The 70606-nt window shown below is 45.1% G+C and overlaps 6 protein-coding genes across 12 annotated transcripts in view; 4 read left to right on the top strand and 2 right to left on the bottom strand.

The window, feature by feature from the left end:
• LOC127313838 (WAT1-related protein At5g64700-like) overlaps positions 1 to 20136 on the top strand; it is a 21987-nt gene extending 1851 nt beyond the window's left edge. The window contains exons 2-3 of the mRNA XM_051344310.2: positions 19368 to 19767; positions 19969 to 20136. Of these exons, the coding sequence (XP_051200270.2) occupies positions 19368 to 19767; positions 19969 to 20136 (568 nt within the window). The remainder of the gene's footprint in view (positions 1 to 19367; positions 19768 to 19968) is intronic.
• Positions 20137 to 32146: 12010 nt separating this feature from the next.
• Positions 32147 to 32981, top strand: LOC127315442 (uncharacterized). Its single transcript, XM_051345930.2, has 2 exons — positions 32147 to 32572; positions 32659 to 32981. The coding sequence occupies exons 1-2, from the start codon at positions 32179 to 32181 to the stop codon at positions 32979 to 32981; spliced, it is 717 nt and encodes a 238-aa protein (XP_051201890.1). The 5' UTR covers positions 32147 to 32178.
• A 5428-nt stretch (positions 32982 to 38409) lies between these two features.
• On the top strand, positions 38410 to 40211 carry LOC139834216 (exocyst complex component EXO70E2-like). Its single transcript, XM_071824660.1, has one exon. The coding sequence runs from the start codon at positions 38536 to 38538 to the stop codon at positions 39883 to 39885; it is 1350 nt and encodes a 449-aa protein (XP_071680761.1). The 5' UTR covers positions 38410 to 38535; the 3' UTR covers positions 39886 to 40211.
• Positions 39577 to 46210, bottom strand: LOC127313837 (uncharacterized). 7 transcript variants are annotated; one of them, XR_007859218.1, is made up of 5 exons: positions 43359 to 46210; positions 42257 to 42474; positions 41828 to 42153; positions 39796 to 39870; positions 39577 to 39678 (listed from the first exon to the last, which is right to left on the bottom strand). XR_007859218.1 is itself a non-coding variant. In XM_051344305.2 (4 exons), the coding sequence occupies exons 1-3, from the start codon at positions 46071 to 46073 to the stop codon at positions 42075 to 42077; spliced, it is 3012 nt and encodes a 1003-aa protein (XP_051200265.1). In that variant the 5' UTR covers positions 46074 to 46210; the 3' UTR covers positions 39577 to 39870; positions 42046 to 42074. The 7 variants fall into 7 exon arrangements, 4 of the variants coding, with proteins under 4 accessions (XP_051200265.1, XP_051200264.1, XP_051200267.1 ...); XR_007859219.1 differs by having other exon boundaries at positions 42046 to 42153; XR_011749749.1 differs by having other exon boundaries at positions 39577 to 39870.
• Positions 46211 to 48192: 1982 nt separating this feature from the next.
• On the top strand, positions 48193 to 52621 carry LOC127313834 (uncharacterized). The gene is made up of 7 exons (XM_051344299.2): positions 48193 to 48455; positions 48949 to 49196; positions 49519 to 50188; positions 50264 to 50618; positions 50991 to 51070; positions 51439 to 51633; positions 51720 to 52621. Exons 1-7 carry the CDS (start codon positions 48270 to 48272, stop codon positions 52347 to 52349), a joined length of 2364 nt encoding a protein of 787 aa, XP_051200259.1. The 5' UTR covers positions 48193 to 48269; the 3' UTR covers positions 52350 to 52621.
• Positions 52622 to 53674: 1053 nt separating this feature from the next.
• LOC127313836 (E3 ubiquitin-protein ligase SINAT5) lies at positions 53675 to 57863 on the bottom strand. Its single transcript, XM_051344300.2, has 3 exons — positions 57420 to 57863; positions 54622 to 55008; positions 53675 to 54243 (listed from the first exon to the last, which is right to left on the bottom strand). Exons 1-3 carry the CDS (start codon positions 57684 to 57686, stop codon positions 53881 to 53883), a joined length of 1017 nt encoding a protein of 338 aa, XP_051200260.1. The 5' UTR covers positions 57687 to 57863; the 3' UTR covers positions 53675 to 53880.
• Between the last annotated feature and the right edge of the window lie 12743 nt (positions 57864 to 70606).

Below are 70606 nucleotides of genomic sequence, written 5' to 3'. Positions count from 1 at the left end.
GGTCGTGGATGTGGCCGCGGCATAGCTGAACGCTCGCCGTCGCCTCCCACGCCGTCGTCTTCATCGTCGGAGATGGACGTGCTGTTCGAGTTCGTCCTCGTCCTCAAGGGTGACCCGCGCGGCATCCAGAGGCTGCCGGACTCCTTCGCCGAGTACGTCGGCAGCGTACGCCCGCGCAAGATGCATCTGCGGGAGCATTTGTGCGGCTACTACCGATGGATCGTCGACGCGATCTACGACGCGCGCGGCAAGATGTACCTCAACATCGGCTGGGAGAAGTTCGCGCGCCACCACAGCCTCCAAGCCGGCTTCATCCTCGTGTTCTCCTACTTCGGCAACAGGGACATGAGCGTCAAGGTCTTCGACGAGAGGCGCTGCCGCCTGGACTACCACGGCGACAGGGACTCCCACGACGATAGCACCGCCGAGGAGGACGACTGATGAGTGTTGTTTCTTCGCAGCGAATACGTGCACGGAGGTTTCTGCCTGTTCGCCTCATCGGTAGAACCAACAAGGGCACCATCCTCCCGCTGGATTTTCCAGTTTAGGTGACTGGGTGTGCCCTCGAGTGTTCTTTCTTAGCAGCGAACAGAGCAAACCTCCGATGCACGGCCTGGTTAGGTTTAGTTTATTTGCAATATTTTATATTTGTGTCCACCACGGTTTCAACTATGTATTAGTTTGTGGAAACCACGTTCCCAATTATGTATTAGTTTGTGGAAATTGAAATAAAAATGCCAAAAAAAAGTATTTTAAATATTTGGGGGCGGCGTTTGGGGGACGCGGCTGGGGAGCAACGTCCCCCAAAGGCGGCACGAACAAAGCACGTCCCCCAAACGCTCAATTCGACGCGGTTTGGGGACGGTTTGAGGGACGCGACTGGAGATGCTCTTATCAAGAGGTTAGAGAGATTATATTCTTAGACTGGAACAAAACCCTTTCACGTGACTTTGTTCCATGCACGGGACCTCCCGTACATATGATCATTTTGTTCTCTTGTAAATCAATAATTTGTAAACTTTCAAAAACACAATGAAGCTGCGTATAACTTAGCGTACGAATCACAAAGCAGAAAGGCAGGGAATCTGACAGTGTAAATACACACGGAAGGTCCCGTGCACCGGACAATCGCTGCATTTGTTTCTCCCCATTTCCTGCGGACCTTGCCGTACGTGGACCGCCGGCTGGCCTACGGTGGCGGCGGGGCGTCCCTGCATCCTCCTTCCTCTTCCCCCACTCCCCACTGCACTATCCCGTTCTGTCCGACTCTCAGTCGGGGTGGCGTTTTTCAGATCTTGAGCAACGCGAGCCTGCAGCGTTGGTCTGCGGGGCGCCTGCGTCGGTGAACGGTGAGTGACACGGTCGAGCTCGCCCACGCGATCCTTGCGGCCCATGGCAGGACGTCGCGAGATGTTGGCAGTCCCCCGTCGCATATACATATATGCATTCCCTACGAGCAAAAAAATGTTTGAAAATTTTTAAGCAGTAAAAGTAGTACAAATTTTATGCCGCTACATTAGCTCGGGTACTCATGAACCCGGGTGCCATTGTATTTTCAGTCTGAGTTGTCCTCTTTGCGTGTTGGGTGTCGGTCGCTGGCGGGAGGGTATGCACGTGCCTCCTGTTTAAGGGTGTCAAGTGGGATCCCACTTTTGTCCCACTTGTAGTATAATTTGACTTTTCTAGTACAAATTTTGACATCAAAATTTGAACTACATAGTACAAAATGACATCCCACTGGGATCCCACCTTGACACCCTACTCCTGTTAGCAATAATCTTTGCCTTAATGTGTAGAGTTAGCATAAGCAACTTGATTAGTAGTTTTTTCTAGCCAGCTTGACATGCATCGTGAGTCTAGTTGAGTCCATGTGAGACTAGAAGTACTGCCATGATTTTTTGATAGAACAAGCGCTTTAGTGATTAACCCACTGTATATAGTACAAAAGTTTCACCAGATACCATCAAGAACAGAATGGAAAGTACAAGTAGAATCAGCTAGCAACTTGATTTAGCTAAGATAAAAGTCGCCTTATTTAGTGGCACATCTTGATATCAGCCACCAGAATACCAAGATTGGACCTGTCTTTTGTCGAGGAGGATATACGTTGCACCAACGATAAGGAGTCTGGAGCAAAAATATCTCTAGATCAAACCCTTCCTCTTTAGCCAATACAACATCACAGCAAAGGGCCAACACCTCAGCATACTCGGGCTACAAGAAAATCACCATGATGATTTAGGATTTATCACACCTGCCCCATACAGTATGTAGACTCGTAGATAGCAACATTAGTTAACGAGAACCATGCCTTGCGACGGTGGAGTCCGACAATCTGGACTTGGCTCACACCTTTACTAGGGCTAACACCTTTGCTTCGACACTGGTTTAGACAGATGGGTTCTGATCTTGACATAGGCTACTGTCGTTGTACCATGACATCAATAGCCATGGGATTGCTAAGTGACATAGGCATCCCCAATAGGCCTGCCGAAGATGATACCCGGGGTTTACTGAAGGCCCACGACCCGAAGGATAAGAAAATTCGGAAGCCCAAGATACTATTAAGGAAAGCTAGAGTTGTATTAGGAAAGGATACTTGTAATCTTGCGGGACGGGTTAGAAACCCTCCCGGACTCTGTAAACTTGTGTATTACGAAACACTTGGCTCCACCTCCTATATAAGGGGGAGTCGAGGGACAAAGAAAGGATCGAATTCACTGTCAACACAACCCTAGTTTTCATATTGGTCGAGTACTTTTCGGCTGAAACCTTCGAGATCTACTTGCCCTCTACATCCAACTAAACCCTAGTCTACAATCCGTAGGCATTGACAAGTTAATACCTTGTCAATTGGCGCCGTCTGTGGGATCTAGAGGCAACAAGGAGCTGATCTCGATGGCACGTTCAAGATCGTCGACTTCGTCGGTAGCAAGCAACATCATGGACAGAGGTAAACAGATCGAAACTGGCCTCGTTGATTTTGTCCCTCACCCGCCCTCCCGTTTGGATGCATATGCGTATCTGGAGGAGCCCATGGAGATGACGTTTGGAGAGTTCCACTTCTGCGTCGAGAAGGAAGGATCATATCGTCTCGAAATTCCGATCTCGTCGGGATTATCGGCGGTCGATCCTGATATTTCAAACTCAACATCGTCAACAGAGTCAAGCGATGGAGAAATTTCGTCGCCACGCTTCATCAGCACCAGGGCAAGTGAAAAACTCGCCAAGCTCTTCAGCGACATATCCTTCGAGTCATCCGCGGACTCAGATATAAGCGATGACTCGAGTAGCGTCGACAGCTTCAACTTCATCGACAGATCCACTACTATGGGCAAGGTCTTCACCAATCTATATGATGGTGTCACCAAACCCAGCAAAGTTCAAAATTCCAAATATCATCAAGTTTATGCCATTGGAGAAACAAGTCGCGATCAGGAGGAAACATCAGAGGCTTTCGACGATTTGGGAAATCCATATGTCGATCCCTCGGACCTAAGGCGAGGTTTGGGCACTAAATATGTTGGGCCTACACCACGTGTCAGAGTCCAACTCCCACAAGCAGCATGGGATAGAGCTGCGAGAGCTATGGATGGTTCTGAACCAATGGAGACAACCGCTACGGCGGAAGAACTGCAAGCATACCAATATAGGCTCGCTAGAGCGGGAAGAGAATTGGAAAAACAGACAACTGCTTTGAACAGAAGAAGGGAGGCAGCTTCCGCATCAAGCAGGCGAAGAGCAGAACTAAGTCGACAGTCAGGAACTTCGGGAGATAGTCATAGAGAAGCTCGTAGGAGAGCAAGATCTCGGCTGCAAAACATACCTGAAGCAGAAAGAGAGACTCTAATCCAAAACCTCGACATGTCCTTTATGTCAATCGACACGAGGGGGAATATTATTCCAAAAACACCGGAAGCAGGGTATATGGCGACGCAAGCTTTCATCCTAGCGTCCAGACCACCTCCCGGAGATCCAAGAGAAGCGTTGTATAACATGGCCATGGCAGGATGCGGAGCCATGGGAGCAGCGTTCGCAGCTACACCTCCCGAAGGAACTGCAAGGCAAAATAGTCCGAGACCTACTGCAGCAGTGCAAGATCCACCGAGAGCAAGTGGAGTTAGAGACACAACGACTCAGGCCAGAGTGGATAGAGCGCGACAAGAAAGAAGAGAACATCGGCATTCACCAGAAGTTGCCGAGGAAGATATGTGTGGACTCCCGTGTTTTACGAGACGGGTTCGAAAAACTCGAGTCCCGTCAGGATTCAAGTTACCCGATAGTTTCAAGAAATTCGATGGCCTGCAAGATCCTGAGGATTGGTTAGTCGATTATCTAGAGACGGTGAAATTGATAGGTGGCACCAGGGCAACAGCAATGCAGAGTATTCAAATACACCTGAGCGGAGCCGCAAGATCCTGGATAAAGAAACTCCCTCCGGGATCCATCGACAGCTGGGACAGTTTTGAGGATGTGTTCGTCAAGAACTTCCGATCAACCTGCAAAAAACCGGCATCACTTGAAGAGTTGAGGTTGTGTCGACAAAAACATGATGAATCGATGAGAAAGTACATCCAAAGATGGAACATCATCAAAAACTCGACAGAGAACATATCTGACGAGAGAGCAATAGATGCGTTTGTGGCAGGAATTCGGCGAGGAGATTTTGTCGAAGACTTGGGGAGAACTAACCCAAGGATAGTGTCAGCATTGATGGAGATAGCAAACAGATGGGCAGATGGGGAGGATGCTGTTCACAATAAGCGACACCGGTCACCAGAGGAGGACCGTAGCCGAAACTTTCAAAATAGAAGGCGATTTCCTCGGCAATTCTTGAGTTACGATGCTCCTGGCCAAATATCGGCTGGTTTTCGGGGAAACAACGGAGGGAACAACAGAGATGAATATCAAAGAAGTAATGAGCAGCGAGGCGACAACAGAGATGATTCTCGAAATAACAGGCAAAATAGCGGGTCAAGGTTTCAAAGACCTTTCGTAACTCCCGAGGATATGATGAACGGGCCATGCCAGATGCATTTTTATCTCGACAACAATGGAAGAAGGCAGTCGGGACATCTGCAGAAGGACTGCCGAAATTTTCAAGCAATGCTGCGAGTAGCAGGGATAGCCAATGCTCAAGCAGCAAATAGAAACCCACAAGGGCCTAGGAGTGACATTCACTTACCACCTCTTCCCGCGATCACGGACGAAAATCGACACCAGCTCAGAATAGCGGCAGCACCACACCCACCTCCGTATGTTGATCCTAACTCCAATGGCGCGGTCTCGATGATTCAGAAAGCCAGACCATCTAACAGGGCACAGAAGGTAATATCGCGGCAAGTGTTCATGGCAGAGAAGATGCCTCCACCAACAATAGAGTACCTAAATTGGTCGGGACAGGACATTGGCTTCACAATTGCGGATCACCCGCAGCAAGTTCCTCGACCAGGGCAGTCAGCACTCATCTTGCCAGCGGTGATCGCAGGATTCGACGTATCTCGAGTTTTCATAGACAGAGGCAGCAGTCTAAACCTTATGTATGCAGATACATTGAGGAAGATGAACATATCCCTGGCAAATCTAAAACCAAATGACACGCGTTTCCATGGAATCACACCAGAGAAGCCGAGCTATCCATTGGGAAGGATTCATCTCGACGTTCAGTTTGGGACCCGAGAAAATTACAGGATAGAAAGGTTGGAGTTTGAAGTTGTGGATTTCCCGTCGCAATATCACGTCTTGTTGGGGCGACCAGCATATACGAGGTTTATGGCGGTACCACATTACACGTATCTGCTATGGAGGTTACCTGGACCTAAGGGACCAATTACAGTAAAAGGAAGCTTCGCGTTATCCGATAAATGTGACAAGGATTTTCATCGACTATCAGAAACTTTCAGGATGCAAGCAGAATACGCGGCGTCAAGGCTCACGACTGATTATGATGTGCTACCAGATGTAGGGAGATTTAACAAGGAACCAACCTTTAACACGACGAAAGATTCCAAAGAGGTGCAGATCCACCCGACAGATCCAAAGAAAACGACGTCCATCGCGACAAACATGGACCTCGCATAGGAAAGCGCGCTCGTCGAGTTCCTCCGTGAGCACTGGAAAATCTTCGCATGGTGTCCAGCTGACATGCCAGGAGTACCCATGGAACTTGCCGAGCGCCACCTAAACTTGGATCCAATAGCGAGACCAATCAAACAACCTTTGCGGCGTTTTTCGGAACCAAACCGCAAAGCAATGCTGTCAGAAATTGATCGACTCAGAGAAGCTGGTTTCATTAAAGAGATATCTACAGAGGCCACTTGGGTAGCTAACCCAGTGATGGTGCCGAAGAAAAACACGAAAGTCCTTCGCATGTGTGTCGACTTTACGTGCCTCAATAAACATTGTCCAAAGGATCACTTTCCCCTCCCAAGGATCGATCAAATTATCGACTCCACGGCAGGATGCGAACGTCTTTCCTTCTTGGACGCATATTCTGGTTATAACCAGATCAGATTAAAAGAAGATGACGAAGCCAAGACAGCGTTCATCACACCGTATGGCGTGTTTTGCTACAGAACAATATCTTTTGGTCTGAAAAACGCTGGAGCAACATATCAGCAGATGATGCAGAAATGCCTAGCAACACAGATTGGAAAAAACGTACAAGTGTACATTGATGATGTCGTCATAACTTCAAAAAAGGGGGCAACATTGATCGAGGATTTGAAAGAAACCTTCGACAACCTCGACAAATTTTGTCTCAAGCTGAATCCGATGAAATGTTCTTTCGGCGTTCCTGCGGGGGAACTTCTTGGGTTCCTAGTCTCAGCAAGAGGGATTGAAGCAAATCCCGAAAAAATCCAAGCTATCGTAACAATGAGGAAGCCAACAAAGTTGAAAGAAATACAGCAATTAACTGGGCGAGTCGCAGCTTTAAGCAGATTCGTCGCCACGCTGGGAGAAAAGGCGCTACCGTTCTACGCCTTAATCAAACAAGGAGAAAAGTTCCAGTGGAATGAAGAGGCAGATAGAGCCTTCGAGGATCTTAAACGGGCAATTTCGACACCACCAATCTTGGTGGCTCCAAAAGAGAAGGAACCACTCCTGTTGTACATTGCGGCTACACCCCAGGTGGTCAGTACGGCGCTAGTTGTCGAAAGATAAGAAGAAGGAAAACTCCATGGAGTGCAGAGACCGGTATACTTCATCAGTGAAGTTTTATCGCCTTCAAAACAGCGGTACCCGCAGTACCAGAAACTAGCTTACGGAGTGTTTACAACCGCAAGAAAATTGCGGCATTATTTTTCGGCGCATCCGATAATAGTGGTCAACGAGGCGCCTCTATCCAATATACTAAACAATCCAGAAGCTACAGGTCGTGTCTCCCTTTGGGGAATAGAACTTTCCCCTCGGGACATCACGTATGAAAAAAGAAAAGCAATAAAGTCGCAAATTCTACCAGATTTCATCGCAGAGTGGATGGAGCTGCAAAATACAGGACCCCCAGATTTATCGAGAACCTGGACTATGAACTTCGATGGATCCAAAAGGTTAGAAGGAGCTGGAGCAGGCGTGATATTAATATCACCTGAAGGCGACAAATTAAAGTATGTCTTACGGATGACGTTCCCAAACGCGTCTAACAACGAGGCAGAATACGAAGCTCTCATACATGGGATGAAGATGGCGAAGGCTTGCGGTGCAACTCGACTAAAAATCTTTGGCGACTCACAATTGGTGGCACAACAAGTCATGAACCAATGTGATGCAGTCAATGATAGCATGGTTGCGTACAAGAAAATGTATAACGAGCTGGAGAAACTATTTGATGGATGCGAGGTAAACCACATCAGTAGGCTAAGCAATGATGAAGCCGATGTTCTTGCAAACATCGGGTCGCAGTGCCTCGCGATTCCTCCAGGCGTGTTCTGGGAAGAGATAACAGAGAGATCCACAAAGCCGAAGAAATCAAAAAAGAAGGAGAAGGATGAGAAATCCTCGGGGGCTGTGCAAGAAACATCGGAAGAAGAAGAGGAACAGGATCTAGTACTGATGGTACAAATTCCATGGATGCAGGTGTACATCTCATATATCCTAAGAAAAACAATACCCGACAATCCAGTCGAAGCAAGGAGAGTGATTAGGCGTTCCAAAGCCTTCACTGTGGTCAAAGGAGAATTGTACAAACGAAGTATTTCGGGTGTGTTACAAAGATGCGTTACACCCGAAGAAGGAAGGGTAATTCTGAAAGAAGTACACGAAGGAGTATGCGGTCATCACGCAAGCAGTCGAGCTATCGCGGCCAAGGTTTTCAGAGCAGGATTTTACTGGTTGACAGCAATTGAGGATGCGAAGGAAATAGTGCGAACTTGTGACGCGTGCCAGAGATTTGCCGCGAAACCTCACTCTCCGGCGGCAGAGTTGATGCCAATACCATTATCTTGGCCCTTTGCTCAATGGGGACTCGATATGGTGGGAAAGTTACACAAGGCCTCGCCAGGAGGATATGAGTATATGCTCGTCGCTGTCGACAAATTCACCAAGTGGATAGAAGCAAAACCGATAAATTCACCGGACGCAGCATCAGCAATAAAGTTCGTGAAAAGCATCGTTTTTCGATTTGGAGTGCCTCATAGCATCGTTACGGACAATGGCAGTAACTTCACATCCAAGGAATTCAAAGCATACTGTGCAGAAGTGGGCATCAAATTGCACTTCGCGTCAGTTGCGCATCCGCAAACAAACGGCCAAGTCGAGAAAGCCAATGGTATAATCTGCAATGGTATCAAGAAACGCTTGCTAGTACCACTAGAAAAAGCTCGACATACTTGGCCAGAGGAGCTGCCGAGTGTGTTGTGGAGTATCCGAACAACACCAAATACGGCGACACAGGAAACCCCGTTTTTCCTAGTCCATGGAGCTGAGGTAGTATTGCCAATAGAGATAGAGCATGATTCTCCAAGAGTCACTGAGTATGATGAAGAAGCTTCTAGGAAAGCATTGGAAGATGATGTCGATGCATTGGACGAAGCCAGAGACGAAGTATTGTCGCGGGTCACTAAGTACCAGCAGGATATGAAAAATTACCATAGTCGACGTTTACGACCAAGATCCTTCCAGGTCGGAGACTTAGTCCTGCGACTCAATCAAAATAGTCTGAAAAATCGAGTCACCATGGCTTGGCCCTTACATCGTCACAGAAGTAATCGAAGTAGGAGCATACAGGATAAAAGACAAGAAGACGGGGGATCCCAAGAAAAAAACTTGGAACGTGGCGCAGCTAAGACGTTTCTACGCCTAGAGTTGAAATATAGTCCTCCTTTGTAAAAATACAATGTACTGAAACGCCCGCGAGTTTTCAGACGCACTCTTTTCCTTTTTCGGGGCACCGACTGGGGCCGGGAAAGGTTTTTAATGAGGCGGGCTCGCGGTGCTGCAATATAATAAAGATAGTCAAGATATATATATTACCGACAAAAATCTCGCTTTGGTGGAAAACACCTCGTGAAATAAACGAAGAGACAAAATAGCAATCAGCACAAAAATACTCGGGGGCTCGTACCCGCAAATATAGTATATTCAATATAGTTTAGTGGTTTTGGTTTAAACCTCGCATACACAATAAAGAAATACACCACCGAGTCACTCGGGGGCTTGATGAAGAAAAATAAATACATTCGCTGGCTTTACAATATAGAATATGTCTACAACATACAAGACGCAATTCCTGAGAAGGCTCGACAAGCTACAAGAAAAAATATTAATTCCTGCCTAGTATACTATCTATGGATAGCCCTCTGTTATTCGCAGCAGTTGTCGTATGTTCAGCATAACTCCCTTTGACAAAGAATTCAGAGTCCATCCGAAGAAGCTCGTCCATCATTTCTTCGGCTACAGGAGTTACAATGTCATTGATTTTGTCGATGTTCCTTTTTCGTTTCGACTGCTTGGCCAGGCACTTGGAGACAATCGTTGTCAGGTCTAATTTTCAGTAGCAGATTTGTATCATAATCATGGCGAATCTTGCTCCAGCAGACAATTGAGCTCGCACAAAGTTATGAATACGAGGAGCATCCCGAAATTTTTCCATCAAACCAAGAAGAGTATCGGGTGCTTCGTTCCGAGGAAACATAGTCTTGTAAACCAGGGACAAGGTCCTGGTGCAGAAATCAAGAAACTCGCGAACCTGATAGGCGCGGTCTTGAAACCTGACAATCTGTCGAGTACGTTCTGGAGTGGCCCAGAAAAGAGAACCATGGTCAAGAGAAAGGTTAACGAGAAGATTGGTCCTTGTGTTTACCCTTTCGTCTTCGGCAGCAGCATCGAGAAAGGAACCTATTTGGCGACAGCACAGGAATTTAAAAAAAAAAGGACACAACAGGAAGACAGAAGAAGTATTGATTTGAGAAAGCATACCTGACATATCTGCACTGGCTTCATTCATTAAATTGAGCATAAAATTCTCTCGAGTGGTTGCCTTTTCAGCTTCAGAAACGGCGGTTTCCTTAGCAGCTATGGCTTCTCGAGCTTGTTGAAGTGCAAGTTCCTCTTTTTCGGATGCCTTGCGAGATTGCTCCATCATCACAAGTGTTTGCTTCTTCGCATACTGAAGTTGTTGACGAAGTTCTTCCAAGTCTTGCGATAAATTCTTACTCGAGGAATCTTCACCAAGTTCAGTATTAACAAGCGCTTTCTTCGAGCGAGAAGAAGCAGGTAAAACATCGGAAGGACGAGGAGTTGCAGTATAGTTGTCAAAAATCAACTGAAAATAAAGATTTTTCGACATCAATCATCCAGCAAAGATAGATTTCCATTGAATCTCGAAGTATGTACATTGCTATTACAAAAGAAAGGTCCCTAATGGACTATTGAAGTAGTTGTCGCAAAAACTACTAGGGCGACATCGTCAAGAGACAGTTAAAACTAAAAGAGAGGACAGGGTGGTCTACTTGACCTCCGGCTTGGATGCGCTTGGAGCAGGTGCTGGTTTAACACCAAGGAAGGAAAGGATTGGTCTTGCGGGGGGTTTGGCAGCTCTAATTAGAGATTGCCATTTCTTCGTTTCCATCTCCCCTATGTCGCCAACCTTGGTCCAGTCGACGTTTTGCTGGCTATTAGCAATCAGCGCGATGATGCCCTCAACGCCAATCTTCAGGCCCTCTTGGCGAAGTTTGAGACCAAGATCTTCCGGCACGTTGAAGGCTTTGGCAAGAGCAACAAAAGTGTTGGGCCCCTCTTTCTTCGGGAAGAAGTAGGGGAAAAGCTTCGACAGACCTGCCTCAGCGTCAGCAAGGCCCTCGCGTGCTTCATCCCCATGGATCTCAAGAAGGGTCAACGCGTCGAGAAGCTCGTCGCCTTCAGGACCCTCCACTTCGTATTCTTGATGAGTCCTCCCTGAAAACAAGCAAAGGGTAACTCGTAAATAAAGAATGCTCGGAAAATGTGAAGTAACCCGAGGAAATGCACAAGGATTAAAGCACTTACTAACAAAACGTCGACTCTGTGACTCCAAGCGAGTGAGGATCTCTGTTTCTCGAGCAGATTGTTGAGATATATTCTCACTCAAAGAAGTTTCCGCGTCATGAAGTCTCTTTTGAAGATCTTCGACGGTGGCAGCATCTGCTTCAGCTTTCTTGCGGGCCTTTTCGCTGCTCTAACTTAGCAGCAAGAGCGTCAGCACGCTTATTGGATTCTGCAAGCTCCCCTGGCAAAATAAACGACATATTATGACGAAAATAATGGAGTACATGCAGCAAAAGAGGCGGATAAAAATAGTACCTTCCAGCTTCTTGGTATGGTCACGATACCCGACGAATTGGGTACCGAGACGGATAAACTCCTTCATTAAAGGCTGAAGATAGGACCAAAAGAAAAAGAGAAGATGAAAGCACTAACACGCTTGAGACATAAACAAAAAGAGGGGATGGAAACACTTACGTCATCTAATGAAGGTGTCGAAGAGCTACCAGGGAACACGATAGGTTCCTTGGATGGCTCGACCCTTGCCTTCTTTGGCGAAGGGGCACAGGGGCTTGCAGGAGGAGTCGAATGCTCGATGTTTTGCTGAGGAGGTGAAGTTTCATCCCCATCATGCTGAGCTTCGGACACAACTAAAGTACGCGACGTACTCGTTCGAGCAGCCGCGTCAATAGGTTGTTCTTCTTCCTCGTCACCACTACAGTAAAATGGCGACAGTATAAGAAGCAAGATAGACAAGAAACGTCAAAAGAAAAAAGTAAGAAGTAAGGAGTAACTTACGAGCTGACGAGGGCATCAGTATATGGATTGAAAGCCGCCTTCCTATCCGAAGGCTCAGCTTCTTCGGCTTTGGAGGTGCCGGAATCTTTGACTTCATTCCTCTTCCTCTTGTTCCTTGGAGAAACAGGAGGAAGGGAGTGTGTCGAGGCAGTGGCTTCAGACTCAGCAGAAGCCGCGGATTTGTGAGAACCCGCGACTTCACTGGCAGGGCGCGAGGAGCCTTGGTTGTCATCGTCGACAACGGTACGGTCTTCAACTTCTCCACCTTCAGGAAGAGGAGGAAGAGAAGCAAGGACGGGGTGGTTCTGAGATAAAGAAAGAGTGTCGACAAAAAGGCGTTAGCAAGACAGTAGTCGACAAATAATAAAATTTGAGGAGACAATATAGCAACTAAAAGGAAAAATTACCTCGGGAAGGGGATTGGCGCTACTATATGGCGCAATGCGGCAAGAGGATGGAATTGGATCTTTCTTGTTGAGCGATGAGATTTTGCGGATAAGCTTTTCAAAATCCTTCAAAGGAAGATCTTTTGAGAGCCTGTCGACATCTTTTTCACCAGCGTACTTCCAGAAGGGATTTTTGCGAGCCTGGAGAGGCTGCACTCTAGTCCTAAGGAAATAGGCAGTAATCTCAATACCCGAAAGTTCCTTGCCGCGGGTGTTCAGTACCTCGTGGATGCGAGTTATCAGCGCTTCTGTCGCCAACTTCTCAGCTTCGGTAGCTTCAGCATCCCAGGAACGGCGGCGAAGGATTTTGGCTTCTCCGTCAAAAGGGGCGATGTTGTCCTCCACTGGATTGGAGCTTTCTTCATGGATATACAACCACTTCTTCCGCCAACCTTGGACGGAGTCGGGGAATTTGACGTCGAAATATTCGACGTCAGAACGAACACAGATAACAATGCCGCCAATGTTGTAGGCGACGTTGTGGGAGCCATTACGGCGGAGGCAGAAGATACGCTTCCACAGAGCCCAATTAGGTTGGACCCCGAGGAAGCACTCACACAGTGTGATAAAAATCGACACGTGGAGGATGGAATTGGGCGTCAGTTGATGCAGCTGAAGCCCATAGACAAAAAGAAGACCACGGAGAAACTCGTGGATTGGGGGAGAAAGCCCTCGGATGAGGTGGTCAACGAAACTGACCCGATAATCGATTGGAGGCCTTGGGAAGCTCTCCTCCTTGGGGAACTGGAGCGAGTTCTCCTTCTTGCTGAATCCCATCTTCTTCAGCATGTTGATGTCTTGGGCAGAGATCTTGGATCTCTCCCACTCGGTGCTTCCCAGATCCGCTGTCGCCATCTTCGACTCTGGCGTGCTGTGCCTAGTCAAACGGATGCGAGGCGGCATCAATGGGCTTGGCGGCGAAGGGTGTGAGTGTGGTTGAGCGCTTGAAGCAATGGGAGCAATGGAGGATTTTGCAGAGGAGAAGCAGAGATGCGGCGCGAGTGAAAGGACTAGAGGAGGAAGACGATGCCTTTATATAGAGGTGCGGTGAACCGACGCGCCGTTGAATTGAGAGATTGCAGGACAGATGGTCTACACGTGGACAAGGGGTAAAAAGTAATTTCATACGGATGAGAAAGCGCAGGAGCAACAGTACATGCGGCAGAAAATGAGGAGGACGTGTGTCCCCCACTTGCACGACGTGTCAACGTGGTATGAAGTTTGGGCCCACAAGACAGAGGGAGAGAAGTTCTCGCGTTTTCCCGATACAGTGATCGTGGCTATCGTCAGCAATGATGTCACCTTGGCAAGAGAAAATCTCGGATACGAAGGTTCGTAAGAATGGCGGCAGCAGAAGATTGTTTCGAGAGCCTTTGATCAAATACAAGTTTTTGCCCAAATGCTCGGGGGCTACTTTTAAAAAAAATCGAGTATGGCAAAATAGAAATGTCGAGAGCCTATGACCAAATGCAAGCATTTGTTCATAGCCTCGGGGGCTACTCCCATCGGGAGCGCTGGTCGCGCACCCGATAAATATAAAAAGTTCGAGAAAGACTGAAAATATATTGACATGAGGCAATAAAGTGTTGAGCCTACAACTAAGCACAAGTCCTTGGTTGTAGCCTCGGGGGCTACTCCCATTGGGAATGCTGTTCGCGTGCCCGATGAAATTATAAAAAAAAGGAGAAAAGAAAGAAAGAAGAAGAAGTGAGCATATTTCGAGTTATACAAATAACTCTACATATACTCCCATCGGGAAGGCAAAATAAGTCATACATTGACTCGATAAAATGTGCTATTCCAGCAGCCGAAAAAGCACTCGACAATATATTCTCAGAACGCCAAAGTAGCGAATAAACTCTGAATGCCGCAAAACATTGCGAAGGTAAGACCCCAGATCCGTTCTGAGTGGCGTAGCGCCGTCTCTGACGTCGGTTAGCTACTTTTTTCCGTATCAACAGATACGAAGAAAAATCCTAACGAACGCGTTAGGTACCCGATAAAATATGACTGGGACTCGACAGAATGGTAAGACCTTAAGCGGCACCTGTCGAAGTTTACACCAGTATCCCGAGATCATGTCCAGGGACGTGATCTTGAAGTAGGTTTTTGCGGATTGCCACTAGAGCAGTTAACTAGTACCTGATCCGTCAGATGAACTAGCCCCAACTACCATTATCCCTGTACAATATAGAATTTCATATTTAAAAGATATGTGATAAATTCGGCAGATGTATTGAACGAATATAAAGTTGGAGATTTTCCCTGATTCTGCGATTCAAGCAAAATCTCGGGGGCTACTGACATAGGCATCCCCAATGGGCCTGCCGAAGATGGTACCCGGGGTTTACTGAAGGCCCACGACCCAAAGGATAAGAAGATTCGGAAGCCCAAGATACTATTAAGGAAAGCTAGAGTTGTATTAGGAAAGGATACTTGTAATCTTGCGGGACGGGTTAGAAACCCTCCCGGACTCTGTAAACTTGTGTATTACGAAACCCTCGGCTCCACCTCCTATATAAGGGGGAGTCGAGGGACAAAGAAAGGATCGAATTCACTGTCAACACAACCCTAGTTTTCATATTGGTCGAGTACTTTTCGGCTGAAACCTTCGAGATCTACTTGCCCTCTACATCCAACTAAACCCTAGTCTACAATCCGTAGGCATTGACAAGTTAATACCTTGTCACTAAGAGAGATGAGTGGATCCTAATGGGCTAGCGAAGGAATCCGCAGTGCGAGATTGGACACAATGCACACAGGGACGTACCAAGGTTCATGGCCCTCTGATGGAGGTAAAACCCCTACTCATGCAAGGATCAGTATGAGCAGACACTACAAAGCTTGCTCCTTGAGTTGTGTATCCTGGTGAGGAAGAAGCTACTGTATATGGTGGAAAGCTCTATGCTGCTAGAATGGTCGATCCCCCGCAAGGGGCTCCATGGATCAACTTATAAGGGTGGTGCCCAGGGTACACTAGAAGGGGGAGAGAGAAAGGCTAAAGTCATGTTGTTCGCCCCCTTTGGGTGGGCTAGGGCCCATGTGGGGCCCACCGGCTGCTCCATCATGTCTCCATAGTAGCCCTTGCGTCATGGCATAGGTGGCACTGTGCGCGACAGTGCCAGGCCGTAACCCCTATACTAGTGTAACGACCAAAGTCATCGGTGTGGCCATCCCGTCGTTGTCAGTCCTTGTCGATGTGGGTGGCATACATCATAGTGCACCCATCCTTGTTCGATGGGACACGGGCGTGGACTTTCGGCAGCCGGCCAGAGAACACCTTTCCCTGGCACATAGGGCGGCCGACAAGCACCCTTATCTTACTGTTAATTGTCTTATGATGGCTTGTTGACTTTGGACTATCGGGGGTCATCCCTACGATAGCTACAACTTTACCTCTAGTATGACTTGGAATTGGTTTGACATCTTCATTTCACGACTCATTGCGTTTTTCCCATATGTATCAGAAACCAACAACCATAGTCGTGACTTGGATATCACAAGCACGTCCAAGGAAATCAAACAACAATTGCTTGCCAGTAGCAAAGTTTTTTTTCTATTAAGATGCATAGGTACGTGTTGTTTCATTTCCCGCCAAGTAGCTCGCGCAAACTTATCATAAAGGCATCACATGTTCAATGCTTTCCTATCTGCCACAAGCAAATATATGAGCCATCCGCCAGTACGTATCACCAAACAAGCTGAACACCGCTCTGTAAACAGTCATGTACAGAAAAACAGAGATGAATCTTCATCTTCCCGGCGCATGTATGCTTCAGATTGCTTTCCAATCCTTCTCATTTTCTGTCCAACTCAAGCTCAGACCCTTGCCAGTTGCACTCTGAGTTTTAAGAACTTATACAATCGGGCAAAATTATATGACGACCATACAATGTATATTCCATGACGCGTGAAGGGCCAGCAATCAAAATCACCTCTATCATGAAGTGCAACTGGAACCCGAAGAATCTGTTTAGCTGCTGCCTCAGAGAAGAAGGAATGGACTGACTCCTGGTTCCAAGTGCTAGTCATTTTGTCGATCAGACAGTGAACCATGGCAGATTCCGGAATGGGTGACGTCAGTTTCAACAAACCAGGTGGGAGTTTAGGCATCCAATTATCATATGTGATCTTCACCGTCCTTCCATCATCGATGCCCCACCTGATACCATGCTTAAGAAGGTCTCGTCCATGTAGAATATTTCTCAATATAAACCATGAAGATCGAGTTTTTTTTGTGGCATTCCAGAAGTCTATGTTGGGAAAATAGCTCCCCTTCAAGACACATACAGAAAGAGAGTCTGACTCGGTTATGAGGCGCCATCCTTGCTTAGCTAGCATCGCTTGGTTAAAGAGGAAAAGGTCGCGAAAACCCATACCCCCAAAGCTTTAGGAGTAGACAACCAGTCCCATGATTTCAAATGCAGCTTCTTCTTTCCATCCTCCAAGCCCCGCCATTTATTTACAATGATGGATTTAACTCTATCACAAGTAGCAATTGGAAGTTGGCAACAACTCATAACAAAGGTTGGAATAGCCTGGATCACTACCTTCAGAACAGTTTCATTGCCCGCTCGTGACATCGGACGGTTAGATAATCCAATTTGATATTTCCAAATCTTGTTATAGAGGAAACTGAAGGTTGCAATCAGAGAACGTTTCACTGCGGTAGATGTGCCTAGGTAAAAAAAACATTAAAAACTTCGCTATGAACTCCCAACCTTCCTTTCACATCATTCTTATTTCGTCCTCACAGTGATTCCTAGAAAAGGCTGAAGACTTCTCAAGATTAATCTTCTGCCAGAGCTTTCACAATAAAACTTGAGAGTGTCCTTTAGAGTATCCACACTCCTACTATCGTTCCTCGCAAAGAAGATGATGGCATAGGCAAACAATAGATGGGAGATAGTGGGACTGAGTCGACCATTGCGAATACCATAGAGCTTACCTCGGCCCTCCTTTTGTTGCAGTAAACATGACACACCCTCACTGAACAAGAGAAACAAATGTGGACTGATTGGATCTCCTTGCCAAATACCCCTAGATGGACAACCGGTGTCATTATCTCTCCGTTAACACGGACAACATAGCGAACACAAGTCACACACCGCATGACCGATTGAATCCATGTGGTGTGGAAATCAAGCTTGCTCAAACAACCATGGAGATAATCCAACTCCACTATGTCATACACCTTCATCATATCAACTTTGAAGGCAAAGAACGGTCGCTTCGAACACTGTGCTATGTTAGGAGTTAACTAAGAAATATGAGTGACCTTGCTAATATATGTGTCAGTGTACGATCGAGTAGTAGTACTCAGCTAGCTAGTTGTTTCGGTATGTCCCATGTCGAACATGCTATGGTTGCATACAACTACTATTTTTTTCTGAAGACATAGTGTAGACGGAGCCGCTCATAATAATATGCATATACTCACACCTATAAACGCACATACGCACGCTTACGTAACCCCTATGAGCACCTCCGAAAGACCGAGTCTAAGAGACTGATTTGGAGGATCTTAAGATTAATTAAGTCACCACACGCGTCTCGCTATCAATGGAATCGTCATCTCTCACTGAAAGAAGATTTCACCTTTATGAGACACCAAAACATTAAACCTCAGGTTTGATCCCCGGTGGGCTAGGTTGCCACTGTCCTCCTAGCAATACAACCACATGTCATGTTCGTCTTTAGGGGAGTCAAAGAGTCATGGGTGTGCAAGTTGGCACGTTGAGACCGTGTCATGTCCATGAGACGTTGTTGTGTCCAAGTTCTTGTCTCCGCGAAGATATGTTGCAGTTAAAACACGTCAATTGTTTAAGGTGTGCATTTTATTCCGCGAGTTGTGTCCATGTGCTCATAGAGCGGCCTGACAACGACAAGTATGGCTTTGGTGCGATGTTGCGGGTGGTGGTAGAAGAAGCTACCGTAAAGCAAGGAGGTGTGCGATCCGTAGAAGGAGAAACTATTGCAAGCAAGTGAAATAGGAATATGGTGCGAGCCGAGTGCGAGGACCGCAACAACGTTGTCACATACATGAGAACCAAGTGTTAGAGGCCGAGCAATGACAGTGTCACAATATAGCCAAGCAAAGGAGTTACACAACATGTTTCTTGCGTAGTCATACTCATGTACGAGCATGACAACGAAGACAATAGATGTGACATGAAGCTGTGGACATTGATATTGGGAGGAGCAGACATAGTAAAGATTAGTAGAAAAATATTAGCAATAATCTTGTTATTAGACTTACCATAAGCAAATTTATTATTTTTTCTAGCCAGCTTGACGGGTTCATAATTTGAAAAATATTTGAGCGCTGGAGATATGACAAGTTTATACAAAAATTGATAGTGAATTAAGTCAAATTTTGGCCCAGGTTGTTCTGATTTTTTTGGATATATAATATTTCAATGCCTACAAAAATTTGATAATTTTGTTGCATTCATCAAAATTTCCAACACTGGAGGTATGACTGAAAAAGATCAATTTTGGTTTAAGAAAAGGGAGTGGTTACCCAACTTAAAGGCATCCAATCTCAAAAAACGCTAGGGGCCATCCATTCATTGAATCAAATTTGACAAAAACTACAAAGGTTAACCGTAGCTCTATAATTTTGTATACACGATCTGGTTGTAATTTTCGCATGCATTGCAGGAACACCTTCACCCTGAACGTGTACAACGCGAGCCTGAAGCAAACCTCGGCGACGGTGGGGTCGGCAGCCACCAACTCCATGCCTGTGTTTACCTTCCTCATCGCGTTGTTGCTAGGGCTGGAGAAGATCAAGCTCCGGAGCCGCTCTGGGCTAGGCAAACTCGCCGGCGTTGCACTCTGCCTTGCCGGAGTGCTTGTAATCGCCTTCTACGCCGGCCCGTCCATACGCCCCCTCGCTCACCCCACCCTTCAATGGAAGAATTTCAGCTTTTTGTTGCAAAATTTCGAAGACCCCTTCTTCGCTCACAAGCTGTGGCTGGTCAGCAATGGTGCGTGGATCAGAGGAACATTTCTTCTTCTCCTTGCATGCGCAGCATGGTCTCTCTGGATTGTTCTGCTGGTTAGTTTTTTTTTAGCCGACTATCCAACTTAATTAATTTATTCAAGAAAGCACATCAAACCAAAGAAACTATAAGAAACGAACCCGAAATGTCCGGAACAAAAAAAAGTTTGGTCTCGACCATTCAGAGAGGTTATCTTTATCTTTATTATGTTTAATTTCATTTTTGCTTGTCTTAATGGTTGTGTGTAATGAATGCAGGTCCCTTTGCTTAAAGAATACCCGAATAAGCTGATGGCCACGGCCATGCAGTGTTTGTTTGGTGCACTTCAGTCGTTTTTTGTGGCTATGATGGCTGAGAGGGACTTCACCAAATGGAAGCTTGGGTTGGATATTGGCATTCTTGCCGTCCTCTACTCGGTTAGTTAATTATATTTCCAATCGTTTTGCTTTGTGCACATATGGCTGGTTTTGATATCTTAATTTGTGTAGACAAATTATGAAATTAAGTTGGCAGGCACGATCTACTCACGGCACTTTTGAATTGTGCAGGCTTTCTTTGGGACAGGTGCATTGATGTACCTACAAGCGTGGTGTGCTGAGATGAAAGGACCTGTGTTTGTCGCGATGTGGAGCCCGCTAGCTTTGGTTTTTACTACCTTTTGCTCTTCTTTCTTTCTTGGAAAAGTCATCCACCTCGGAAGGTAATCATTTCAACACAAGTGAAGTAAATGAAAATTCAGTATAGTATTTTAATGATAGAATGGTAGAATAGAGCACTATTTGAGTAACCTTAAATTGAGAATGGCACAGTTTTAGGGAGCTTGTCAAAACCTCTAGATAACAATGCAAATAATGCTCGATCTCTTGCTAAAGATTACTCAAAATATAAGTTGGCATATTGTAATTATTATGAATTAGTTATCTTGTGTCATAGCCATTCTGATATAAAAAATGAATTTGGCTGCCCTTGTTTTTGCAGTATTTTGGGTGGAATTTTACTGGTTGGTGGCCTATACAGCGTGTTGTGGGGTAAAAGTAACGAAAATGAAAATAAGATAACACCGGTGGTACCAAAAGAAAGAGAAAATCAAGAAGAAAAAACAGCTGACATCACACGTCTAAGGCTCAATCTACATCCAAGTAAATGTACTGTTGACAAGATGTGGCATGTTAGTAATAAAAGAAATATTTTTTATAGAAAAGCAGAAAATTTCAATATGTAAATATGTATGTCTCATGTCTCGTTTTTAAGCGTCGGTTAGTAACTTGGTTTGTTTTGTTATATACTCCCTCCATTCCAAAATGTAAGGCGCCTAAGTTCTAGGCAAAAGTTAACATCTTTTAATTTGACCAAGTTTATACGAAAAAATATGGATGTCTACAATATCAAATGGACATTTGACAAACTATACTTTCTGGTGAATCTATTGATATTGATTTGGCATTGTGAATGCTTATGAATTTGGTAAAACTTAAAATATGTTGACTTTTGACTAAATCTTAGACGCCTTACATTTTGGGACGGAGGGAGTATAAGAGTGACTTGGTGAAAATTTTACACCAACCTTGCCTAGACCTATCCAAAATCCTATGATTCTCCTCCCATTTTGCCGGCCGCGCTGGAAGTCGAGCTCGCCGGCCCATGCTAAGGAGAGGCTCATCTGTTTCGATTCGCCGGTTTGTCGCGCCTCGTACAGATGTCCCGCAGTTGCCATTGCTACCAGATTTGCGCGTGCCGCTGACGCGCAGGAGAGGTACCTCGCCATGCATCGGGCCACCTGTTTTCTGCTAACCCTACTTGGACGCTGTGAATCTCCTCACGGATGTCGCAGCCGTCATAATTGTGCTCGCTGGACGGTGTGGAGGGGACATACCTCGCCATCGCTTTGCCAGTTTTCTGCGCCTTGTACCTGTCCTCCTCTCGGCAGGTATGAACCTCCTAGACTAGTTGTCGTGTTGTTGGCATGGAAATACATTAGTTAGCTATCAAGAGTATTTGCTTGCTGTATGGCGTGGTAACATTCGAGTTGTAGTAAAGTATAATAATATTTTGGTCAATTTATATGGTTATATATAGTTAATTGAAAGTTACATGCCAAATTCTCAAGTTTATAGTTACTATAGTTCATTTCATATTACACTTAATTAGCATGCCACGTTCTTATGCTATAGTTAGTATCGTTTATTTAGTTATGAAGAGCATGTTTTAGTATCGTTTAGCCATCTGTAAAATTAATATTATCCAAAATATTGTCAAAACAATAGACTATTTTGGTGACACTATACTTGAGATTTGGTCAAAGCGGAATCATGGTAGAGCTGGTGCTATTGCCAACACAAAGCATCATGCTTCTGATGCCAAAGATGAATGGTAGATGCACCCGTGACGTGACGATTCAACATTGCACATTGTGCAGTACATGTCAGCCTAATTTCCTATTGTATGACAAAGCGCGGCCAAAAGACTACATTGAACAATCAACGTTGGTGATTCTACCCTCTCAACTCCGACGTAAAAAAAAACTCCAGCGCCACCGCCACCGCGCTCTCACCTTGCTGTGCTAGACATGCCTCCCCCCACCACCACCTTTTTCCACTAGTCCCGCGCCATTTTTTTCTTTATTGGTCACCCATGGGGAGTCAATGCCACCACCAGGGCCCCTTCACCAGCAACGCTCTACACCATCTGCCCGATCCGACCACCAAAGGCATTTGTCCTTCGTGGGATTGGCTTGAAGAAGAAGAAGGTGAGTCTTGATGGCGTTCGGGAGACCTTCGTGGTAGCCCGCATCTCTCCAATGTGACGTACATCACCTTGTGTGGGGGAACATGAGAATACATCTTCGTCTCCGCGTGCCTCGGTTATCTCTATATCTGAGTTTACTTTCCTTGTGATAGCCACCGTGCTTGAAATACTTATATATTGCTATCACTTGTGTTCTTATATCTAGTGCCTATATATCTTGCTTAGCTTGAGTTGTTGTTGTTGCACTTAGTTGAGCCTAGCATATTTAGGTTTTGTTCTTGTAAAATAAACGTTAGTTTGATTCCGCATTCCTACAAGCTAAATCTGTAATAGTTTTTAAAATGCCTATTCACCCCCCCTCCAGGCATCATCTCGTCCTTTCAATTGTTATCAGAGCAAGACCTAGGCTTCACCACCTTGAGAGTAAAGATGTCGGCTAGTAGATAGTGCACAATGACACATTTATATTTGATGGCACAAATTATTATCCTTTGTGGAGAAATCGCATGCTTTGTCATCTTCGGACCTTGTGTTCAAATATAGAGCGATTTGTAGATGTAGGTTTTTCTCATCCGCTGGATCCTCGAAATCTATCTTTAAAGGAAGAGAAAAATTTACATCTTGAAGCTCAAGTATCTAATGTGTTTGCATCCTCTATGTGCCCAACGATTCATTTGATGTTAGTGATGCTTGGAAAATGCAAATCTTCTCATGAGGTGTGGATCAATCTTGAAAAATTCTATGGTGTGCCCACCTCTCACGAGGGTGGTTGTTCTTCTGAGGAGCTCTCTTCTCCTTCATATCATGAATAGCTCCAAGTTGCTTCCACCTACGGCTGGGACGATTTATCATCTTCATCCACTTCACCAACATGTTACAATACACAAGGTAATGATATGGTGAGTAGTGATGAAAATTGTAATGTTGATATTGTCCTCACTATTGGTGATCCTTCTTCTCTATCACATTGCAACGTTTCATCTTTGAACGTAAACACATCTAGCATAAAAATGCCTTACATGCTAATGTTAATAGTCCTAGGATATCATGTGTAAATTTCTCTCATATATCTAATGATGATATGCTTGCTTTGTCTCGTTTCCATAACCAAAATGTTTCTTTTTCCTCTATTTTTTGTTGACTAAGAATGTAGAGGAAACCGAACACTCTATGGGCCAAGACATGATTATGAATGGAGATTCAAGAATATCTTCATCTTCATCCTCCAGTATGCACATGTGCCTTATGGTAAAGGATTTAAAGGTAAATCCTACTTTGGATTCCAACACATCCTCTAATGATGAGAGTGATGATGATGACGATGAAGTTGATAAGGATACTAAAGATTTAATGCATGAGATGGAATTGGTGCATGCTTCTCTTCGTGGTAATAACATGACTTGTGCTAGTCTCGAACACTTAATGGAAACCTTGCATAAACACAAGAAAACCATTGAGGTGTTAGAGTCCCATGTTGAAAATATGGGAGAATGAGATTCAATCTCCTTAAGCAAGAGCTTGCCGATGAGAAGCATACTACTTTTCTCCTCACAAAAAAAGTTGAATCTTATGAGCTTGAAAAGGAAAAATCTATTAATGATGCTTGAGATATTAACTCTACTTCTTGTGAAGCATCTACCGTAAAGGAGAATGTTGAGCTAAGGGCTCAACTTGAGTTGCTAACTAGCAATTATAGGAAATTGGAAGAAAATCATGAAAAGCTCTCGGGCTCTCATAATGATCTTCTAATCTCCTATGATGGGCTAAAGTTATCTCATGAGGCAAGTATCACTAAGGTAACATATTATGAGCCTCATGTGGACATTAGCAAAACCTCTACTCAAAATGATATATTGCCATGTGCTAGTCCTAGTAATCCATCTAGTCAGACTATTGATATACCTTCTGTTGGATTACTTGATTTGCCTTGTTGCTCTAACGATGAAGCTTCTACTTCCTCTAGTACTTGTAATTCTACTAAAAATGTAGAGGAAATCAAAGAGCTCAAGGCCCAAGTCATTTCTTTGAAGAAAGACTTGGAAAAGCATCATAAAGGGAAATCCGCACTTGACAATATGTCGAGTGTGCAATAGTCCCCCAATGACAAGAGTGGACTTGGATTCAACTCCAATAATATGAACAAGTCCAAGAGAAAGAGCAACAATAAGAAGGTCCAAGAACAAGCCAAGAATTCGGCCAAGATCGGTTGCTTCAAGTGCAAGGTTGAAGGGCACCATGTTAGATCATGACCATTAAAGAAGAAGAAGAAGAAGAAGCACTTGAGTGACAACCAACAAGGGAAGCGGCCACAAGGTCAAGCTCAAGCTCAACCTAAAGTTGAAGATAGTCCACTTCCCAAGTAGAATCGAGCTAAAGCTCTCCAAGTCAAGAAATCAACAAAGAAGAAGAAGGGGAGCACACGTTGCTATGTTTGTTGTGAGAAGGGGGCACTTCACTTCTTCTTGTTTAAATGGTACCTTATCTAACCCTGTAATTATTGATGATGATTATTATTATCTTGGGAAGGATAAGTATATGGCAATGTGTTTGCCAAGTTTGTTGGAACTCAAAGTGGTTTCAAGAATAGAGCCATTTGGGTAGCCAAGCCTATTGTGACTAACCTCTTAGGACCCAAATTGGTTGGGGACCAACAAGCTCAAACTTGATCAATAGGTGTTATGAAGGGCATTGGAGATTTGGCTACTTCGTGAAGAATTAAGGGATCTTCATATATTATATTTTATCAAGTCAAGTCATAAAGATTATCATCTATATCTGATATCCAATATTCCTCCGGTAACTTGTATTTAAACTTCTTTACATTGTATGTTACTTGCCCCTTTGTATGTTTTGGTTTTGTAACAAATATGTTTTTGTATATGGTGTGCCTTACTCACTTATCTTGTGTATTCAATTGTGTTTGTTTGACACATCATTTACTTGTGTGTTTTGGTTCGGGTCTCTAATGCATCTCTACGATATCTTATTTGGCTCTTTTTGAGTGATTAATGGAACAACCCATTTTGGGGGAGTGTTACGCTTTGTGCATCTCTCTTCTCTTAAAATGTGTGTACATGAGTAATACCACTTAATGTTGATGTTGCAAGATTATCTAGTAAATATGAGTTGTGTCATACTCATATGAGAAATTCAAATTCTAAATGTCCATTAATTATCTCTAGTTGAATTTTATTTGCCTCTTGGTTATAAGAAATGTTTTATCACATTATGGGGGAGTAATATGCTTTGTGCATATCTCAAGCCTAAAAAATATGAACATGTGAGGTTTTTCCACTTAGAGTTGATATTGTTAATCATCTTATTCCAGGGTGGCATGTTTTCTCAAACAAGCTCCTCTTTTATTAAAAGGTCTTATTTCTTATCTTTTGGTATTTGTTTGAGTAAGAGATTCTTTGTGTCGTTTGCTCAAATACATATCTATACATCTTATTTGGAAAACCATTTGCTTCAAGTTATTATAATCATTGCTTTGCATTATTGGATATATTGAGAATATCTATTTTTGCATGGTTCTTAATTCATAACTTTAACCATATGTGATTTGTGAAGTTGATCTCAAATCCTTCAAGTATACCACCGGAAATTAATTACATTATTCTCATTGTCTTTGAAAATTGATAACCATGTATGTGGTTGAATTTATGGATCATCTTCACCTTGGATTGCTTCTTGTTGCCTTATTTTCTTGCCAAGAAATCTTTGTAGCTCCCATATGTCTTCCTTGCCTCTTTGAAAATATTTTTTACAAAATATCTTGTTCTTGGAAGAGAAACATTGGTTTATTAGTTGCAACCTTGCTCTTTTGGGAGTATGCTATCTCATTCATTCTTCTATGTTTTATTTGCTTGCATCAGATAGATCTTTGAGCGTGTTTGTTTTAATTCATCCTTTATGCTCAATATTTTTTTACTTAGTTTATTTGTTGAACTTCGTTGAACAAATCTTTTGTTGATTTGCTTCTTGGAAATAATTTGTACAACAAATGTCTTTAGTCACACCTTTTATGCCTTCTTCAATTTATTGTTTTTTGTCCAAATTGTATCTTGTTTGGATCTTGAAAGTCTTTGTGCATGCTTATATGTAATATGTTTATATTTATGTCATGTTTGGTTTGTTTGATCCAATATATAGGGTAGACTCCATCAAATCCTAAATGGCTAAGATGTGCATGAAATTGCAATTTTATCTATAAATATGCACATATTTCTATGGACTTTGTCCTATGTGTTGTGGTTAGTCTAACAACTTTGGACCCAATTAGTATGGGGATCAAAATGTACTTGATTGTGTTTTAGGTATATTGGAGATTGATACGATGCAAACGTATCTATAATTTTTGATGCTCCATGCATATTTTACACCAATTGTTATATGTTTTCTTTACACTTTGTGGCACTTTTATGTATTTTCCGACACTAACCTATTAACAAGATGCCACTGTGTCAGTTTCCTATTTTCTGTTGTTTTTGTATTTCAGAAAAGTTGTACATGAAATATTCTCGGAATTGGACGAAACAAAAGCCAAAGTTCCTATTTTTTCCCGGAGCAAAGCCGGAGTCCAGAGCAGAGACGGAGGAGGGCCATAGGGTGGCCAGACCTACCCTAGGTGCGGCCTTGACCTGGCCTACGCCTAGGAGTGGTCTGGGGCCACCAGGCATCCACCGACCTCGCCTTTCTGCCTATATAAAGCTCCTGACGCAAAAACCCTAAATATACCAGCCTCCGCCCACGAAAATCCGTAGCTCCGCCACCGCCGTAGACAAGATTCGGGGGATAGAAGTCTCTGTTCCGGCACCCTGTCGGGATGGGTAATTGCCCCCGGAGCCATCTCCATCGACTCTACCGCCATCTCCGTCGCTGTTGCTGACTCCCATGATGAGGAGGGAGTAGTTCTCCCCCGAGGTTGAGGGCTCTACCGGTAGCTATGTGGTTTATCTCTCTCTCCCATGATGTGATATTTATGTGACCATGAGCTTTGCAATCTAGATGTCGTTATGCTATTCAAGTGAATTTTACTTCTGTGATCTCCGGAAACTCCTTGTCCCACGTGTGTAAAGGAGGAGTGTGTGCACCGTGTGTGCCTGTTAGGCTATATTTCACAGAATACTTGTTCACTAAATTATGGTTTGAGTTGGATGTCTCTATGAAATTGTGGTGTGTTAGTACCTCCTATGAATGCTCAAAGTGCAGCGCGGGTTGTTCATTAGTACTTGGGAATACATCTTTAAGGTTTGCTTTTGCAGCCCTACACGGTGAATTGGTGTTCGTTATCCAACCGGAGAGTAGTTCGGAGTAGCATAGTGAAGTGCTTATATTTATATTCCTTTATGACATCATTGTTGAGAGTGACCACTAGTGAAAGTATGATCCCTAGGCCTTGTTTCCAAACACCGAATCACAGTTTATTTACTGTTCTGTTGCATGTTTACTTGTTGCCATATTTATTTCAGATTGTTATTACCACTCATATTCATCCATATCACTTGCATTTTACTATCTCTTCGTCTGAAAGATCGAGATGTCGCCTAGAGGGAGGGGTGAATAGGCAATTACAAACTCTTGCGGATTTGTCTTGTAAGAATGCGGAATTAAACTAACGTTTAGTTTACAAGCACAAACCCTAAATATGCTAAGCTCAACTAAGTGTAACAATGGCAACTAGATCTAAGCAAGATAGGCACAAGATATATGTAGTACAAGTGATAGCAAGATATATGTACTTCAAGCACGATGGCTATCACAAGGAAAGAGAGCTCGGGTATAGAAATAACCGAGGCACGCGGAGACGAGGATGTATTCCCGCGTTCCCTTCCTTTGCAAGAAGGTACGTCATGTTTGGAGGAGTGGAGGTCCACGAAGGATTCCCCACGCCACGAAGGCTCACCCTATTCTCCGAACCACACCCACGAAGGATAATGGTCCTTTCCTTATGGTTAGCTTTTCCTCCGCTCCGGAGATGGCAAGCTCCACAACCACTTCACAAGCTCCACGAAGGATAAGCCCGGGCCTCTTCACAATCTTCTTGAAGAGATCACCGGAGCACCAACCGCTAAGCCAACTAGGAGGTCTCCCTCCAAGAGTAACAAGCTCACGGTCTCTCACTCGAACAAATCGTGGTGGAGAGCTCAACACTATGCAATGATGCAAAGCAAGAACACTAGAGGTGTTCAAATCCTTCACTCTCAAATCCCACCCAAACAACAAATGCTAGGATGAGATTGGAGAGGAAGAACAATGGGGAAAGTCAACAAAAGACTCCAAGATCTAGATCCCAAGAGTTCCCCTCACTTAGAGAAGAAATGGTTTGGTGTAAGTGTAGATCTAGATCTCCTCTCTTAGATCCCTCAAGAATGAGCAAGAATCATGGGGGGAGCAAGAGAGAGCAAGTTCTTCAAATGCAACAATGGAGGAAAGAGAATGGGAAGAACTAACTCAGCCCAAGGTGGAAGAAGGGCTATTTATAGCCCAAGAGCAAATATAACCGTTGGGGAAAAGTTGGGCTGAGTCAACCGTCGAGGAGGCCGGTCAACCGGGCCTGGGGCCGGGCCGTCCGGTCCAGGGCCCGGTCAGACCGGGCCACAGACCGGACCAGCCGGTCCAAACCGGTCGGCAAGCCGGACCCCGACCGGGGTCACTATGTGTCGTCCAGGAGGTCACCTGGTTGGCGCCCGGATGGCGCCCGGTTGACCGGTCGGCACGCCGAGCCATCCGGTTGGGAGTCCGGCTGACCGGGCGGCAGACCGGAACCGGCCGGCGCATGGGCCGGTCCGACCGGTTTCCTGGCCGGGTGAACAGGAAAACATGTTATACAAAAATTGTGATAACTTTTGTGTCCGGACCCCGATTGACATGAAACCAATTTTGTTGGAAAGATAATGATGAATAGAACCCCAACAAAAACTGGAAATATGGAGACTCCTCACAGAACATTTTAGATGATTTTAGAGAGGGAGTCTCCCACCGTTAAGAAACGGTGAAGACGTCCAAACTCGAAAACGCAATAGAAGATGCATGCGGATTCCGTTTTCGATGAACTTGGGCTTGTTGTAAAGCTAGCAACAAGCTCAAGAAACTCACACAGAGAAACACCAAGAAGCAATAATGATATGCAAGGTATGCAAAGGATTGAGCTCCCTAAGACGATGTGATCAAGTTACCCAACCGAGAGCCCCTCTTAATAGTGCGGCTATCTATCCTATAATCCGGTCTCCCATCAACCACCTTGAGACCGGTAAAAGGAAAATCTATCAAGGTCATACCTTTGCCTTGCGCATCCCGCTTGATCTTGATGATAACTCTTCAAGCTCTACACAAGCCGGAATGCCTCACTTAATCAATGTTGCTTTGTGAAGAATCACAAATGCTCCCCCATACACTATGATGGGAAAGCTCCATTGAAGCACATCTTCACATGTCCATTATCACCAAATGGACGGCAAGCTTCAAGTATGTGATCCACTCAAGATGCTCATCTTGAACTTGCCCAACTCAATCCTTGTATCTTCTCATACTCACATAAGATAGAGCATGGCTAATATTGAGTTCCACATAAGAACTCCATCTTCATTTCTTCTTCTTGATCATATCACATATATATCTTCATACCGATGATCTTGATGCCAATACACAAGATATACCTTTATCTTCATGGCATCCATACTTGAATCCAACACATGGAGTACAAGTAGTACCTATGGAATATTCCTTCATATAAACTCAATGAAAACATTAGTCCATAGGGGTTGTCATTAATTACCAAAACCACACATAGGGGCAATATACCCTTACATCGTCTAACTAGTACACATATACATCTGACAAGTGTATTAGGTGTGTTGGGGACACAAGAGACTTCTTGTATCGTAATTGTAGGGTTGCTTGAGAGGGATATATTTGACCTCTACCTCCTTGAGTTCGATAAACCTTGGGTGATCCACTTAAGAAAAACTTGATGTTGTTCTACAAACCTCTGCACTTGGAGATCCAACACTGTCTACTAGAATAGAAGCGTGCGTAGATATCAGAGATGCAATGGATGCTTGTCTCATTTATAAGGAAGGTGTATTCACCATATGAAGTTTGGAGCCAAGCTACGATGATCTACGAACTCTTATCTACTACATCATACCATTGCTATCTCGGTAACAAGTATCTACTCATGCATACTCCTATAGAATCCAACCTCTTGTAGGTTGTATCTTGGCATGAAACTTTTTATTTGCAAATTTTGTGGTTCTTTCAAAATTATTTTAAAATAAAACTATATATTGCTTGTGAGTAAGTTGAGATGATGCATATAAAGGGAGTATATAAAATTATGTTCATGATTTACCTATCCCAAATATGTCCTTTAGCAATTTTATTGCATATAAATTCCTCAAGGTGCTCTCATGTGCAATATTGTTGAAATTGCAATTTGAATATTTTGTTGTGATACTTGTTGCCTTTCTAAAGATATCTCAACAAGCTTTAGTTCCCTTATTGTTAGTTGTGATGTTTTTGAGATTTTGTTGGTTGAAGTTCATTAATATACCCTAAGAGAAAAATGATCCATTGGCTATATATGTTTTTAGCAAGAATCCTTTCAGTATATTTTATGACTTCCTCTTGGATATCGTGCGTCCTTTATTTCAAATAACCTTTTGTGTGTGCATATTTCTTTGTTCATATTTCATCATGATTTTTTTGTCCACCTAGAAAGTTATATACATAAGAGTGTTAATCTCTCACCTTGATATCCTCGTTCTTTCCCGACCATCTTCTTATTCATTTTGTTTTTGGTGGTGTTGGTAAGAACTCGATTTATGAGTGCTTGATTTACCTTAATTGCATCTTCATGCACTTATATCTCATGAATGTTTTTGGCCTCAAGTTTATCTTGATAGGCGTATTAATTTTTACCAATAAAATCTTTTTTTTCTTTGTGTTCTAAATGTTTTAGAGGGAGTTAGGATCCCATGTTTGTTCATATTGTATTCAAATGCAATTATCCAAATTTATGCCCCGACCTTGGGGAGCTTCCTTATCTCATTTGGAGCACTACTTCTCCCTTATCATGACATCTTGTTGTTGCCCAATTGATTCTTTGGATCTTTTGATTGCTCGTTTCATTCGTTGAAGTTTCTTCACCTTGTTATCTTTTTGAATATTTGATCCTCAATATATTGTGTTTTCCTCCATGTATTCGTTATTGGATACATCATTTGATTTCACTCATATTGTGAGAAATGCACACCTTAAAGCGGAACTCATACTATATTGGTCTTCTAAATTGTGTACCCATTTTATCACTTGTTGTCTTATTGACAATGGAGGAGAAGTTTAGATGGTTGGGTGAGATCTGAGAGCGCCGGATGGCAAAACTCCCTTTGCTGGCCGAAAATTCACTTTGGGGAGGCTGATTGTGTCCTTTTTTTAGCTCCGGTGGTGAGTGGAGATGCTCTCAGCAAAGTTCTGCTTATTCATTCATGCGACGAGGAGCATGGTCAAACATATGCACCGTTGGCATGTATGAATGCCACGTACTACGCATGAGTCAACCGCAGCACATTGTTCCACACTCCCAATTTCCTACAAATAAACAGAAAAACAAAGACTCCACAGTTGTGTCCCCTAGCCTGCACTCTGTCCTATTTATACATGCTCTCTAGCTACGAATTGAGCAGATAGATAGTTAGGACTTACGAATAGCAGCCACCAACATGATTTTACCAAAGCCACCGCAGCACTTCCACTGCAGATCACCACACGTAGTTGCCGCCCTCCACCTGCTACTTCTTCTCGGTGCCGCGCTGACAATGGCGAGCAGGACAGCAAGCGCACACGGCGTCCACGCGCCATGCTGCAACCTGCTCCAGGGGGTGAACCTGGTGCCGTGCCTGTCGATGGCGGGCAGCGGCGGCGCCGTGAACATCAGTGGCGCCTGCTGCGCGTCGCTGAACCAGGCCCTGGACGCCGGCCGCCGCTGCGTGTGCTCGCTCCTGCTGGCCAACGGCGTGCTCGCCGGCCTCGTCGCCGCGCTGATCCCCACGCTCCCGCTCGTGCTCCCGCTGCCCGGATGCTACCTCTACGCCCCTCCCCTCGCAGCTTGCCAAGGTGGTCGATCATTCACATGAATCTCTTCTCGCATGAAACTGTGATCAGCACTGACGCCGAGTAGTACAATTTATCTTTGGTTTCAGTGACGCTGCTGCAGACGAACTATGAATCGCCGGCAGCGGCATCAGCAGCGCCTGCGGCTGTGGGTGATGCTGCTGGCGGCGCGACCGACTCGCCGCCTCCTCAGGCCGCCGCTGCCCTGCTACCGAAGAATGGCAGTGCGGCTGGGACTACGGACGGGAGCGCCGGCAATGGCTCTAGGGTGGAGAGCCTTAGACGCAGTGACGCGAGCCGGCGTCCCGGGGTTGGTGAGGGTAGAACGTACTACGTGCTGATCCCTGTGGTGGTCATGGCTGTATTTTGGTTCAGTTACGCTGCGGTTCATGATTTTGTAGGATCAAATTGATAGTATCAGTTAATTTTAGACGGAAGGCTCGAAATGAGCCCGGCTTTGAATTAACGAAGCCATCAACCGGCTAGGAGTTACACCAATAGTTACAACACACACGCGCCAAGTGCACAACCCAAACCACAACAAAAGACAACACAGAAAAGCAAGCCGAAGCGCTATTTGGTCCATGAGGAGGGAGCCTTGTCTTCTGTTGCACCGGAGCGATCGCGACCGAGTCCACGCCAACAAACCTCCACCGCACCAAGACAACAACTCAAGGGGGAACTCAACGACGGGCCGGCCACCTAGCAGAGCTTGAGGAACCAAAGGAGGGAGGGTCTTGCGACGACGCCTCCAAGAAGGTAAATGGCGCAAGAATGCGTCATCGTCGTCGGCAGGGCCAGAGGACCTGCAAAGTTTTCACCCAGACCCGAGAACCACCACCCATGGAGCTCAGGCTAGGTCCAGACCAAACACACAACATCATCCCCTGGTGTTGGGATAGGCACACCGGCAAGAGCTACGACCAGACGCCGACCTAGCCAAGCCCCCCAAGGCGCTAGGACGGAAATCAGCTACCGCAACAAACCGTGTAAAAGCAGCCAGGCCGATGTTGCGAGAGGGCTGCGACACCAACGAGAGGTCACACAGTGCTCCACAGGACACTACCAGAGAAGCTTACACGAAGCGAGGCCTCCAAGAGGAGCAGATTGAGGCAGAGGGACGGAGTCCATCATTTCGAACAGGAGGGCCATCATCGGGACGCCTTCAACAAGGGAACGACACCCGCAGGTGACGCCGTCACCGTCGCAGGCCAGAGCCATGCGCTGCTTTCGCCGAGGTCCAAACTTGAATAGAAATTCCGAACGCCATCGCGAGGACGTAGAGCGAACAAGGCGGAGATCACTACCGCGCCTCCAACCTAAGTCGTACTATGAGCAAGCCCCAACTCGACTCATTCGCAGGAAACACGTGCTGGCTGGCAGAGGTTTCGGCCAGACCTAGATCTAGACGTCCATGACCCTAGATTAGCGGCACCACTATGTCCACCATCCCCAGCGCGCGAGCACCCCTGCACAAGCACGACCAAATTGGTCGGAGGGAGAACAGACCGTAGCCGCCGGAGTAGCTGGCAAGATCTTGAGCCAGCCCAAGGACCCCGTCCCAGATAGCTAGCAAGGACGTCGCCCCAACGACTCCAGAACATCGCCCGCAGCGATGAAGGACTGCCGGACTCCGACAGCCCCGAACGGCCAGGGTAAGGTCTAGGCCCGCATGGCCCAGAACCAGCCCGAAAGCAGCCGGCAGGAGGCGGCGGAGGTGGCGCACCGAGCACGCAGCCGCGCACCCCGGGCCACCCTCAGATCGAGCAGATCCGGCCAGGCCCTGCTAGGCCCAGATCTGGGCCCACAAGCCCAGATCCAACCAAAGCCGCCGCCGGCCAGGGCACCCTGCCGACGGGCGAGGCCACGGCAGCGCCGGCCGCCGCCCACACGGCCCCCAACGGCCTGAGCTGCGCCGGTCTCGGGAGGTTGCCGGCGAGCCTCCTCGCGGCTAGGGAGGGAACCGCCCCCATCGGGCCCTCGAAACGCGCGGGGAAGGGAGATCCGCCGCCGCCAGCACCGCCGGGACTTTGCCCGGCGGCTCCCGCCGGCGGCGGCGGGGGAAGGAGGAGGGGGCGGGCCTGGGGTGGGAGGCGGAGGCGCCCCGGCCGCCCGACGGGGAGGGCGACGGGAGCGGGGTCCCAATGGCTCAAGGCAGCAAGAGGTGTGAATTGCAAATCATGCAATACAATATAGTCATGGGGGTGATGGCGTAAAATGCTTATCTCCATCCGGATGGAGTCACTGTGGGTAGAGTTGATCTTTTTCTGAAACATTAATGGATGTCCCCGTTATAACTTGTAGACTTGCAATACAAATCAACTGCCATGTACATAAAAGCAAAATAGTATGCAAACCTTGGAAGTTCGAATATATCATGCTATGGACTACCAATTGGGTTGTTCTTTTATAGGAATTGCTAAGTTTCAGGCTAGCTTATGTCTCAGTCACGTGTTTCACCCCCGTGCCCTAACCCATCTCCCACCCCCGTGCGGCGGCACCCCGCGCCACAGCGGGGTGCCCCCACCACCCCTCCTCCTCCTCTCCTCTTCGGTGCCTCTCCTCCTGCAGCCGCTGCCGGAGGCGTCACCGGGCAAAGCCCGTGTGGCGTGGTGGCGGCGGCGGAGATCCTCGGTCCCCATGGAGGCGCAGTGGAAGCGCCTGCTCCACCATCCGCTACCATCTGCAGGCGACGAAGGCGGCCTGGGATCCCGGGGTCTTCCGGTGACGGTGCGGCGTGGGGCAAGAGATCTGACCCCAGATGGGTTTGGTCGGGCCATCCGCACCTCGACGACCTCGACGTTGGCAGTCGACGGTGCTCCTGGGGTGGTCCTGCATCATTCTAGACTGGAGCGAAGATGATTGCTGCTTCTATACCGCTGATGAAGATACGGCCGACGAGTACATTCACGTAGTAAGACTCATTGAGTTCCTTCATAGATCTGTATGTGAATTTCGTCCGCACTAACAGTTGTTCATTGTGAATTGCAGTGCTACCTAAGGCATTGCCCTTACGTCGGGATCCCGATCACGAACTATGCTCAGATGAAGACGATCTTCACGCTCCGGTTTGTCTGCAGGGCACATCTGTTCCAACCTAACTTGCTGGTCAGGGCTATCGACTTCACTGCAGACAATGAAGAACAGTATGCCGAGTACCGTGAGCTGCAGCCACCGGAGAGGAGGAGCTAGCTTAGGACCTGTCTTCGCAAGAAGTTTCCTGCTTAGTGCTTCTGCATCCTTGGTCATGATCTGCTCATTTTGGGAGGTGGTCTCGTATCCCTCCATTAGTTAGGACTTGCTTGAACCTGACCCCGATCTGTAGTAATGAACTTGTTCGAGGTGGTATATACTAACCCCTCGTGTGATGAACATGCGATGCATCACTAAGTATAGTTGCTTTGCTCTTGATGCATCGTCACTAAGTATTTGATGTGTATTACCAACACCTTTTGTGATGAACTGGATCTGCTTTCTGTTGTAATTCAATTATTAACAGTGGTGGGTAACCTCACCACTCTAAGGGAAGGGTTACCACAGCTCGTTCTATCTGCAACCAAACAGTGTGTGGGCTGCATGAGCAGGAAAGAAAGTAGTCTGTGCAGGCACCCAAACAATGGGGCCTGGCTTCCCTCCCGACTTAGAAAAGGCCGCCCAGGCACCAAACGACCCGCATTGGTCCATGGCCCGTTCGTAACGCGCAGGGAGGCCCATCTTACTGGCGCAGTGGTACAAAAAATTCATACAAACTACCAAACGCGTGGATCCGGCGACAAAGAACTCGGATGGAGCCAGATTGGGAGATGTACAACTACAGCTAGCCTAGAACGGTGCGCAAATATCTAGGCCATCACGCGCGTTTCTGGTTCCTCCACCAACGCCGTCTCCATTCTCCAAACTTACAGTAAAGTTCGTCGGCGAGAAATAGGGGGGGGGGGGGGGAGTCCGGCAGTACCGCAGTAGTAGTATTTTGGAGAGATCTGTAGCTTGTTAGGGGAGGGTGGGATAGTGAGAAGGTAAGAGCATGTTTAACAGACCCGGTATTTCTCTGCCCCATATAACGCGAGTATTTCGTTCCGTATTGAAAAATTGCTCATGGAAGAACCATTCCATCTAGCAGGCCCCGTATTCTGTCCCGTATTTTTAAAAATTTAAACCCCGGGAAATTTATCGATAGTTAATCTTCATTGATCATACTACGGATCATACATACATTGCGAGATCCTACATCTACTCGTCAAGGATGACGAATGGGATGAACGGCGGCAGCCTCCCGCGCCTCGAATTCCCGGACGGCGGCGATGGCCACCGCCTCCTCCTCTGCCTCCACCCGAGCCTTCTCGGCGGCATCCTTCTCGGATGCGGCCACCGCCTGCAGGAACGCCGTCCTCCGCTTCCTCCTCGCCGACTCGCGGATCTCCTCCGCTTCCTCCGCCGCTTGTGTTGCCGATGAGCGCCGCCCACGCCGCCTTCGACGCGCGGTTCACGCTCCCACTCTCGAAATCGCCGCCGCTCATCGGCTTGAGCGGCGGATCTTCTTTGTACCACCGCCCGCCCGCGGCGAACTCACGGAGCGATAGCGGCATGTACAGCGCGCCCGCGTACCGGCACGCCGCACGGCGACTCCCGACGGCGGAGCGCTTGCATTGGCGCCGCCACGCCTCCTCGACGGTGTCCGGCGAGCGGGATCGCTTCGATACGCTCGCGGACGACGCGGAACTGGACCGGCGAGAAGACATGGCCTGCGGCGGGGGAAATGCGGAGGCGAGCTTTGCGGGATTGCTCGCCGGAGCTAAGCGGGGAGGCGGCGGCGCACGGCGGAGCTAGGGTTGCGAGTGAGGGGTTAACCCCTCACTCGCACCTTCGCCCCGTATAAGTAGGGGGCAGCGGTGCGGATTTCCTGGACCCCGTATTCCGCCGAAACGGGCCAGCCCGAATACGGGGCCTGCTAGACGGCCCGAACCGTGCTCACCCCGTATCCCGCCGAAATTTTACGGGGTGGGCGGGTTTTAAGGGGCCTGTTAGACATGCTCTAACATGATTGAAGGGCCCTTCCCAAAAACAACGAAGATGGGATCGGGTCCGAAATCTAACCGTTGGTACAACATCTAACAGGGTCTGTTACTATTTTCAGATTTGCAGAATCTGTTGCATTTTCAGGTGATACGTTCCCAACCAATCAGAGTGCCAGCACGTTGCAGAGAACAGAGATAGCCATCACATGCCAGCAGCAAAACCATATGGATATTTAGCCCAACCCAAGCTGAGATCCACCAAAAACTCAGATACATCCATCAATTTATCCCTTTATATTTCTTCTATACTTTGTTTTTCTCTTCAGAAAATGATTACCTGGTAGTCAGGTTCCACTTTCTACTCAGCATCAAGTTCAGTTTTTGCTTTTTAATGGAAGGCCCTAGGCTCGGCTTTATATATAGCGCCAACACGGCAACAACACATACAGATCTACATTAAAGTACCAACAAGTCTGAGATAAATACCCACACCCGGGTGATAGGAATGACAGCTGAAACGGAGAAACTAGCGATCTCTTAGTCTAGCATACAACATGACCTCGTCGAGCGCCAGCTTGTCTCGGGACTTACTTAGAAGCTTCCAGTCCTATAGATAGATGATTATTTTGAAGATGCAATCAGCCGGCTGATAAATAAAATAAAGTTCAATTGTCATTTTGTTCCTAACCTTACACGGAGTCCAACAAGGACCACCTTAACACCGAGTGGTCAGTGTGTGGCACCTCATCCTTCAGGTTCACAGTCAGCCACTTAACATTAATTGCAATCTGTACAGCTGTTTTGCGGTACCGATAGGAGTATATCTTGCGGTGGGGTTTACTTTAACGCGGCAAAGATAGCCAACGCGGTTGAGAGGAAATCTTTCACGAGTTCAGCAGCTAGTATCTTCTGGTGCAAAACCTCAGCCCGTGTAAAGTCACTGGGTTGGAGATGGCGTTTCCAAGGAGCCCTGCTTCCACCGTGAGCAGCTATGCTTCTACTCCGACGCTGAGCAGCTGCCCGAGCTCCGCCATCTCCAGAGGCAGCAGCAACACAGCAATCAGCCCCGCTGCCGCTAGGATCTGGCTCGTAGTTCCTGCTGCCCCCCTTGGTGACCATAACCCAGCACTAGCAACCACAGGAGCTCCTGAATTCACTAAGGCAAACATTCAGCAGCATCAGGATCTTCTGGAATCAGCAGCAGAGTTCCCTAGGCAAGAAATTAATGGCTGGGAGCATCCAGACCTCTGTTCCCCTTCAAAGCAACTCAAGAACGTAAGTACTTCTATCAAGGAGATCAATCGCTGGGCAAGATCTTCCACAGGATTAAAGGTGAACGCAAATATCCGGCTCCTGGAATCTGTATTTTATTTGATACAAGTGGTAACTTCGGCAGCACCACACCCAGATCACATCATCGCAATGATACGAGTCCATGACGCGCTTGCTAACCTGTTGCATGTGCTGCCCAAGAATATTTTCCCCTTCCAGGAGCAGAATTTCCTTCCGTTTGTAGATGAATTATGCCCAAGAAGAGGTGCACCGTTGCCAGCAAGGTTTGGAAACACACTGCATGATCTGCGAAGAAGCATAAGGAGTGGTTTCCAGGTACTCGACGCGATGATATTGGATTATACATCTGAAGCAGTCCCACAAGGTGGTGGTGTCCATGAGATCACCAAATACTTGTTGAAATACATCATGTCACTGCTGGACAATGGCAGCTCTATGAAAATTATACTTTTTACTGATGAAAAGGAAGACATGGCTGCAATGGAGACGGTGCGAGATATTGTTGCCACCTTGATCTGTAACTTGGAAATTATGCTTGAGAAAGAATCTCATCGATATCAAGATGCAGGGTTAAAACAGCTGTTCTTGGTGAATAATGTGGATTTTATACTACATCAAGTAGAAGGCTCAGAGATAAGCGATCTTCTAGGAGATGATTGGGTTTCAACACATAGAGACCAACAGAAGGACAACATCTCATGGTTTATCAACATTTCTTGGGAATCTGTCATGCATTGTTTACATGTAAAGAGCAACAAAATCCCAATCTTTTCTAGACTACCAACGCTGCAAATATTTAACCTGGAATTTGAAAAAACTTACGGGACTCAGAAAACATGGAAAATTGAAAATCCTGTGCTCCGCTACAATATGCGTAGATCAGTATCAGAGAAGCTTTTTCAGGCTTACAGTTCATACCTTGAGAACAACAAAAACAAGGCTCCAAAGCTCATGAAGTACACCCCTGAAGATCTTGAAGAGCTGCTGTCAGATCTGTTCGAAGGATAACTATCATAGATTAAAAGAGGACGAAGCACATATGCATGTTAGCAATACTTGTGCAACAAATTTGAAGTAAAAAGAAATGATCCCTTGAGCTAGGAGGAAGATCAGATGCATGCTCCCAAAGCTTGCGTAATGAATATGGATCTGTAACTGGCATATCCTTCATATGTCAAGATTGAACTGTACCTATGGTTGTAAAAGTTGCGTGGTTGCTGCAGTTTGAAACGCTTAGCATGAAGTTTTCTCTATTTACAATTGATGCTTGCTTGATTGCACCAGTCAAGTAGAACTATTACTTATACATGATGAACATAAAGCCTTTGAGCTGACGTGGTGCCACATGACCTGACACATTTTCAGCAAAAAAGAGTTCCAACTTTCCGGTCCTATTCAGACCAACTAGAAGGTCGTGCGCTTCACCACACCATGGTGTCATGGGCACAGATTACAAGTAGGAGGGCCTTGGGCCTATGGCCGCCGGCTGCACACATGAGATAGCACATACGGCAGCTGCAGCCATATCTATCTATTAGTTATTTCTCTATGATTTGCTAAGATTGCTTTCTCATTAGATGATTAGACAAGGTCTGTTAGCTCAAGATGGAGATTTGCTTTCCTGAGGGCTAAGTTGATCATCCTTATAGAGGGAATCATGCATTCAGTATATTCAGTCAATAAGAAACAAACATCAGCTGGGATCTAAACCCATTCCCAACCAAACCAACGTTGCCCAGCCATCTTCCGGTGGTGCTTACCCTGTTGTGTGTCTTAGTACACAACACTGAAACTTGTTGGCCAGGATAATAGCTCATTGAGAGCATTGAAAAGGAGCACTATTTATAGGGAAGCAAATTTCACCAACTGATTAAGCAGTTCAAGAGCAACAACAAAGACATGCAGCAGACACTTCATTCTAATCCTACAATCAGTACTTAAAATTTTGATGACCATTTGGTTCCAAAACAGAAGGTTAGTGTACATATGTTGCCTCTCTGCATAGCACGTTACTAAATATTCTGTGACTAAAGGGTGTAGTCGACAAAATTAAGCAATGTTCAATTGCTTGTCAAGCAAATATGCATGCCTAGGAACTTAGTACAAAAACTGAAAAAGTTACAGAACTAATGATGTAAAATCACTCGTAATATTTGCTGTATTGATGCACTTACTCATGTGTATAATGGTCCACTGTAATGCACTTGATGGTTATCCACATTCAAGTGTTGGAAAAGTTCTATAGCTACCAGTTGTACCAGATTGGCTACGGGGTTTATATTATCCTTTTATGTGTGTATTAGTTAGTTCAAATTGTTCCATACCATAAAATTTTCATGTCCATCTGTGTAACATATGCTCTCAAGCTTGTGACTTCTGATTCACTATCAGGGCTAATTTCAGAACTCATCTTGTCTTTGAATTTGTAAGGCAAGTATGATTTAAGGCAACAAGCTGACACTATCTGCAGCCACACAAGGGTCGTGCAAAATGTTCACTGAAATTTAACTTTTTGTATTGTTGTGTCTTACCAACATTTTTGGATCAGAAAAAATGGACATGGTTGCAATTGCTGAAGTAACAGATGGAGTTATTAGCATGGTTTTTCACAATATTTTACTTATCTGCTGCTGCTGCTGCCTAGTTCAGAATATTTTCCTCATTTATTTCTAGATTTTGCAAACAAAACGGTACATTTTACTTTAGTTCTACTCCTCCGTTCCCTTTTAATTGACTCCGATTTAGTACAACTTTGTACTATATTAGATTTAACTGAAAGAGAACAAAGAGAGTACTTGTGTTCCAAAATAGCCATCATTTAGACAATAACATGGTTTGTGTACACCTATGAGACTTAATCGCTGACTATGCTCCAACTCAAATGAATATGACCTATAGATTATCAAGTATTTGTAAAATATTGGAACACCATCCAGTTGGACTACATTACCAAGCTCTTCCATACAGCCTGGTTAGCTCAACACCCTTTCAGCGACAAGAAAGATGAACCCGTTGCTCAGATTTACGAGAGAAGTTATGTTCAGCTGATGCCTGCAGTGCAAATATTGCCACTATTCCTCGCCAGGAAATTTGTTGTACATTAACTGGGTGCAACTCTCCAGAAACTGCCTTAATGCCTATGCATGAAGGAGAAGAAGAGGAATTTACTTGAAACCCTTGATAAATCTCCTGGCACATCAGTCACCAGTGGGTTCCTCTGAGTCTCTATTTGACACTGGATTACTCGACTTGGTAGTACGCATCGTTAATGACTTTCTGTAAAGGAAGTGCAATGGACAGTTTCAAACAAGTGCGTACTACCTGTCATTTTATATGGTCTTTTACTTAATAAAAAGGAGAGTTTTAGGAAAACGTTTACCTTTTTGTGGATTTCTTGGCAGCAGCTACACCCATCTTTGGCTTTAATTTGTTAACATCAGTTGATCTCTCACGCACGACATTATAACCATGCATATTAGTTTTAGTTTCTGGCGCTGTTGCCTCCACCCTTTCAGAAGTTTGAAAGTTGAGCTTTAACTCTTCCTTCCTCATCGAACGGGCAATTAACCTACTTGACTGAGATCCCCTAAAAATATCCTTCATATAAACATAGGAACGTCAAGATTCTGTAAAAAAATAATAGAAAATATAATACTGGTATTATTTATGTTCTGAAGATATATTGGAACTACTTGACGCTGTCGCTACAGAAGTACAAATACAAGAATAACTGTTTTGTCATTTTACGCCATTGATCAATGCAAGACTTACAGGGTCAGGGACATTGGATCCACTCATGGCAAGCTGCAAGCATAATGCAGGTAAATGTAAACCAGTAATTTGCAGTCTGGGGAAGAAGACACGCCACCATGTAATTGGCAAGGATGCCATGCTTGCATATTAAAGACGAGTATCGGTCAAAGACTGCAGAACCGGATATGAACCTCTAGCGCAACATTTAAAATGTTCAGAAAGATGAACATGTTGGCTTACAAAGTTTGTGGACCTAAGTGACTGTGGTTTAGGGTGACTTTTACTTAATGGAAGAACAGCTCAGGATTAGGTCATGGTTTTCTTTAAATCTATTACCTATGCAAACCACTGATTTACAGTCTGATCCTCTACCGTATTCCTTTCAAAAAAATACAGTCTGGTAAAAAATAGGCTGTTCCAGAATGGTTTACTGGAAAGCCATTAAATCCTGTGTTGTGTAGAGAATCACTTGTTCCCAGCAGTATTTGGTGAAGTTATTGCTAATGTTCCTGTATTTATCATAAGGTATACATAGTTCACAATTATGTCGTGAAAATATTTCCTGCCTACAAGTTTTTTGCACATTCAAGAGTTCATTATTTTACACATGATGCATATCTTTTTCTCAATTCTTTTACACTATGTTGTTATCTAGTCCTTGCTAGAAAGAGGACCTCATGACAAGTTTCGTATCTACTGAATGCAAGTCAATAGTTTCTTCCCGATACCTTTGAAGATAGTGTTCCAGCAGACGAACCTTCCTCACCAAGAGGCTGCGTGTTTTCAGCTTTTGGTGCATCATCAGGAAAACTTGCCATGAGAGCTATTTCTGGAATTTCTTCTCTTGTTTGAGATCCTGGGGTGCCAAATGCTTTTGTCTGATTTTTTCTTCTTGTCGTTTTAACATTCTGGCTACTGCTTTCCTGATCAACCATGCTGCTATTGTGAACAATATCTTGTTCTGCAGCTCCCTGATTACTTTGCACTTTCTTCAGCCGTTTGCGTGCTACTCTTTTAGTTTTTTGTACAACATTTGATAAACCGACCACAATACCAGTTCCAGGTGCATCTTCCGCTAGCAGCATTATTTCAGGTACCTTATCGCTGCACGTTTCTTTCTGTAGTTCGCCTTTATCTTTTTTAAGATATGCTGTAGCTTCTATGTTGGAGGAAGTGATTTTCTCTTGCTTCTCTGGTTTTGAAACTTTTGCATCTTTGTGTTGAACTGCTTCTTCTTGTATGGAATATGATGAAGACATACTAGCTTTATCGAGTGTCTCTATGGGATATGTTTCCGAACTAGTCTCTGTTTCATTGTGTAAGACGTTTATCTTATGGTCCTTCTCATTTGCATAAATTATCTGTTTGCCATCGTGGTTGTATGGTTCTTGCATATTATCTGACATCAAATCCACATGCTCTTCCCTGATTCTCTGGGGTGATTTCATAGTAGATATATCGGTCATTACTAGATTTTCAAATGCTTCTTTACTTTTGATGCTTACACAATGAGCAAACCCATCACAGTTAGCAGTCTTAGCATCACTTGGAAAGGCTGTGGGTGCTTCAACTTGCATGCAACTGACATCATTTTCACCATTGGCCAGGTATGCTCCGTTGTGTTTCAACTCAGATGATGTGATGTTTAAGAGATTAGGTGAAAAATCATCAGCTGTTTCTGGAACGACATTATTGCTGATCTGGTGAGCATTACCATTTTTATAAACCATCTGTTTGTCACCACTGAAAGACACAGATAATTTTAATTCTTGAATACTACTAACAACAATCTCTGTAAATTGTTCTTTTCTTTCAAACTCAGCTGATAGGGTATCGATGCCATTAGGACCAGCATTATGATCATCTGCAGAACAAATATGTGCTTCTTTTTCTGTTGCATATAACACAGAAGTTCTATTCTTTGCCTCGGTTGTGTCCTCCTCATCATTATACCTGCGCTCAGGCTGTTCAATTTCTCCAACATTATACTGACTTTTGACGATACTGTCTGCGGTTGATGCTACATTTTTTAAATCCACAGACTGCTCCACACTTTCGTCAATAATATCGTTTGACAAATTGATATCACGTAATTCATTACTGTCTAACTCCGACACATCATCCTGATATACAGATTGTCTAGCATAACTTGCTGAAATTCCTTCCTCAATGGCAACCTTTCCTGCATTCCTTTGGCTAACACTTCCTTCTTCTAGTGTGTGAACATCGGCAAGTACTGAGGGTGGGAAGACAACCAAACTATTCTTTCCCGCATTTCTTCGGCCAAGGCTTCCTTCTTCTAGTGTGTTCACATCAGTTACCATTCTTCCGAACTCCATCATACTTGCATAGACATCATTGGCAACAGTATTGCAACTAAATACATTTCTGAAGGAAAACCGTTCTCTCGATGCTTTTGCCTTTTTGAGGTTACTCATCAATTCAACCCTCTGCAATCGTGGTCTCCCCAACAAATCCCCTGGAAACACATGCACATCACTGAATACCTTGATGTTACCATCGTCCAACCGACCATCTTCCACCCAAGGTATAGGCACACGAAACACATTTCCAGACAAACGCGCCTTCACGTTCCTCCAAACCACCTTCGACGCAACGAGCAAGACGCACACGCCGCAAAACGCTGCGAAACCGCTCCACGCAACAGCCATCAAAGGAGCCCCATCCCGCTGCCCAACCGAAACCTCGGCATCCGCAACACACGACTCCTCCTTCCTCTCGGTGGCAACAAACCGAACCAGTGAGCTGTTCCTCGGAACCTCACGTTCAAACTCCCTGGCCATTACTCTTGCGCGGGACAGTATGGACTGCGAATCGGCGCTCACTTCTCCATCCGCAGCCTCGCTTCTGCTAGCGATTCCATCCTCGTTCACCTCAACGCGCACCACCGCGGTGCCATCCGGGTCGCCGTATACGCTGAACACGGGACGAGTCCCGGTGCCGCAGAAATGGCCCTCCTCTGCATCCCGACCCAAACCCTTCTGACCGTCATTCAAGTTGGACTCGGCCACTGCATCCCCACTTCGGCCAGCATCCAGACGGTCGAAATTCTTCCCCAATCTGTTACCGAGATCCGGCGGTAGTGCTGGATCGTCTGAGAAAGAGGATTGTGGTCCGCCAGTAGCATCAACTGGAGGACGGTCCGTGTTCGACTGGTCATGATGGGGATCGAGGGCCTCGTGGTTGGGAGGACGAACCTGGTGGTCCGCGAGCGGCGGCGAGGCCTTGTCGCGCAGCACGTTCCGGCGACGGGGCGGCGCGCGGAGCTGCCAGGAAGGTACGAGGGAGAAGTCGCCGCGGGCAGCCGCGAAGCGCCGCCGGGGACGGATTCTGGGGGCGGGGACGGGTAGGCGGCCGGCGATCTGGTAGGAAAAGCGGGGTGGCGCGAGGAGGAGGGAGGTGGTGGTGGAGGCGCCCGCCATTCGGGGTAGACGCGAGGCTAGAGGAGGAAGAGAGGTGGGGTGATGGCCATGGCGGCGGTGGCTGTGGAGTGAAGCTAAAACTCAGGTCTTTGGAAGCGACGGAGGGAGCCTGTCGTTTGCGACGGTTCGGCCAAAACCTCACGCTCCCAGCGTCTGAAGCCTTTCTGAACACAAATTGGGAAAATGGGAAGTGAACGAAAGTGGTTAGAACATGCTAAAACTGACAAAAAACAGAAAAGGCAAATAGACATACAAGATTTTTGTTATCATACTAATCCTAGACGGATCCTCCATGTGGAGCAAATTTTACACTCTTTGATTAGAACGATTTCCATAATACTAGTATAACATTTCACAGAATTCCGAGTCCTCGTTATTTTTATGTGTGGGTTATTTGATTTGTAGGATTGTGAATGTTGCTTGTAGTGAAAAACAACATAACCTGAAATGAAAAACAACACAAGGTGAAATGGCAGCGATGCTTGTAAAGCAAATGCCGCGCGCACACAAACAACCCTGTTTTGCGTCGGGTGTTAACAGGAGTGACATAATACTTTTGTTGACTGAATTCAGCCTCTGCATGATTGAGGCTTGGTTCCGTTAAGCAAACCTCGAGCATTCAAAGAGGAACCCGGTGATAGGACTTAGGGCCTCACACTTCCGCCGTGCCTACTCTCTAGGGCTAGAAATTCATAGGGATTTTGTCGCAGGACTCGACCTCGAACTCAAAGTTCGAAAGGATCAACTCTCAAGAAGTAGGTATTAGCTTGAGAGGGAAAGGTTTTGCTTCATATTAGAGATTGGTTACAAATGACATGCCTCCAATATAGCTCATGGCTTTGTGCAAATAATCATCAATACACTTGATGGTGAAGGAACTAAGAGTAACCTAGTCTATTCTAGGGAAAATGCTAAAAAGCCCCCAAGTGAAGGCAAAAAAAAGGTCTTTCTTGTCTTCCTTGGACCATACCCTTGGTCCATGTAGGGAGAGCACTAGTTGGATTGATGGGTCGTCCTCTCTCTTTTTGGATTTCTTCCTTTTCTTCTCCTTCTTTTTATTACGATTGCCTTTTCTTTTATGTTTATTATTTTTCCTGTACGCCTCCATATTTCCCGATGTATAACAGATGGTGAAGTTAGGGAGAGAAAGCATCATTGGTGGTGATCCCATACATCAATAAACTATATGGATATTTTCCCTTACGATTGTTGTTGTAGACAAAAAGAAAGAGTAGGGGGTGTCTCTTTGTATTTTGAACTTGCATATTTTTAGCGTGCAGAAAGTAAAGGTAAACATTTACGAGGAAGTAAGGTCCAGATTTCTGGATCCTTTTCGATGCGACTCCATGAGCTACCGGACCTTTTGGAAATGAGTCGAAGACTCTAGATTTTGTCGAAACTATGGACGGACCTCTAATAAGACAGGTCGGGGATGACTTTCCCAACACGTCCAAAACAATACCCACACGTCTTTAAATCGAACCCTCTCCTTAGATGCCCGTTAGTGATGGAATCTCCACGAAAAGATTTGTGTCCGTCATTGATGATCCAAGCCATATGTGACCGATATGTACCGGCGTTAAACCTATCCGTGTAGAGGGTCAAAACACCGGTAAATGGCAATGCTATTATGAGTACAAATCAATGAATTTTATTAAGTTTCATTTGCAATGACCATATTTCATTTATGTTTCTTTACACGGGAACTTACATGCAAGCATGTTTCTCACTTTATTGAGCACCACTTACTTTGTAGTTGCGTTGACTTTTCATCTAATAGTTAATTAAGAGGGTGCAATCATATTATGTGCACTTTTGTTTGTAGCTATAGAAATATGCAAATATATACTTTCTACATACATTTCTATATCTAGAGTTGCACATTAATTGTTGTCGCATTGAGGCTGCAAATTGAGAGGTTTGTAGACTTTCTTCTAGTTCAGCTGTGGCTTGAGCAATCAATAATGCTAAAGCTGGACATTCATTAGGCCTACATTACTTACCCAATCACCAAAAGTCAAATCATCAAAAATACATCGTCCTTTCACACAATGACATGAGGGGCCTGCATGTCAGCGCCATGCAAGGTGGACTTTCGCGTGGTTTCTCCACCTCCTGCGTTGTGTTGTTCGTCGCAGAGCATAGCTGCCTGCCTCGCCTGGGAAGGTCTCCTCGTCATCGTCGTCCTCCTCGACCATGGCGGTGGTGATCTTCCTATCGGGCTTCCTCCTCGGCCTCCTCGCGCTCGCTCTCGCGGAGGGGGCGGCGCTCCTCTGGGCCGTCCGCGCCCTGCGCCGCGGCCGGCCAAGGCCTCCGTCTCCGCCCCCGGAGGCCGCCGCCGCTGTGCTCTCCGGTGACCGGCCGGTCCCCACCGAGAAGCAGGTCAGGTTACTTGTATTCACTCTGTGTACCTTCCTCTTGTTACCGATTTCCCTATCATCTCTTCTTGCATTGCAATTGGAAGCAAAAAAAAAAAAATGGGAAAGTTGCAGGAGAGCTCTATTCTGTATGCAGAGCTGAAACCCGACCGTGTGGAATTTCCCAAATATTTGTGGCTGAATTCTTAGTGGCGATTAGAGAAGTAATATGTACGTCTTCACAATTTGTACCTGCTCTCGGTGGGATATAAGCTAGTGGCGATTAAAGCAGTAATATGTACTACTTCGGATGAATTTGTACATGCTCTCTGTTCTGTTGGGTATTATGTGAACTAGCCTTACTAGCCCTTTTGCTATCGGACCATTAATTAGCCATAATAGACATCATACAACCTCTCACATGATCTAGGGATGTTGAAATCAAGTCTTCTGTGTCTGTACGAGTCTGCTATGCTTGCTATTTGGATCCTTTCGCCTGATGGCCACGCGTGTTGCAGGGTTTTCTATGGATGCTAGAGCCAGAAAAGATGCCAAAAGTTAGCATCAACAACCACATACCATCTGGGGCTAAGAAAGATGTGAAGGAAAAAAAGAACATTGTCGAGGTTTTTCCCATCAGGATGTTGGCTAAAATTAAAGACCACTTGCTTGTCTTGTCAGGTCCTGATGGTTCTCAGACAAGAATTGAGCTTCTGGATTGCACAGTTGTTGCTGTTTCCGCCTCTAATCTACCGTCACGTAAATGGTTAGTGCACATATGGTTTGTTGACATACGCAATATTCAGAATTTTTTTGCCGTGTTGAATTGTTTTTGTTCCATACGTACATCTTGTGTTATCAACATCATACTTAGTCTTGATGTCTGATAGGATAGCTACGCGCTCTTATCTTTTGCATTCATCTACAGAGTAATTAAGCACACTTTTTTTTGAACTTGATTGATGTTCTTAAAACAGTGAATCGACTTTCCTACTTAGCAAATTTTAATTCTGATTCTGTGGTGCACTTCACATATGAACTCTAGTACCAATGTAACCAAAATTTGTATTTATCCATTTTTCATTCAGGGCTAAGAGGTACCCGATAAAACTTGAAAGCAAGGGATCTGAGATTTGCAAGGGGAGCAATGTATGTTATCTTTATGCAGAAACCTCTTGGGAGAAGGAATCGTGGTCCAAAGCACTTCGTCTTGCATCTTCTACAGACGAGCAGAAATTGAACTTGCATGCAAGGTTGAGTGAACAGTTTAGAAGTTATGTATCCTCATTAAATGCCGGATACCCCCGTTTCCTGGAACCCTCGGCACTTTCCACAGACTATCACCAGGTTACGGATAAGGCGGTAAAGTCTGATGGATCGACAAAACTTCGCCTTCTTCTAAAAAAGTTCAGTAGAAAGGTATCTATAAAAGCACCCCAAGTGACTAGAACAAGCACAATCCCAGCACAAGCAGAAAGGAAAACTTTCGGTAAGACACACAGCTACCATGGTACCTCACTGATTGATTTACCAGAAGAAAGGTCCAGCAGTAGTTCATCATCACAAGACATAAAACAACCCAGTACCCCTGGCTCAGATTTCAGTTATAGAAGCAGATTCTCAGATTCTCCTGACGCAAATACAGATGAAAAGTATTCTGATGATGGTACACTTTGTTGGAACCTCCTAATCTCTCGGTTGTTTTTTGATGCTAAAATGAGTGATGAGATAAGCAAGGCCATTAAAGCACGCATTCAGGTTAGGTAATGCTTTATATTCATAAGTAAACCCATCCTTCAACCATATTGTTGACGTTTACTTCTTCTTGATCAGAGATCATTGTCAAACATGAGAACTGCATCCTACATTGGTGAAATTACACTTACTGATCTCAATCTTGGAGAACTTCCACCATATTTACGTAGGATGAGAGTCCTCCCAAGGGATTTAAATGAACTGTGGGCTTTCGAAGTTGATTTTGAATATTGTGGTGGAATAATGCTGCATACTGAAGCAAGACTTGAGATTCAGGAACCAGAGCTGCAAAAAGACATAATGAAAACTACTCTTGAAGCGGATTCTAATGGGGCTGTGAATTCAGAGTTTTTGGAGAATATTGAGCATTATGGAAACCAAGTTGGGTCTTCACAACTTTTGGCTTCTGTAGTGGAAGATGAAGATGAGGCGGGTTGGTTTGATTTTTTTTCTACACATTTCTTTCTCTTATAATTTTCAGATTGACAATTAAATTTATTCTCAAAAAAACCAAGTGCATAGTAAAATATGTAGTGTCTCCTCCCGAAATATTGTTTGAATTTTAATGTCCATATGTTTTTGGTCATGTTCCTGCATTTCTTTTTTTTCATCAAAATTGGATGTTGTGTATAATATATGATTGCTTATGGTAGTTGTCATGTGTTCCTTCCTTGTACCTGCTGAACTCTTTATTCCTTCACGAAATGTAACTCAGACATTATTCTGATGAATGCAATTGGTGAATTCGCATTCTTCTTATCCACGTAATCCATGAATTGAGATGCTTGTTGATCCTTCGTACCAGGAGTATTGAAGCGATCAAAGAGCACTGGGTGGAAAAGGTGGAAAAATATCGTGCACTCGATAACTGACCATGTTTCCCAGGTTAGTTCTTGTTTTACTTTGCTTCAGGAACTGCACTAATGTATTGTTGTACACAGGCAATTGGTAGTGGTTAATGAAATGATGCTCATGACAACAGTCTTGCTATTCGAATCATTTTTACCAATCTCCCTCCCCTCTCCTTCCATTTATGTACTGCCTAATTTTTTACCTTTGTATTTTTTTCACACCAGTCGTCTGTTCGTGATGGACTATATCAGTCAAAAGTATTTCTGGCATGGTCAAACTTTAAGCCATTGTTCAAACAGTAGAAGAAAAAACTTTAGATTCAAATTTAACTTAATATTATGCCACTAATATAGCCAGGAAGTTCTGACACATGTTATCTTTTCTCCTTATTCTTGCAAAAGGTGCCATTTTTGTTGGCAATTAAAATCACATCTGTTCGGGGGACAATGCGCATACAAATGAAGCCCCCTCCTTGTGACCGAATCTGGTATGGATTTACATCAATGCCGGAGCTTGAGTGGGAATTGGAGTCTTCTATTGGGGAGAGAAAGATCACCAACAGCCACATTGCTGCGTTTATCAGCAAAAGAATCAAGGTCTCCCATCTACTGAGTTGCTCTGATTACCGTGTTATTTGCTGAGTTGTATGCCTAAATCCTAGAACATGCCCTATACCCTACAGGCTTCACTTCATCAAAGCTTGGTACTGCCGAATTGTGAAAGTATTCCTGTGTCATGGATGATATCGGAGAAGGATGACTGGGTGCCTCGTAAAGTTGCACCTTTTATATGGCTGAATCGTGAACCGAGCGAGGCTGCAAGTCATAGCACAGACACGGGTACACTCCAGCCTGATGATGTTGCCACACTGAAGGTCAGTGCCAACCAGAAAGGTAGCAAATCAAGCCCACCTGCTCCTTTCAATGATGGCGAACAACTGAAGAGCACAATATCCTTTCATGGGCCGAACCAAGAACCTGCAACAGATGCATCTACCAGCTCCTGTTCTTCACTTCCTTCAGAAACAGAGCCTTCTGACCAGTTGACGATTCCGCTGATGAGCACCACCAGACAGTTTGAACGAAATACTTCTGAAGATGCATCGGGCTCTTCTCTTCAGCTACTAGCGATGGTACCTGCAGGCGAGCGGTCGTCGGCATCATCCTCTGCTTCTCCCGATGAGTACACGAAGAGGAAAGGCGCGAAGCGAGCTGCAGTAATGGGTTTGGGGAGGAGGATGAGCAACAAGTTGGAAGATAAGAGGCGGCATATCGTCGAGAAGATTAAAGAAAATGCTGCACATAAAGGGTAGCAAGAAACATCCTGCTTAGTATATGGTACATATCCGGCAACTAGTCCTAGCAAGAAACTGGAGTGGTTGCAATTGCACAAATGTATTAATTGTACTCTACAGGAGGGGAAAGAAGGACCAATTCCAAGTGTTGTGTGTACATCATTTATACTGACAGAATATGAAAACAAAGGACTATGCACATAGGAGGGATCTCGATTGGCTCGGATGTATAGGTTCAGACATTTCGATTCACTCAGAAACTGTTGCACAGATTAATGTGGTGCCTTTTTGTATGGTTTTTTTAGTCCATATGTGTGTGAAATGAAGTCCAAAGTTCCCATGCTATACATGTGCATAAGTGCAACAACAAAATGTTCTTGACCAGTTGGCACTGATGACACACCTGCAACCACAAAATGTTCTTCAGCAAGTAGTATTTACATGCTATGTCCCTAGGCAAATTACAGTGATGTCCTTGGCCTTCTACATGGCTGAGGGGCATAAGGGTAAACTTACTACATTAGTATATGGCATGTGGAATATATATACCACATGCCATATAATGGTGGTTCTCATTTCCTGTTTACTTCTTTTCTCTCTCCTTCTCGTTTTGGTTCCTTATGTTTCTGTTGGGTTTGATATCTAGCTTATCCCAACTTGCTTGGAAAAAGGTTTGATGTTGTTGTTTGATATATATATTCCTTTAGAGCATGAAAAATCCTAAGGTGATATTGCAATACTGGCCTTGGTTATTTCCTATAGCTCTATACTCACGAGGGGAGGATGCTATGGTACTTTGCTATCATCTGGCATTCTGTGTATTTCCTACTTATTTTTTGAAGGATGTGTACTTCCTAGTACTTGGTTGCATTAAGGATCCAGGGTCGGGCTTTGGTCTAACAGGAGGGCCAAGGGCTCGTGGTTGAGCATTAGGCCCTGGCATGGCCCAGGATTCACCCGGGGTGCGTCGGTGCCTCACCAAGGTTAAGCAGAGACTTCACCCGGAGCGTGACAGTGCTTCACAGAGGTCGGGCAGGGGGCTTGACGGTGCTTCCTTCACCAAGGGTGAGCAGAGGGAATTATAGCTAAGTAAAAGGGGGTAGTGGAATGGGAGGCCGATGGAGCTACAGTAGCTTTTTTTTTACCCAAAATGCCCATATTTTATGTTTTCTGGCATTCTAGCAAAATCTATGTAAGCTGTTTGAGATGCTCTAAGGAAATGAGCCACAGCTCCGAACATGTCTTATTGTAAAAAGCTAAGTTGTACAATCATACAGCACTGGATCATGGTAGTAGACTCACATGACCGCCACTTATTAGAATCACGGAACATAGGCCATGCAGAAGAGAATGATCACCATGTGATTTCAATAGAGCTCCACGTGTTTTCCTGACACCAACCACCCCAAAGAATATTGAGCATGTTACAACAAAGTGGCTGAAAAGCGAAAAAGAGGCAAACGCAAACTGTAAAGAGAAACAAATTGGCAATCACATTTCAATATACACCTGAGCCACCCACACATGATCCTGTTGGGAACTATTCGCTTCAGCTGAAGAGGTTAGGGATGCAGGCTCCTGAGTCAGGATTCTGCTGCTCCTTCCAGATGCGACCTGTCACCCGCAGCTTCAGCTCTTTCCTCTCCCCGCCGGAGAAGAAGAGCGCCATGTTGCGCTGGATTATGAGGCCATCGTGGCTGTCGCGCACTTTGCGGTGGCTGTCCCGGATGCTCCGGGGCGTGCCCTCCCATATCATCTTCCTGCCATTCGCACCCACCTCAAGGCTATAGCTGTAGTTCCTCGCATCGTTCTCATCGCCCATGAAGCGGAGAAATGCCATGTAGACTGGTGCCATTCCGAGCTGGAAGGCCTCAAAATGCAAGCAGAAATACTGCCCGAAACAATGGAAAACCTGAAGATAAATGCTTCTTTGTGTCAGATAGGTATTCCTTCTTATTTTGAGGACAGACTGGTATTACTTGATTCACATGTTCAAAAGAAAGTGAACAGAAAAAAAAAAATAGGCATATGCAGATGTATCAATCAGCACAAGGGGAAGCTATCGTCTTTCTTTTGGGTAGTTGGAAACATTCTGCAAGACCATCCAGTATTCCAGGACCAACTGGTATTTCTTTATGCTATTAAACCAAGGATGATCAAGGTAAGCAAAATAGTAAAGTGGTGGTACTATGCATCTTTTCACCCCACTATAGGTGTACATAAGATATCAAGTAAATACGACAGGTAAATTTAAATGCCTAGAAACGAAAAAAAAGTTAAGAATACTTACAGTTAGCATCCAGGTTGCATTTTCAACTTCTCTGGGATTTGACTTGACATAGCGATGGTTGAATGTCGACCCAGAATGCATGTCAACCTTATGGTCATCTCTCAGATGTGAAACAAGGAAAGGAATGTCTCCAACTGAGGAGCATTCAGATCCTGCATAAGGGCAGCTGTATGGCCTAAAATTGCACTGCGACTCATGCTTGAGCTTGCTATAGTATGGGAAGATCTCTGGACAGCCTAGTGTGTAGTATCTGCAGGGTAGCTCAAGAGATTCAGCGACCTTTTCCAGTGCCAAACACCTGATATCACCCAGCTCTTGTCGACAGGTAGGGCAGCGGTTGTGCACCCGAGCTTTGCAGGTCGAACAAAGGGTATGACCATTTTGGCACTGTAAAATTACCAGAATGTTATTTTGTTGCCCCTGTCAACTTAAATTGTAAAAATTCTGAATATATACAAAGCTAGATGACTGTAGAAGGCATTAACCTAAAGCAAGACTACATAACAGTACAGTTCATAAGATTCACAAAAATGTTCAAAGTAACAAATTTCAATTAGTATAAGCATATTTGCTCTGCTGTATAGATGTTTAATGCCAAAATTTTCCAATATACAATTGTTTAAAGCAAGAATACAATTGTTTAATGCCAAAATTTCAAGTATGCTATAGATGTCTAAAGCAAGACTACAATTGTTTAATGCCAAAATTTTCCAATATAGATGTTGAATTCCTACCAGCCACAGTAATACTACCAATGTTAACTACAATCTGAAAAAAGAATCCCTTTTAAAGAAGGCTATTATAAGAATATGCAGCCCATATGGAAGACAGGTCCTATTGAATTGTGCTTCTTGTCCTGTAGCATATAAAAGGAAGTATGCTACCTACACAGTCAATAACTCAATATGATAGATGACTTAAAAATACTAAGAAAGGCACATTGAAAGAAAAAACTGAAGGCGTCTTGTGATATTTATACTGACAAACAGTTCACAAGTTCAAGACATGCAAAAATATATCAGACAATCAAAGATGTTTTCATTGCATTGGAAAAACAGATAAGCAGACACATAAAAAAGGAGTGCGAAAGGACCCAATAAATTTTGAATTTTTAGCATTGAAAAACCAGATGCACAGGTAAAAGAATATTAAATTATCCTTCATACACAGAAAATAAGGTAGACCTGGCAGTTTTCTGTCAAATATAAAAAGAGAACAGTTTACCAGGCATGAAAGACGTTTAGTGCCTAGTCTAGTCACCTTGCTTTATCCAAATACAAATGGCCTATGTATGCATCAAGACATGAGTGTAACTCAGGCTAGTCCTGATGAAAGGGCAGGTATCATGGTTCAGTAGTTGAGCAACTCCTGTGATACTTGAGCAGCATGTGTGGGTACGGAATACGATAATAACATTAAGTACTGAAACATCCTAGGATCCAACACATAAGTTGTTTAGGTATACTAAAAGTATTATTAAATATGTGCTTGCTCATTCACCAAAACCATATATAGCTGATCAGCACCTAACATGTTATTCTAGTTTATTGCCACAATGACCAACCTGAAGTGACTATGGAGTTATGGTTAAAAACAAAAGCATGAAGGAATTGTTAAAGTGAGTACTAACAATTTAATAATATAGTGTTTCTATATATATATATATATTTAGACATGTTACTACATGACTAAATTACTGACTCATGGCCAACAGAATTTCGAGTCAGGTCATTCAGATCTACTCGAATCAATTAGTATAACGTAGTTTTAAAAAGCTCCAGTATCCAAAAAGCAAAAAAGCCAAAAAAGGAAATGGGAAACCACGAGCCTGTGTATATACAGTTTTTTTTAGCCTCCAAATTGTACACAACTACACAGTATAATTTTAGGATAATATTTTCATTCAGCATGTTCCCTCTTAAGATCATCCGTCACCAAGCAACAAGGAAGAAATTCTTTGGGAGATGATTACTTAAAAACAATCTATGTGATAGAAAACTTCTACACTTATAGCCTACTTGAATATGTGGTTAGCAAGAACATCGATAAAAGATATAGTTGATTCTCTAAACTGTGTCGACGGTTGGATTATGTTGTGCACTTGAAGGGGTGGGTGGACTTTAACAAACAATCTGCTAACCAAACAGGAGAAAAACAAAAAAAATGGTACCTCCAGTTTTTCAGGAAGAAAGAGAATAGTACGGTTTAGATGAGGAGGTATGTTCTTTTCTGTAACAAAAGATGTATTGTTTTCTCTGCCTTCTCTGTTAATCAGTGGCAAAGCATGGTACAGTTCAAATACCCTAAGAACCTAACTAGACATCCTAATCTCCTTTTCCAGCAGTGCAGCACTCTCAACTGATGAAGAATCTAAAATTGCCAGGAACCAGAAAACTTCAGAAATAATTGAAGAATCGAAAGTACATCCTGAGGAGTATAACAATCTGCCTCTCCCCATGATTCCCCGCGTAAGGATGATTGCGCACGCATTACTTCTAATCTAAAATCCTTCCCGCAGTTGGTATGTTAGGTCTCAACTCCAAAGTACACCGTTTCTATCGTAACATTAATTTCCCACATATGGACGCAAAATTCGACTGCCAATTCTTCTTATCAAGAACTAAAAATTCATGAATTGAATGTGTCTACAGCGCAACCAATATGACTTTACAGACCAAGAACCCATGTAAGAAAGCAAGATCGCGGCTTCCCTACCGCGGAGATGATCGGAGCCCCGGAAATTGGCAGGACCAGCCCAAGATCCCGGAGTCAATCAAGAAAGAGAAGCAGGCGCTGACCTGGTGGATCGGGGGATACATGGAGTTGGTGCAGACGGGGCACTCGAGGAGCTCGTGGACGCTGGTCGCCGGCGGGATCAGCGGGCCTGGGGCCGCGCCGGCGCCGGACGTGGGGACCACCCCGATGCTGGCGGCCGCGATGGCCGCGGCCGCGGAGGCCTTGAGGAAGGGGCGGGGCAGGGGCAGGGGCAGGTTGGAGGACATGGCGTCGTCGTCCTCCATGCCGTCCGACGACGACACGCACTCGATGCTCTGGATCATGTCCATGGCGGCGGCGGCCCGAATCGGGCCGGATCGCGGCCGAATCGCGTGGCCGGGGATCGCGGGCTGGGGATGGCGGCGGGGGCTGGGGTTCGTGGCTCCTCTCTGTCCCTCGGACTACTGCATTCGAGTTCTCGAATAAATGGATTCTTTGTTGGAGAACTCTGAACTGGAGGGGAGGGGAGGGGAGGGAGCGGGCAAGGGCAAGCGCGGCCGGAGACTCGGGATTTGTTTGCTCCTGGTTTGGTTTGGTCCTTTTCTTGGTCTCCTTTCTTCTTTTCTCAGCGTGCCCTTTTTCCCCTACCTGATAAGGCTATGTTCAGTTAATCCCAGCTGCTGGCTATATAAGCCAATTGTCATGTCATCTATACCAATTTAGAGCCAACATATACAATAGTGAGCTATAAAAATGTAAGAGCATCTCCAGCCGCGTCCCCCAAAGCGTCCCCCAAAGGGATTTGGGGCGCGCCGGACAAAAAAACCGTTCCAGCCGCGTCCCCCAAATCCCATTTTTGTCTGGCGCGCCCCCATACGGTGTCCGGCGCCCCGAGCCCGTCCCCGTCCCAAGGGGACGCACCGGGCACGCCGGACACAACGAAAAGCGAGGCGGGGAGTGGCGGGGCCGACCCGTCAGCGGCACGGAAGGCTAAAACCCCGTCGCCTACCTTTGGTCAAGCGACGTTAATGGCGTCCCTGTTTTCCCAGGCGACGCAGGGACGCGTCTCGTCGTGCATGGCCGCGTGGCCGTCCGCGCCGGAGTTATTGCGTGCAACCACCACTGCGCCGCTGTTTTAAGATGCCACTGCAGTTCTCGCCGCTCATCACAATCCTTATCGTCGCCGCCGCCTCCCTCCCCGGATCTTCTCCTCGCCGCTCCAAAAAATGTCGACCTCGTCCTCCCGCAAGATCGCCGCGCTGGCGGCAACGGCTTCGCGCGGCAGCCTCAAGTGGCGCAAGCGTGGGCGTACCACGCCGGTATCCGATCCCGCGGACATGCGAGCCAAGCGGCGGCGGTGGAAGATGGCCGTGAACGGCATTGGCATCCCGCCGCCGCCGAAGCCGGACACGGATCAATGGAGGGACGCCATCAAGGCCCGGCGGGCTCAACTCACCGCCGAGGAGCGGGCAGATCCGACATGGGCGGCCAAGGGCAACGACGCCTGGTGGGCCACGTACTTCAAGGCCAAGTACGACGTCGAGATGCACAGCACCGAGAACCTCGTCGGCAGCCCCAACAGCTGGAACAAGGACGGCCGCGCCCTGTTCTGGGGTGTTCCGGGGCGCACCCTCGACAACGTCATCCGCGACATCCGCAACGGCGCTCCAAGGCTGGAGATGCCATCGTCGTCGTCGCCGCCGCCGTCTCCTCAGTGGCAGCTGAGGAGGATGACGTACTCGTCCTCCTCGCACTCTTCTTCCTCGGGACCGGCGCGATCGACGCCGTCCTCGTCTTACCGGTCGACGCCGTACACCGTTCCCAAACGGGAGGTGAAGGAGGAGCCGGCGACGCCCGTCAACACAAGGCGTGGCGGCAGCGGCAGCCGGCGGCAGCAAGGGAGGCGCGGCGGCGCCCTCCTCATCCCGAAGCCGGAGGTGAAGGAGGAGCCGGAGGAAGCGTCGCAGGCGGCGCTGCTGGCGGAGTATGAGCGGCGACGGCGCTCATCGCCAGCAGCGACGACCCCGAGGACTGCCCAGGTCTGCGGGCGGCGTTCTTGGCGTCCATGAACGACAAGGACGCCTAGAGGGGCGACCTCGACGCGGCGATCGCCTTGTCCATCCGCGACTCCGGCAAGCCGCTGGTGGACCTCACCGACGACGGCGAGGCAGGACCAAGCGGCGCGGTGAAGGACGATCCCGTCGGCGAGCGCGTCAAGCAGGAGGTCGTCACCGACGACATGTACAAGTTCCAGCAGTACTACGACGCCTCCGGCCGCCGCAAGTGGTTCTAGATTAGGTTTAGTTTAAATTTAGTCAAATTTCGTTCGAATCTTGTAAGATTGGACGAATCTTAGTCGAATCTCGTTAAGTTTAAAATTTCCGAATTTTTGTTTGGGGGACGCGACTGTGGAGCGACGTCCCCCAAAGGCGGCACGAACGAAACACGTCCCCCAAAAGCTCAATCCGGCGCGGTTTGGGGGACGCTTTGGGGGACGCGGCTGGAGATGCTCAAATACTTAATCAATGTGTGGTCCACCTTTCACTCTCCCAAAGTGCCTAGGAGCACGTGCTAGAGCTGGCTCTTGCATAAGAGCTCACTCTCCTTCTCTCTCCTCCCCTCTCTCCTCCAACTAAGCAATAATATACTATTTTAATCCTTATAGCCAGCTGACTAGGACTTATTGTACTTGCTCTAAGTGCATTGGAGCGTACGGTATTGAATTGGGGTGTATTTTGACTTTTTCGAAATGGGAGTATCGGGGAGCCTCTGCATCTAAATGATGCACACGACTTTTTTTTATTAAATTATTTGCAAAGACTTACAAAGGAGATACAAAGATCAACTCGAAGCCACCTTTATAGCGACAACTCGCTATACCTACAAGAGCGATGAAGGGTGAGAAGCACAACCAGTCAAGCGGACCTTGAGTGCACGCCATTACACATGCCACAGAAATCGCTACCGCCGTCTTCCTCGCACCCATCTTCAAGAGGGATCACCGCATTGACCTTGCCAGACCTGTCGTCGATGTCACCATGACGCCACACAGCTCCACCATCCTACACGCATCTAGCAGTCCGCGCCCGTCTTCGATACCCTGCAGCTCCACGCCGTCGAGAATCATCGACGTCAATGTGGTAGATGAATACCACTCCACCAAGATCCACCTCCATCCAGCCGCTGCTCCAAAAACGATGCCCCAAGAGGTAGAACGACGCAGGAAGCGCCATCATCATCCGATCCGGGAGACCCGGATCTAGGGTTTCCCCTTGAGCAGCACGAGTGAGTAGCCGCAGACTGCGACGACGATGCCTTCAAGAAGGAAGCGACGCTTAACGCCGCCATCGCCCACCAATCGTGACACGGTTTTTCACCGACAGCCGTGAGTCCCCAACTCGGCAATAGCAAGCGGAGAGGCCAGCAAAGATGATGCCTTTGCAAGGGAACGACGCCAATAGCCACCGCCATCATCCACCAAGAACGATGTCAAGGCGCGGTTTTCACCGGCGTCCCCTTCAATCCACCTCAATACCTCTGGGATCATAAGAAACCGAACAAGCCCCAAGAGCATCTCCACCGGCGGCCTTGATACGTCTCCAACGTATCTATAATTTCTGATGTTCCATGCTAGTTTTATGATAATACCTACATGTTTTGCTCACACTTTATAATGATTTTATGCATTTTCCGGGACTAACCTATTGACAAGATGCCGAAGTGTCAGTTCCTGTTTTCTGCTGCTTTTGGTTCCAGAAAGGCTGTTCGGGCAATATTCTCGGAATTCGACGAAACAAAAGCCAAACATCTTATTTCACCGAGACGGACCAGAACACCGAAGGGGAGACGGAGAGGATGCCCAGGGCACCCAGACCACAGGGTTGCGCAGCCAGGCCCCCAGGCGCGCCAGCCTATGGGGAGGCCACCCCCTGGCTCCACCGACATCGCCTCTTCGCCTATAAAATCCCTCGCGACGTAAAAACCCTACACCAATTGACGAAACTCCAGAAAGACTCCAGGGGCGCCGCCGCCATCGCGAAACTCCGTTTCGGGGGACAGAATCTCTGTTCCGGCACGCCGCCGGGATGGGGAAGTGCCCCCGGAAGCCATCTCCATCAACGCCACCGCCTCCATCATGCTTCGTGAGTAGTTCCCCCATGGACTACGGGTTCTAGGTGTAGCTAGTTGGTACTCTCTCTCCCATGTACTTCAATACAATGATCTCATGAGCTGCCTTACATGATTGAGATTCATCTGATGTAATCGGTGTTGTGTTTGTTGGGATCCGATGAATTGTTACATTATGATCAGTCTATCTATATAAGTTTGTGAAGTTATTGTTGCTGCAATCTTGTTGTGTTTAATGCTTGTCACTAGTGCACGAGTGGCATGATCTTAGATTTAAGCTCTATACTTATTGCTTAGATTGTATCTACAAGTTGTTTGCACATGTCTATGTCCGGAACCCGAGGCCCCAGAGTGACAACAACTGGGATAACTGGAGGGGAAGGCGTAGGTATGAGGATCACATGTTTTCACCAAGTGTTAATGCTTTGCTTCGGTGCTCTATTAAAAGGAGTACCTTAATTACCAGTAGATTCCCTTGAGGCCCGGCTGTCACCGGCTGGTAGGACAAAAGATGTTATGCAAGTTTCTCATTGCGAGCACGTATGACTATATATGGAAAACATGCCTACATGATTAATAATCTTGATGTTCTGTCTTAATGCTATTTCAATCCTATCAATTGCACAACTGTAATTTGTTCACCCAACACTTGTCACTTGTTATTGGAGAGTTACCACTAGTGTAGATAGCTGGGAACCCCGGTCCATCTCTCATCATCATATACTCGTTCCTACATGTCATTGGAAGTAGTATCAACTATTTTCTGGTGCCATTGCCTACGTATTCTGCTACTCTTTGTTATTATTCTTATTACTCTGCTCTCATATTACTGCTGCTTTCACATCACCCATGTTACTAGTGCTTTTCAGTGCGGCTGAATTGACAACTCAGTTGTTAAGGCTTATAAGTATTCTTTACCTCCCCTTGTGTCGAATCAATAAATTTGGGTTTTACTTCCCTCGAAGACTGTTGCGATCCCCTATACTTGTGGGTTATCAAGACTATTTTCTGGCGCCGTTGCCGGGGAGGCATAACTCTACTCATAAGTTCACCTGGGGAGTACACTCTACCTCTCTCTCTGTTTTTATTTTGTTTTATTTTGTTTTGCTTAGTTTACTTTTGTCTAGTTTATTTCTGCTTTGTTTATTTCTGTCTAGTATTATTTTGCTTAGTTTATTTTTGCCTAGTTTGTTTTTGTCTTGTTTTATTTTTCTTATATACCCAAAAATTCATAAAAATTTGAAAAACCGAAAAATTAAAAACTGTTGTTATGGAAGAACGCATAACCATGTTGGAGCTTATAGAATTATATCCTAATTATAGAGAATCAAGAAAGGGTGAAGTCATGAGTGTCGTGTTAGAAAAATTGAATACAATTGCTAAAATCTTGCTTAAACGCCATGATATAAACTGTTGCTCTAAACAGGATACTAAACATCTTAAATTCGAATGTGGCTTTAGTGAAGAAGTTTTAATTATGAACTACAATTGGAATAACTATATTCATCTTGGGTTCGAAGAAGTAGAACAATTTTTTTTATTTATGGGAGCCTCTGAGATAGAATCCTTCATGGCTAAAAATTATGAAACTTGTGTTTCTTGTAAGGACCTTAAAGATTATGTCTCTTCTATCCTTAATTTTTGCATAGAAAGTTACAATGATAATCCTTATATCATTGATTATAAAGAGAGACTCATTAATGCACAAGAATGCACTCACAATTTGCAGGAACCTGTGGAAGAAGAAATTGATGAACCTGAAAGCTCATTGGATGAAAAAGAAGAGGAGATTGATGAACCTGAAAGCTCATTGGATGAAAAAGAAGAGGAGAGTGATGAACAAAAGGAGGAAGAATGGATTAGCTACCCATGCCAACCTTCTAATGAGATTAACTCTTTATCTCTTACACTATTTGATTGTCCTCCATGCTTACCAAAGGAGGATGAATGTTATGTCCTGTGGATTCTCTTGAAATATTACCTATGAGTAAAACTTGTGAGAATAATTATGCTATTGTTATCTATGATAATCCATGCTATTTTGATAAATCTTATGATAATGCTTTGTTTGTGCCTGATATCGAAATGCATGGTACTAAAGAATTTTGCTTGGCAAATGTTTATGATAAAGCTCTAGATGATGGTCCTATGTTACTTGATAATATTAATTGTACTACTAATGAAAATGGGATTGGAGAGGTCTTGACTTTATCTAGGAGTCCCATATCTTTTGAGATTGATCAATCATCTTGTTATATTATTGATAAAAAAGGTTTTAAAGTTTTAATCCCCTTATTTTTGAGCTTGATAAAAATTATGTGTTTGTAAATCATGAAAAGCATGTTGTATGTGATAGTTATATTGTTGAGTTTGTTCATGAAGCTACTGAAAATTATTATGAGAGAGGAAAATATGGTTGTAGAAATTTGCATGGTACTAAAACACCTCTCTATATGCTGAAACTTTTGAAGTTACTCTTGTTTTATCTTCCAATGCTTGTCACTTTGATCTTCATGAATTTATTTGTGTACAAGACTCCTATGCATAGGAAGTGGGTTAGACTTAAATGTGTTTTGAACTTGCTTTTCGATGCTCTCTTTGCTTCAACTCTCATCCTTATGTGAGCATCATTAAAATTACTGAGCCCATCTTAATGGCTATAAAGAAAGCACTTCTTGGGAGATAACCCATGTTTTTATTTTGCTACTGTTTTGTTGTGTCTTGGAAGTTGTTGCTAATGTAGCAACCTCTCCTTATCTTTATTTTATTGCATTGTTGTGCCAAGTAAAGTCTCTAATAGAAGGTTAATACTAGATTTGGATTTCTGCGCAGAAATAGATTTCTATCTGTCACGAATTTAAGTAGGTCTCTCTGTAGGAAACTCAGAAAAATCTGCTAGTTTTCATCCGTGTTCCTCAGATATGTACGCAACTTTCATTAGTTTTGAGTTTTCTGATTTGAGCAACGGAAGTACCTCTTAAAAATTCGTCTTTACTGGATGTTCTGTTTTGGCAGATTTTGTCTCTATTTTTTTGCATTGTCTCTTGTGGACTTTAAGCAAGGCTTTCTAGTGGAGAGCTGTAGCTAATGTTTTATTGAGTTCTTGCAATGTGTCACTACAGGACTAAAGTGGATTAAAGTTTTTTGAGTACTAACCCCTATAATGAAGTTTATGAGAAGTTTGGTGTGAAGGAAGTTTTCAAGGGTCAAGAGAGGAGGATGATATATGATCATGAAGAGTGAAAAGTCTAAGCTTGGGGATGCCCCCGTGGTTCATCCCTGCATATTTCAAGAAGACTCAAGCGTCTAAGCTTGGGGATGCCCAAGGCATCCCCTTCTTCATCGACAACTTATCAGGTCACCTCTAGTGAAACTATATTTTTATTCCATCACATCTTATGTGCTTTACTTGGAGCGTCTGTGTGCTTTTATTTTTGTTTTTGTTTGAATAAATTCGGATCCTAGCAATCCTTGTGTGGGAGAGAGTCACGCTCCGCTTTTTCGTATGAACACTTGTGTTCTTCGTTTTTCATATTCATGGCAAAAGTTAAAAGCTGCAGCACTTATTGTTATTTGGTTGGAAACAGAAAATGCTTCATATTGTCTTGAATAATTTGATACTTGGCAATTGTTTTGAGCTCTCAAGTAGATCATGATTAAGCTCATGCATCATGTAGTTTAAACCTATTAGTGGAGAACTACCGTAGAGCTTGTTGAAATTGGTTTGCATGATTGGTCTCTCTAAGGTCTATATATTTTCTGGTAAAAGTGTTTGAGCAACAAGGAAGACAGTGTAGAGTCTTATAATGCTTGCAATATGTTCTTATGTAAGTTTTGCTGTACCGGTTCATAATTGTGTTTGCTTCAAACAACCTTGCTAGCCAAAGCCTTGTACTGAGAGGGAATGCTTCTCGTGCATCCAAAACCTTGAGTCAAAAACCTATGCCATTTGTGTCCACCATAACTACCTACTATGTGGTATTTCTCTGCCATTCCAAGTAAATACTTCATGTGCTACCTTTAAACAATTCAAAAGTTATTATCTCTTATTTGTGTCAATGTTTTATAGCTCATGAGGAAGTATGTGGTGTTTTATCTTTTAATCTTATTGGGCAGACTCTCACCAATGGACTAGTGGCTTCATCCGCTTATCCAATAATTTTGCAAAAAGAGCTGGCAACGGGGTTCCCAGCCCCAATTAATTAACTTTAACTAATAATTCTCTTCACATGTTTTGCCCTGATTCATCAGTAAGCAACTTAATTTTTCAAATAGACACTCCTTCATGGTATGTGAAATGTTGGAAGGCACCCGAGGATTCGGTTAGCCATGGCTTGTGTAAGCAAAAGGTTGGGAGGAGTGTCATCCATAAATAAAACTAAAGTACATGTGTAAACAAAAGAGAAGAGGGATGATCTACCTTGCTGGTAGAGATAACGTCCTTCATGGGAGCCGCTCTTTGAAAGTCTGTTTGATGAGGGGGTTAGAGTGCCCACTACCATTCGTTGACAACAACAAACACCTATCAAAACTTTACTTTTATGCTCTCTATATGATTTCAAAACTTGAAAATCTATAGCACATGATTTAATCCCTGCTTCCCTCTGCGAAGGGCCTTTCTTTTACTTTATGTTGAGTTAGTTTACCTACTTCCTTCCATCTTAGAAGCAAACACTTGTGTCAACTGTGCATTGATTTTTACATACTTGCTTATTTGCACTCATCATATTACTTTGTGTTGACAATTATCAGTGAGGTATTGATGACGCGTCAAGCACACGCCCGTTGGGAACCCCAAGAGGAATGTGTGATGCGTACAGCAGCAAGTTTTCGCTCAGTAAGAAACCAAGGTTATCGAACCAGTAGGAGTCAAGGAACACGTGAAGGTTGTTGGTGGCGGAGTGTAGTGCGGCGCAACACCAGGGATTCCAGCGCCAACGTGGAACATGCACAACACAATCCAAATACTTTGCCCCAACTTAACAGTGAGGTTGTCAATCTCACCGGCTTGCTGTAAACAAAGGATTAAACGTATGGTGTGGAAAATGATGTTTGTTTGCATAGAACAACAGAGAACAATGATTGCAGTAGATTGTATTCAGATGTAAAAGAATGGACCGGGGTCCACAGTTCACTAGTGGTGTCTCTCCAATAAGAAATAGCATGTTGGGTAAACAAATTACTGTTGGGCGATTGACAAATAAAGAGGGCATAACAATGCACATACATATCATGATGACTACTATGAGATTTACTTAGGGCGTTACGACAAAGTACATAGACCACTATCCAGCATGCATCTATGTCTAAAAAGTCCACCTTCGGGTTAGCATTCGCACCCCTTCCAGTATTAAGTTGCAAACAACAGACAATTGCATTAAGTATGGTGCGTAATGTAATCAACACAAATATCCTTAGACAAAGCATTGATGTTTTATCCCTAGTGGCAACAACACATCCACAACCTTAGAACTTTCTGTCACTGTCTCAGATTCAATGGAGGCATGAACCCACTATCGAGCATAAATACTCCCTCTTGGAGTTACAAGTATCAACTTGGCCAGAGCCTCTACTAGCAACTGAGAGCATGCAAGATCATAAACAACACATATATGATATGTTGATAATCAACTTGAAATAGTATTCCATATTCATCGGATCCCAACAAACACAACATGTAGCGTTACAAATAGATGATCTTGATCATGATAGGCAGCTCACAAGATCTAACATGATAGCACATGAGGAGAAGACAACCATCTAGCTACTGCTATGGACCCATAGTCCAAGGATGAACTACTCACACATCGGTCCGGAGGCGATCATGGTGATGTAGAGTCCTCCGGGAGATGATTCCCCTCTCCGGCAGGGTGCCGGAGGCGATCTCCTGAATCCCCCGAGATGGGATTGGCGGCGGCGTCTCTAGAAGGTTTTCCGTATCGTGGCTCTCGGTAATAGGGTTTTCGCGACGGAGAGTTTAAGTAGGCGGAAGGGCAGAGTTGGAGGCGGCGCAGGGGCCCCACACCATAGGCCAGCGCGGGCCCCATCCAGGCCGCGCCGCCCTATGGTTATTGCCCCTCGTGGCCCCACTTCGTATGCTCTTCGGTCTTCTGGAAGCTCCGTGGAAAAATAAGACCCTGAGCGTTGATTTCGTCCAATTCCGAGAATATTTCCTTTGTAGGATTTTTGAAACCAAAAACAGCAGAAAACAACAACTGGCTCTTCGGCATCTCGTTAATAGGTTAGTGCCGGAAAATGCGTATAGATGATGTAAAGTGTGTATAAAACTTGTGAGTATTGTCATACAAGTAGCATGGAACATAAGAAATTATAGATACGTTTGAGACGTATCAAGCATCCCCAAGCTTAGTTCCTACTCGCCCTCGAGTATGTAAACGATAACAATGATAATTTCTGAAGTGACATGCTATCATAATCTTGATCAATACTATTGTAAAGCATATGATATGAATGAAGTGATTCAAAGCAATGGTAAAGACAATGATTAAACAACTGAATCATATAGCAAAGACTTTTCATGAATAGTACTTTCAAGACAAGCATCAATAAGACTTGCATAGGAGTTAACTCATAAAGCAATAGATTCTTAGTAGAAAGTTTTCAAGCAACACAAAGGAAGATATAAGTTTCAGCAGTTGCTTTCAACTTCAACATGTATATCTTATGGTGTTGGCGTCCGAAACCCACCGGCGAGCAACGGCTGGCAACACGAAGAGCCGGGAACAACCTTAGGGCTGCGGCTGGCCCTGGTCCCTCCGAGCGACGGCCCGCAAAGCTCCTGGTACACACGTCCCGATGCTGGTGCAAGGGCGTGCCACCTGATCTATACCTGATCAGGAAGGTGATGGATTTGCTTCGCTTAGTTTCCTGCATGGCATACACGTAAACATTAAATACGAGCCTCGATCGGCTCTCAGGTTGTCCTGTGAATCGGCTCAAGGAGCCGATCCACCCATGGTTCGTATGAAGTCTACGATCACATGGTGGTCCTGCTTGATCAATATGTAGCTAAAACGATCTACGACGATTTAGGGTTTTCACCACATAATCGGAACATCCTACTCGTGATTGAGCCTGGCAGCTACGCACGGTGATAATAAACCGACCCTAGACAAGGCCTAAAAACCAACATTAAGTTGATCCCCGGAACATCTTGTCTAGGGTTAGCAAACTACACCCTACGCACCACTGGATCATTCAACCCGTTTGTAAGGCCTAACTATGCAGATATTAAACTAATCCTTGAAGAATCAAGGAGCAATCATAACGGATCGGATCTACTAAACAACGATCAAGCAAGGTGCCGCCCTTACACCTAAGAAAGGTGCAAGGACGGCTAGACGTCTAAGGGTTGCATGGACGAAAACATGTAGCACGGTAAAGCGATGCTAACCCTAACACATCTATGATAACTACGTTGCTCGCCATCAACAAGGCTTCAGCACGAGCAACGCATGGATAACGAATAAACGTATACTGCCTAGATCGCAAGATGCGATCTAGGCAGCATGATGCTTACCCGGAAGAAACCCTCGAAACAAGGGGTCGGCGATGCGCCAAGATTGGTTTGTGATGAACGTGATTGTTATCTCTCTTGATAACCCTAGATACATATTTATAGTCCGTAGACTCTCTAACGTGGGAATAATCCCAACCGTGCACGAGCCAAACTCTAACTAACCGACACGTATCCTACTATATTTACAGATACACGGGCAAACTAGCCCAAACTCCTTGTATAAGGCCGATTCATGTATATTTTCCATGTATATTCTTCAAGCCCAATCTTGATCGCGGCCCACCTCTGACTCGGTCAAATTCTGGTGATAACACATGCCCCCCTGGTTTTGGAATTGATAATTCCAAAATCACTCTGCTTTTTCTTCGTCGGGTCATGTCGTGGCAGAGCAGAACCTTCGCAGTATTCTTCATCATGATGCCTCGCCTTCTCAACTTCTCTGCAAGATTTGATAGCTCTAGCATCACTTCCTCGGAAACTGTAATGGCATTAAATTTCCACTATGTTCCCCCTTATTTAACCGTGCCGAACGATTCGCCTCTTCATCCCCCTCCTCTGTTCTAGCTATCGGCACCAAAAAACCCTCTTTCCCTGTAGCAATGTCTTCCTGGGCCGACTGCCTGCGAGCCTGGCCTAATCCTCCTGAGGGTTGGGTGGCATGGTACAATAGAGTATCCAAAACCCACTATGCAACCTGGGAAGCCATAGGGATAGCCGATGCCTTGTCATTATCATTGTCTCCCCTTGAAAAGAATGAAAATATTAGAAAACCATCGGCTACTTAAGTCCGATGCACTGAACTGCTTCATGTTTGGCCATGGCCCTATGACACCAACTCTGCTGGATGTGGCCATGATCACAGGCCTAGACATTGCATCCCCAAGCCCCTCTGCATTTAAGCTGCCGAAAGTTCCTTTCACCCTTTCCTCTAAAAAAGAGTGTACCAGCTGGGGTGCCTACCTCAATCGTTATATGAAAACCAAAGGCCCTGTGACCGAGAGAGAACACACAGCCTTCCTGAACTTCTGGTTGGAGCACTTCATATTCTGTGGCCCATCACTCGCCCCAACCAAGAATTACCTTTCCCTGGCCTATGAACTTGCCAAAGGCACCCAACTTGGCCTCGGCAAACTGTTTCTTGGAGAGGTCTATCGATCTCTTCAGCGATGTCTGTCAAACTGTTCTCTCAAAAGACGATTAAAGCGGAGGCCCTGGTGGTTTATTCAGTTATGGGCTCATTTGTACTTTGAGAACCGGATCACGAGACTTCCCACCTTTGGCCACTGCACCTTCCCGAGATGCTAATGGAAAGGAGATCCGATGCACCAGCTATGGCCAAGCTTTGTATGGTCTCCCGGGCAGCGGTGATCCCTAAGGAAACGGCGGGGTGGTTCAAGATTTTCTTCCAAGGCTTGGACAACCCCTGTTCTTTCCTTATACTGAGTCGGAGAACTTTGAGAACCCAGTCTCCTTCCGATTGGATAACTTTGCCGATGACGCTAGCACCCGGCATTTGTACTCTATCATGATTCGTCCTTGCTTTCTCCCAGTTGGCATGAGTACCTCAAACCGGATCATCAAGCCTGGTTATGAGTCTTACCA

The sequence above is a fragment of the Lolium perenne genome, chromosome 7, assembly GCF_019359855.2.
Source record: "Lolium perenne isolate Kyuss_39 chromosome 7, Kyuss_2.0, whole genome shotgun sequence".
NCBI classification, from domain to species: domain Eukaryota; kingdom Viridiplantae; phylum Streptophyta; class Magnoliopsida; order Poales; family Poaceae; genus Lolium; species Lolium perenne.
The sequence above is the reverse complement of the archived record's forward strand: the minus strand, read 5'-3'. Positions and strand labels throughout refer to the sequence as shown.

Excerpts from the sequence above, each read along its gene's own strand:
- LOC127315442 (XM_051345930.2), top strand. The coding sequence starts at position 32,179 with ATGATTTTACCAAAGCCACCGCAGCACTTCCACTGCAGATCACCACAC. Across the intron at positions 32,573-32,658 it reads TCCCCTCGCAGCTTGCCAAG|TGACGCTGCTGCAGACGAAC; the intron begins GTGGTCGATCAT and ends CTTTGGTTTCAG.
- LOC139834216 (XM_071824660.1), top strand. The coding sequence starts at position 38,536 with ATGGCGTTTCCAAGGAGCCCTGCTTCCACCGTGAGCAGCTATGCTTCT.
- LOC127313837 (XM_051344305.2), bottom strand. The coding sequence starts at position 46,073 with ATGGCGGGCGCCTCCACCACCACCTCCCTCCTCCTCGCGCCACCCCGC. Across the intron at positions 42,475-43,358 it reads CTGGAACACTATCTTCAAAG|GATATTTTTAGGGGATCTCA; the intron begins GTATCGGGAAGA and ends GTTTATATGAAG. Across the intron at positions 42,154-42,256 it reads GCCAAGAAATCCACAAAAAG|AAAGTCATTAACGATGCGTA; the intron begins GTAAACGTTTTC and ends CTTCCTTTACAG.
- LOC127313834 (XM_051344299.2), top strand. The coding sequence starts at position 48,270 with ATGGCGGTGGTGATCTTCCTATCGGGCTTCCTCCTCGGCCTCCTCGCG. Across the intron at positions 49,197-49,518 it reads AATCTACCGTCACGTAAATG|GGCTAAGAGGTACCCGATAA; the intron begins GTTAGTGCACAT and ends TTTTTCATTCAG. Across the intron at positions 51,634-51,719 it reads TTATCAGCAAAAGAATCAAG|GCTTCACTTCATCAAAGCTT; the intron begins GTCTCCCATCTA and ends TATACCCTACAG.
- LOC127313836 (XM_051344300.2), bottom strand. The coding sequence starts at position 57,686 with ATGGACATGATCCAGAGCATCGAGTGCGTGTCGTCGTCGGACGGCATG. Across the intron at positions 55,009-57,419 it reads TGTATCCCCCGATCCACCAG|TGCCAAAATGGTCATACCCT; the intron begins GTCAGCGCCTGC and ends GTAATTTTACAG. Across the intron at positions 54,244-54,621 it reads ATGCAACCTGGATGCTAACT|GTTTTCCATTGTTTCGGGCA; the intron begins GTAAGTATTCTT and ends ATTTATCTTCAG.